The sequence below is a fragment of the Rattus rattus genome, chromosome 1 (genome assembly GCF_011064425.1).
Source record: "Rattus rattus isolate New Zealand chromosome 1, Rrattus_CSIRO_v1, whole genome shotgun sequence".
Classification (NCBI taxonomy): Eukaryota; Metazoa; Chordata; class Mammalia; order Rodentia; family Muridae; genus Rattus; species Rattus rattus.
In genome coordinates, this window is record NC_046154.1 from 30314185 (window position 1) to 30386273 (window position 72089).

A 72089-nucleotide genomic window follows, 5' to 3' on the forward strand; every position below is an offset into this window, starting at 1 on the left:
CCCATACACACACACACCCACGGTCCAATCAGATCTGGGCAATCCATCAACTGAGATTCTCTTCTCAGATGACCTTAGGCTGATTCAAGTCGACTGTGAATGCTAATTAAGACACTAGTTAACACTATTTTTAGAAACAAATTTGGGCTTCGGGGCACAACCTGCTAATTGATCTTTAATATAAATTTTATCAAAATCATTATAAACTTACATGTAATTACAATATGGTTAAAAGAATGCTAACTAGGATAATATTTAACATCATTAAAAAATAAATGTGGGCTTTAGGGGCACAACCTGCTAATTGATCATTAACATACATTTTATTGAAGTAAATATTGATTCATATTATTACAATTATGGTTAAAAGATAGATACAAAGCTTCCAGTGTGGAACCTGATGCCCCCCTGGAGAGCTATAACCAATCAACTTGCATGTGTTATCTTTTTGAGGTAGAGTTTCACTGTAGCCCAGGCTAGCCTCACACTGACTATGCATCTAAGATAAACTTCTGCTCCTCCTGCATCCACCTTCCCCCTGCTGTAAAATTACAATTGATGACACTCGTCCTGGTTCCTGTGAGTTCCCAGGATCTCAAGGATCCGCACGCGCTAGCTGTTTCTCTGTTACCGCTTTCACGCACTGTCCCCTTGGCGGTTGTTACCACACCTGAGACTCACATAGCGTTCCTCGGGCCGTGCTAGCATGGCCCCATACCATGCATTCTATAGACTAGCACGGCTTCCTGTCACAAACTTTGTTCACACTCCCAGCACCCAGTGAAATCATTACTCAGCAAACTGGAACCCAAGAACCTGATTTAGGTGTTAAATGCTTAACTTACAAAACATCCACACAATTGACTTACAACCGATTGATAAGATATAATTGTCCACCTAGACACACAAAGCCCTGTACACATCCATCCCTTAAGTATATTCATAACAACCTATAAATGTGCAGAGAGGAATCTTAACATCAGCCTCCATGTTCTCTGCGCTGCTTCTCCCGCCTCACTCCAGTCTCCTCCTCTCTCTAAAACTTTCTCCCACCCATCCTTCCTTCTCATCCAATGACCCCGTTCTACCTTGTACCTGCCTTCACCTGTACGACATCATCCCACAGGATTACAGGCCTGTGTCACCACGCCTGGTTTTATGCGGAACTGAGGATTGAACCCATGGCTTTGTATAAGCTAGGCCAGCTCTCTTTCTCTAAGCTACAGCCCTAATCCCAACTCTATGATATGTGGTGTATACTTAAAGATTGCAACAAGGGTAGATCTCTCACTACATGTGCTTACCACTAAAATAATAAGAGTAAAGTCACAGGAAGGGACTGCGGGACGTCACGGGTGTGCTTATGGCCCTGGTGGAGGCAAAGGTTTCACGAATGTTTACTTGTCTCCAACCTTATCAGCTTGTGTATATTAAATGTGTACAACTTCTTCTATGTCAACCATACTGCGGTCAAACGCTTTTTTTTTAAACTGCCATAAATAGTAAAACAAAGAAGGAATAGTGTAGTCTCTTGTGTTTTTTTGCCTGTGTTTCTGTAAAGGTAATAGTTTGAAAAGCCACTGATGAGGTCACAGTTCAGATAGCAACGTGAACGCAATGTCACTGTGTCTTACTCCTCCAGTGTGCCAGGCCCCCATCCTGCCCACTGTCCTCCTCTCTCTCAGGCTCCCTACCTCCCCTTCCCAAACCCGGGACCACCACTGCTCTGCTCTCTACTTCCAAAAGTCTGTCATTTCAAAAATGTGTATACGAAAAAGGAAAGCCCCGTTAAAAAAAAAAGGGCTAATCGAAAAGAGGAAATGAGTTATTACCAGGAGTTGTAAGAGGACAAAAGAAGGTATCTGCATTGAATGTGGTCGAGGTACATTATGCACTGGTAAGAAAAATGTCAGGTGAAAGTCATTACTACATACAATTGATATAAGCTAACAAAAGACTTTAAAAATACATAAATGAGCTGAGTGAGGTAGCTTACATTTTTAATCCCAGCACTGGGAGACGCAGATGGATTCCTGTGAGTTCAGGACTAACCTGGTCTACATGGTGACTTCCGGGTCAGCTTGGTCAGTGAGACCCTGTTATAAAAAATATATGCATGTCTGTACACATGTACACACACACACACACACACACACACACACACACACAGACTACTACAGTATATAACCTTTCTCCTCCCATCCTTCTTCCTTAAAGAGTCATCTTTTGCTGATATCTGTGGTAAGCCTTTTCCCTGGTGTCTATGCAGGAGAGTTGTTTAATTGGCCATTGGCCAAAGAATATTTGAGCTGATTCCAGGTTTTGCTTAGATGGTGTCCTGTGCGAGCACAATCTTTTCTTTCTCTGGGACACATGCCTGAGAGGGCTACTACTAGATTTTATGGAAATTGCACTTTTAGTTTTATCTCCTTACATTTTTTTTATGACTGTTTTACCTAGATGTACCTGTGTATCATGTGCATGTTATACCAGTGGCTGCCAGAAGAGGGCGTCAGATTCCTTGGGACATGGATTACAGATGGTTGTGCGCCTCTGTGTGGGCGCTGAGAAGCAAATGTGGTCCTCCAGAAGAGTAGCCAGTGCCTTAATCACAGAGCCATCTCTTCACCTCCTATATTTAATTGTCGAAGAAATCATCTCACTGTTTCAGATTGGCTGGGACGATCGTATTCCCCATAGTCATCACTGAGCAATCCAGATCCTCTGCATCCTCACCTGTATTTGGTCACCACAGTCTGCTTTGGTAGGTGTGCACGCGATTTTAGCTCTATTGGCCTGATAGCTTGTGACATCTGATATCTTCACCTTAGTCATTGTCTCCGTGTGACTCTTCCACTGGGATACAGCTGTGCACAGCTGTCATTCACCTGCTGACTGGGTTTTGAAAAGTTCTCTATGTCTCTCCCATAGCAGTTCTTTGCAGAATGTGGCTGGCAAGTATTTTCTCTCTACGTGGTGTTTCCGTCTTTCCCAAGCAGTCTCTCACAGAGTAAAAGTTTTAAATTTTTATTTCAAAGATAAAAGAGATTCAAAGCACCAGATTTTTCCTTTTATGGGTCTTACTTTTGGTGAGAAGCCCAAGAACTTTTTTCCTTGGCCCTAGATCCCGGAGAGTTCCTCATATATATTCTTTGTTAAGTTTTTCATTTTATATTCCATCTTGACTAAATTTTTATTTGAGATGTGAGACTGAAGTTGAACTTCATTTTCCTGTCTCTGTGTGTTCCAAACGCCAGCCCCATTTGTTAAAAATCTATTAACTTCTATCGAATGGTAGCAACGCCCTTGCCAGAAATCACTTGGGCACATTTGTGTGACCTCCTATTTTTTTTTCTTTAATTGATCTACAGATCTTCTGAAGTTACCAGTTATAGTTCCTGCTATAGTTGTGTGACACACGTGAGTATGTGGTGACATCACCCGCCTTATTCTTCTGCATCAGTCATTTAAGCTAAGTTTCTTCTTACACCGAATTTAGAATTAACAAATATTTGTCTCCACCAACTGTGCAAGGATATTTGAAGGTTATGCCAGTCAAACTGTAGCTCGGTCTAGAGAGAAGTTGCATCGTCCCTGTGCTAATCTTTCTAGTTCACAGATACAGTACAGCTCTTCCTTTAGTATTTATTTTCATCAGTAATTTGTAATTATTATTTTAAAAGACTTATTCTATTTTTAAATTGTGTGCGTGCACACGTGCATATGTGTGTGTGTGCGCGTGCGTGCGTGTGTGTGCGCGCGCATTCTACTGGCGTGCAGAAGTCAGTAGAGGGCACCCAATACCTCCCGGGCTGGAATTATAGGTGGTTGTGAACTGCCCACCATGAGCGCTGGGAACCAAACTTGCATTCTCTCTCTGCAAGCTCCGTTACCCACTGAGCCTTCTCTCCTCTCTCTCCAGTCTCCCATCTTTAACTTTTCCATATAAGCGTTCGCCATTTTGCTGAAACCGTGGATAAGCCATCGAGGGCTTGCTTGCAAAGCAGGTTTGGTCGGGTCTGTCTGTGGGTTCATTCATCACCCGCACATCTGTAGCTCTTCTTCCTTTCCAACCTAAAGCTGTCAATGCCCCGCCCTCGTATTCTGTTTTCCTTGGATACACTGCGAAAGGATTGTGCTTTTAATTTTGGTTTCTGCAATCCACATATCTGTATGTTAGTCCAGAGAAATATAATCCCTGTTTGATCTTGGGGCCTATGAACATTATAGAACTTGTTTATGAATTCTGCAGGGTGGGAGGTTTTGCTGGGAGTGGGGGTCTCGTTCAGTGCTCTGTTGCTGTGAAGGAAAACCATGAGCACAGCAACTCTTACAAAAGAAAGCATTTAACTGGGGCTGGCTTACAGTTTCAGAGGGCTAGCGCGTTCTCAGGACAGCAGGAAGAGAAAAAGACCTGGGCCTGGCTTGAGCTTTTGAAATGCCCAGCCCCAACAACTTCCTTCAACAAGGCCACACTCCTAATCCATCTCAGGTTGTACCACTCCCTGATACATTCAAATACGGGAGCCTATGGGGGCCATTCTTATTCAAACCACCTTGGGGGTGGTGGAGCGTCTGGGTGGTCTCTGTATCATTGTTATCTACAACTAGATTTGCCGGATGCATTGATGCATTTTCTTTCCAATCTGTAAAGTCTGCTTATACTCTTTTTATCTTGCCTTACCGCTGTAGCTTGGGTTTCCAGATTTGTTTAATAAGAGTCATTAGAATATGTGTCTGTGATGTTATTAATGCCCCACTGTTAAATATAACAAATATAGTTAATAAATATGTTTAATGTATAGTTAATATATAGTGTATATTTCATATATGGTTAATGTATAGTGTGTATTTTATATATAGTTAATGCCATATTAACTATATTTATAAGTTGCTTCCTTATCAGATTGAAATAATTTTTCCTAGTCCCCTTTCTCTGGAAGTTTTTCTCCTAAATAAGTGTTGAAATTTTCAAATGCTCTGTCTACCTTTACACAGCCTTACTATTTCTCTTTCTCCCCCTTAGTTTGGTGAATTATGTCGATGGAGTTTTGAGTAGGGAAGTTATTCTCTAAACTTGAAGCAACGAGTGGCTATGTAAAGGCTTTTAATCGGGATGTAATCATTTTATACATTGTAAGCTTTGGTCTGTTCATTGGGTTTTCATGTTTGACGTTATAGGAGGTATTGTGCTATCACTTTTTGAAAAACTTAGACCGTTCTTGTCCAATATTTAGGTCAGGATAATACTGATCTGGTAAAGAGGATTGGGACACGTGGACTCCCTGTGCCTCCTTCTTGCCTCTGAGTTTCCTGTTGTTGCTGTAATAAATTACCACAAACTCAGTGGCTTAAAATACAACAAAAAACGGATCACTTTACAGTTCTAGAGCCGCGGAGCTAAAATAAAGATGTCATCTGCAATGCGTTCCTTCTGGATCTTGGGGGAGAATCTGTTCTCTCACCACCACCACCCCCTTTCGGTTTCTAGAAACCACCTGCACTTCTTGGCTCCTCCCCACATCTTCAAAGCTATCCACGGAGCACCTTCAAGTCTTTCTCTCCTCTCCCTAGTATCTTGCAGTTCCTCATTTTAGTGGCAAGGAAAGAATGACAGGGTTCACACACTTGAGCAAGAGAGGGGGAGGAGAGAGGAAGAGCAAACCCTACCAGCATCAGATGCCTGCGGGGAGATAACAAAGGTCCGGTGAGTCCCAGAAGGAGACAAGAAAGCACTGTTGAAAGAATATTGGCAGAAACATTGGCTGAACATTCGGAAATGTGGCTAAATACAGAACCCAGCAGATTGAACAAGCCTCGCAAACCCCAACCAGAATAAATCTTGCAATTACCCTAGATCTTCCTGGATAATCCAAGATAAAGTCCCTGTGGTGGAAAATCTCAGTTGTCAACTTGACACCTTGGGAGGAGAGACCCTTGAAGAATTATGTTCCTCAGATTGGCCCTGGATGTGTTGGTGAGGGCATTTCCTTTACTGTTAATGGATATGGGCGAGTTTAGCCCACTGAGCTGGGGGTGGGGGGGGGGGGGGGGGGGGGGGGGGGGGGGGGGGGGGGGGGGGGGGGGGGGGGGGGGGGGGGGGGGGGGGGGGGGGGGGGGGGGGGGGGGGGGGGGGGGGGGGTGGGGGGGGGGGGTGGGGGGTGGGGGGGGGGTGAGGGTGGGGGTGAGGGGATGGGGGTTGGGGGGTGGGCTCAGGCTGCATAAGAAAGGCAGCAAGCCAGTCAAGAGTCTGGTTTTGTGTTTTCTGCCTCAAGCTGCTGCCCTTACTTCCTGCCTTAGCTTCCCTCAATGATGGGCTGTAACTATTCAGATGAAATAAACCCTTTCTTCTTGCTTTTGGGCGTGGTCTTTGCCACCGTCATAGAAACCAAACCAAGATAGTCCCCAACCCAACATCCGTAACAACAGTATTTTACCACGTCTCAGGGACATTGTTCTACGTTTTGAAAGAGATTGTAGAAAATCTGTGATAATTCTTCTTTAAATGTCGCTCAGGGTCTCTGGTGAAGCCATCTGGACCTGGATATTTTTCAGGGATTTTTTTTTTTATGGTTATACCTTCAATTTCTTTAATGGTTTCCATACTCTCAGAATTGTCTATCTCATCTTGATTGAGTTTTGGTAGCTTGCAATTTTGAAGGCATTCATTTCTCTAAGTTGTCAAATTCATGAGTATAAAAACTCTTTATCCATAATACAATAAATGTTAAAACATTCCTCTATTATCTTTTAAAAGCTAGATGGCTTTTACAAGTGGCTTTAGATCCACAGCAAAATTGAGCAGAAGGTACATAGATTTCCTCCTGTCCCCATCCCCCTCCCCTCCCCCCTCCCCATCCCCCATCTCCTCTCTCTTACAGCCTCAGTGCTTTCGACCTCTCCCACCAGACTTGCACCTTGTTAAAACTGATGAACTTACACCGACACAGAATTATTACCCACGTTCTATAGTTTATATTGACTGCATTCTTGCTGTCCATTCTGCAACCATTACAGTCTGACACAGAGTAATTTCAAAATCCTCTGAGTTCGCCCATTCATTCTCTCTCTCTCTCTCTCTCTCTCTCTCTCTCATCTCTCTCTCTCTCTCTCTCTCTCTCCCTCTCCTTTTCATTGATCCTTTGTGAAATTCCCTTCATGCACCCTAACCTCACTTATCGCCCACTCCCTTCCTATTCACCCATCACCTTTGCAACCTTCCCGCTAAAGAAAACAAAAAATTAAAATTAAAAAATCATAACTAAAAAAAAGGAAAAAAATCCAACCCTGTGGCATATCACACTGTAACCCTTTTGCCCAAACAGCTTTACTTGCAAATGTTCATTAGAGTGGCTCGTTTGTCTGGTCACTCTGGCTTCTGCCACACCATCGACACTGGACCTTCTCCCAGGCTAGTCTTGCATTACCCAGTCATGGAGACCCTATAGCTTTGGTTCTGCAGGACCAGCCCCTTAACGCCCTCTAGCATTATACATGGTGTGGATGTTGGGGTTGGGTCATCTCAAACCCCTGGATCTGAGTGGTAGCTGACTGGTGGGCCCACCAGCTCTACCTGCCCCTGCCACTAAGGTCAGCCCCTCTCCTTCGTCCAGTAAGGGGTGGGACCAGCTTTCCCTTGTCCACACCTCTGCAGGTGCCACTGTGCAATGGCCAGTGAGGGGCAAGGCCAGCTCGGTGAGTCCTCGGACATCAACATGGCCCCAGGAGGCAGCCCAGACCATGGACATCTGCATGGCCTTTGGTGGTAACAGGCTAAGGGCATTGACACGAACCCCTGCTACAGCAGGACCATGGATGAGACGTGGCCCTCATGAGCCTAGCATGAGTCCAGACATCATCATGGCCTCAGGTGACAGTACAGGCCACTCACATCACGTGTTCTGTCTCTCTTCGTAGCAGACAAACTGCTCCACTTCTCTTTCCCGCTCATCCCATCTCAAACCCTTAGAAAACATCACACATTTATTTTTGAGACTGAATTGTATCATGTAGTCTAGGCTGGCCTCAAACACATTGCATAGCTCAGGCTGGCCTTGGACTCCTGATCCTCCTGCCTCTTTCCATGTGCTGGGATTTTACATGTAAGTTCTCCCACCCAGCACTTGAATTTGCTGCGGTATACATAGTTTTGGTGACGTTGTCATTGTTGCTGTTGTTGTTGTTGTTGTTGTTGTTGTTGTTGTTTTCAGGGTCTGATCCAATGGAACTGTAGAGTCGAGATTGCTTTTTGACTGAGTAATTTGCAGTTCGGTTTCCTCCTTGTCTCTTCATGGTTTAATAGTTCATATCTTTGCAGCCTCAATGGCATATTGAGGAGGCTGGAGAGATGGCTAAGGGATTAAGACTCTGGCTGTTCTGTCAGAGGACCTGTGATCAATTCCCAGCACTCACACAGTGGCTCACAACCATCTAATCCCAAGGGATCCAGAGCCTTCTTCTGGACTCCTAGGGCACAAGACATGCACATTGCACACACACACACACACACACACACACACACACACACACACACACACACAGAGAGAGAGAGAGAGAGAGAGAGAGAGAGAGAGAGAGAGAGAGCCTCTACATATCAAATAAAAATAAATCTTTAAAAAAATATGTCCCATTGCAGAGATAGGCTCCATACAATTTACCCTACTGTGTCATGAATCACAATTTGGTTGCTTCCAGTTTTTGATGTCTCCATGTGTAGGTATTGTGTGGACAAACATTTTTAAACCCCAGTGAATTCCATGGGATGGGCTCGTTGGCTCGCATCACAAGGCATCTTCAAAACATCCACATCGGGGTTGGGGATTTAGCTCAGTGGTAGAGCACTTGCCTGGCAAGCCCAAGGCCCTGGGTTCGGTCCCCAGCTCCGAAAAAAAGAAAAAAAAAATCCACATCACGTCACAGCCCCACCAGCAATGCAGGAGGGTTTAGGTGGCCCGGGCCTTTGCCAGCATTTAGTGTTGCCCGTGTTTGGATTTTGGCCATTCTAATCTGTGCACCGTGTCCCCGGCATTGCTTTAATTTGCATTTCCCTGATGACATATGACGAGGAACGTCTTTCCATGTGCTCGTTTCCCATCTGTGGAATTCCTTCTGTGGCAAGGCGTCTGTTTTAGGCCTTTGACCTAGCGTTTGCTTTGGGTTCCTTGTTTACATTCTGCCCTGCTTTACAAGTTCTTCGTGTATTTTGAAGAATAGCTTTTTTTTTTAATCAGCTATGTCTTTTGCAAATATTTTCCAGCAGCCTGTGCCTTGTCTCTGCATTCTCTTGACAGAATTTTTCACAGAGCAGAAACTTAATTTTAATAAAGTCTATCTTATCAATTACCTCTGTCATGGGTGGTGCTTTGGTGCTGTGTCTAAAAGTCATTGCCAAATGCTAAGTTGTCTAGAGTGTCTCTTATCTATGGTTTCGCAATTTGACAGTTTATATTTAGGTCTATGATCCATCCTAAGTTATTTTTTATTATGTGTGTGTGCCCACTTGCACTTATATGTGTATATGTGTGCTGTTGTATGTATGTATGTGTATGTTATAGATGTGTATGATTGTGTATATGTGTATGTAGACATATGTACAAGTTTGTATATATACGTTATATATATGTGTGTGTATGTTATATATGTGTGATTGTGTATGCATTTGTGCTTAGGTAGGTGTGTGTGTGTGTGTGTGTGTATGTGTGTGTGTATGCTTGTGTGCACATGCGTGCACATGAGTGCCATGGCTCAAGTGTAAAGATAATTTCATTAATTCTCTCTTTCTGTCATGTAGGTCCCAAGGATTCAGGTCAGGTCATCAGATTTCGCAGCAGGTGAGTGTGTGATTCTATGTGTGTGTAATTGTGTATATGTGTTTGTGTGTATGTGTAAATGTATGTGTGTATGTGTATATAGATATGTGTGTGTTGTGTATATACACGTGTATGCGTATATGTGTATGTGCCTGCCATCTTCCTGGCCTTTGAGTTAATTTTTATGAAAGGCATGAAATCTGTCTCTACATTCTTTTTTGGCATATGGACATCCAGATTTTACAGCATCATTTGTTGGGTAAACCATCTTTCTTGCAGGATATTGCTTTTATTGTTGGCCTCGAATGTTTTAGCAACCCCTCATGGTTTGTCGGGGTGGATTTTTCTAGCTCTCTTAGTGTTTGTCTGAGTACTGTGATATACACACTCGACCCAGTTTGCTGTTATCCACGTTTGATCATTTGGGCTAATCCACAGGTCCTTTGCCTTTCACAGAGGTCCTTAGAGCCTCCTCATTTCCATTTGTTTGACCCGGGGATCAGAGGGAACCTTAATTACTTTCTCAGAGCTGTGACAAAATATGTGACAGAAGCAACTTCAGAAGGAAGAGCTTACTTCGTCTCTCGGTCGTCACAGTGGAGAAGACAGAATAGACAGTCTATCACGACGGAAAAGCCAAAGCGGCAGCCAGAGCCTGTAGCAGCGGGACACACTGTATCAGCAGTTGGACACAATGTATCACCTTCAGGAAGCACAGTGATGGATTCAGGTGTTCAACTTCCTTTCCTTTTTAATTCAGGCAGGGGCTCCAGGAATGGCTCCGCCCACCTTCAAGAGGGGGTCTTGCAGTCTCAGTTAACCTAACCTAGATAGTCCTTCACAGGTCTATCCGGAGGCTGACCGGATCTGGAAACCCCTTCACAGATGGGTCTAGAGGCTTACGGTCTCAATGATTATAGTTCCTGTCAAGTTGGTAATCAATATCGAGCTTCACAAAGGTATACGTCAGTGTAAACTTTGTTTCAACCATCAAATAGGACTTGTAAAGTGGATGGTTTAAAGGATGGCTTATTGTTCGGTCTGTAAACCGCTCCTGCCCTGCTCCTCCCACCCTGCCCCTCCCACCCTGCTCCTTCAGCCCTGTTTCTCCTGCCCTGCTGCTCTCTTCTTCCGCTACTCCAGGAGTCCTACTCTGACTTCCCTTTGTTTACTGAACTCCATTTTCCCATCGAGAAGCACCGATCTGTTCATGACAATCCACTTTAGCTGTCTTTCCTCTGAACATGTTTTTCTCCCCCTTCACCCGCCGCGATTCCATGGGGAGAATCTTTCCAGAAAGAGAACCCAAAGCTGACAGAACTGTTCTTTTCTCTCACCCGTGGAAAATAGGATGCCATTTCCTTACAGACTCCATCATTTCAGGCACTCCGTCGTTCAAACTGGTGTCCCTTTTTGGTGGTGTATCTCTCTCTCTCTAGCTGTTTTTAGTGTTAAAGTTTCATTTTAGTGTGCCTCAGTGTGGGAACCTTAGGTTCCCCACTTGGCTGGAGTTTTCCCAGGCATTATCACTGGTTAAATTTAGTAACTTCAGCAGGCATTTCCTCAAATATTTTTTTAACCATCCCGTTTCTCTTTCTGGGACTCCAGTGATATTACCATTAGCTGGTTTGTTATTGTCGTACAAATAACTGAGGTTCTGTTTATGATTTGTGTGTGTGTGTGTGTGTGTGTGTGTGTGTGTGCGTGCGTGTACTTGTGCACATTCATGCATGCCGTGGCACAGCCTCAGGAGTTGGTCTTTGCCTTCTACCTTAAGACAGGGTCTCTTGTTTATTTTCTGCTGTCCAGTCCTGGCTAGCTGGTCCTTGAGCTTCCAGATTCTCTTGTCTCTACCGCTTGTCTTGCTGTAGGAATGCCAGGATTACAGACCTTTGTGTAACACGGCAGGCTTTATGTGGGTTCTGGGATCCAAACTCAGGTCCCCAGGCTTGCATAGCAAGAACTTTTAGCACTGAGCCAGCTCCCCAGCCCCGTGTGTTATTTCTTCCAGTCTGCTTTCCCATGGGTGCTCAGATGGTGTGGATTCTGCTAGTCCTTCCCAGTTCGCTAATATTCTCTCTCTCTCTCTCTCTCTCTCTCTCTCTCTCTCTCTCTCTCTCTCTCTCTCTGTTCTAGACTTCCAAGCTGGCAATTTTATAACCTGGGCTTCTTATTCTCTACTTTTAATCATCTCAGGAAACAGTGTGATTAATCATTAGAAATTCTTTATATCGCTGCTCCAAAATGTTTGTTATGTAATTCCGGTGTCTGAGTCAACTCATTGTCAGTATTAGTTATGTGCCTGTGCTTGGACTGTCGTCCTTGCTAGGAACTGGGGTGGAACAGGCAGAAGCAGGACTCTGACCCCTGAGGATGGTCTCCAAGGCTAGCACAGGCCCAGAGCTGAGGTCTCCTGACACAGTCACTCACTACTCCTGTGGTTCTGACTGTGAGTTTCTCTGTGTGTCAGAGACCTTTGCTTTTGCTTATATCTTCCCTTCCCATGGCAGACTCCTTATTTAAATCTATCACCAGAACCTTGGCCCTCTCCAGTGGATTGCATTTCTGTCAGCATCTGATTTGTAGAACCTGGTAGTGAAGTTTCATTCTGGTTCCTGCTGTTTCGTCTTGATGGGAAGGAAGGGGTCTCCCCAAGATTTACATGGCTGGGGTGGGTACCTGGAGGAGGGAAGATTTGCCAGGCCTATAGCTGTCCTTCAACTATCTAGTTTCTCTTAGCTAGTGAAGAAAGTTCTAGGCCTGTGGAGACAGCAGGACTTCCAGGGCCATCGCATGTTCTATGTCTGGATCTGTCTCTATGGCTACCTGGGGAAAGTCTCTAATCTGAGAGGATAGATGGGCTTCCAGAACCTTAGGGTATCCTCAAGAATTGCCCCTCCCCAGTCTAATACCTAACTGTAGAAAGGGGGCTGTAGGTTCAGTGGGAAAGAAGAGCATCCCTCTGACAAGGAGTCTTCCCCAGTTGGGGATGTTTTATTCATTGACTCTATTCACGAGACTGCTACTCAGTGCAGTGGAGCAGGAGCGAGGCCATTTTAATCAAGGAGATGAGTGAGCTTTGGTCTTCTGGTAGACTGGAGTTGAGGAAACATCAGAGTGGATGAGCATCCTCTGTTCTGCTTTTGGAAAAACCAAGATGCTCCGTCATCATGCTCTCCCTCCAGTCCTTTAGGGGGCGGGGTGCATCAGCTCCCCCTCTTCCTTCCACCTTCCCTCCTTCCTGTTCTCTTACCAGCGGTCTCTCCAGTCACATCCAAGACTTGTAAGTCCCTGCCAGGAAGGAACCAGGGAGGTTGGTGCGTATCTCCTTTCTTGGAGGGCCGATCTGCTAGTCTTCTCTCTTCCCGTCAATGCCTTCTTCCTCCGTTCCACATTTCCCGTCTTCTTTTGAGTTAGCGGAATTCGTTTAGCACTGTTTTGATTGCTGCCTTGGCTTCTTATCTGTGTCTCTGCCGCATGTCTGCAGTTGCCCTGGAGATCATGCTGCACATACTTCATGCGCCTCACTCTCCTGCATTGTCTTGCAGAAGTTTTATAGTGCTGAGAGTTAGAGGTAGGTCCCGTGTGCACTTTGAATTACTGTTATGAAAGCTGCATTATGAAAGGTCTGGATTAGATTCCTTCCTTCCCCCCATTGGGTGTGCAGTGGTCCCAGCCCCATCCGTTGAAGAGAGACTACCATTTCTCTGCTGGTTCTCTGTGCGTCTCTGTCAAAGGTTAGTTGACTCTAAATGGGTGAATTCCTACTCTGTTCCATCCATCTACTCATCTCTTCTTTGAAATTTACCCCACTATGTTGATTTCTGCAGCCATAATAAGTGCTGAATCAGGCAGTGTCCTCCTCCGACTTTGTTCTCCTCCTCCTCCACCAGCACTGGATGAGCCGTTCTCTCTGTCTTCTGCCTTTCTATCTAAGCATTAGAGTCAGTTCGTCAGTACACAAAGAGTGGCTCGCTGAGATTTTGTTTGGGATTGCACGGAAGTGATAGATTATGTTTAGAATAACTGATATCTTTATAATCTTAAGCCCCCACCGAAATATCTCTCCATTTGCTTTTATTGTGCTTCATTTAGTTTTAGAGCTTTAATGTTTTCCTAATACAGATTTCCCCTCCCCCCACCTCTCTAGCTTTATTTATATCTCTGTATTTCCTTTTAGGTTAGTTTATGCCAATGGTGAATTATTTTAAAATTCTAAATCCAAATTTTCATTATAGTATATATAATATATTATATATCTCATGTATACTATATGTAGTATACACACAGACATGCACATACAAACACACACACACACACATATATGAACCATGATGTGATTGCTCATGTCATGTCTGCAGTCAAACACACACACACACACACACACACACACACACACACACACACATGCATGCACACACATGTGCGGGCGCCTCGCGCGTACATGTGTGTCTGTGTGTGTGTGTCTGTGTGTCTGTGTTACTTCTCTCATTGTTGAGGCAAAAAGCTGACAAAGCAAATTAAGGAAGGTGTAGTGTTTTGAATGGGAATGTCCCCCATAGGCTCATATACTTGAAAGTTTGGTCTCCAGTTGGTAGAACTGTTTGAGAAAGATTAGGAGGTGTGGCCTTGTTGGAGGAAGTGCGTCACTGTAGGGTGGATTTTGAGGTCTATTATGCTTAATCTCTGCCTAGGGTGGAATTCTAAGCCCCTTCTGCTGCCTGCAGATCAAGATGTAGATCTCTAGGCTGCTCCAGCCCCATGTCTGCCTGCACACCGCCATGCTTCCCACGGTGATGATAATGGGCTGAACTGTAAGCCAGCCCCAATTAATTGTTTCCCTTTATGAGTTGCCTTGGTCATGGTGTCTCTTCACAGCAATAAAACCTTAACTAAGACAACAGACTAAGACGTTTGCCTTGCTGCATTGCATAGGCCATTGGGAGCACACACCATTATTCCTGATTTTCCTAGGAAAACATCTAGTGTCTCATAGTGAGAAAAGTTATCAGCTGTGGGGCTTTGTAGAGACTTTTGTCAACTGAAGAAAATCTGTCTTTTGGTGGGTATTTTGCTGAGAATTCTTATCCTGGATGGATGATGGGTGTTTTCAAAGAGTCCTTTATGCATCCACTTACATGCTCCTATGATTTTTCTTCTTTGGCCTGCCAAAGAGACGGATTACATTAATTTCTATCCGCAGAGTTTGAAGCCCATTTCTTCCTGTTGTGCTATGTGGATACACACTGTTTACCCGTTTTACCCGTCGTTTCCATTAAGCTGGACAGTCCAACACATACTGTATCAGCACTCGTAAATATTAATCCAGTAAGTGAACTCTCCTCAGCCCGTATCTATGACAGAGCTATGGAAGGAGGGAGGGCAGCTTGTTGGAGTCCAGCTACGGGATAGAGATGGAAGAGACCAGTGAGACACATGGCCTTGGGTCTATTCCTGTCTGTCCCAGATGGCAGGTTTGGGCCTCACTGGGTAGAGCGTGAAAGCCAGCAGCTGATTGAGTTGTTTTGTTGAGAGGAATTATGGACTTGTGCACAGGTAAACCGCTTTGGGCCTCGGTGGCAGACTGTGACAGAACTGTCAGAAAAGCTGTGATTCTGTTTTATACATTTTGTAATCCAGCAGGTGGGAGCTTGGGGTCATGGTAATTTGAGCATTAAAGATGACACCCTTGCCTCTGCAGGCTGCCTCCGAGGTCTACGAAGTGTTCACAACAATCAGAGCTCTGCTTGGTACATCTCCAGTTGTTTTGGTTTTCTGAGAACCAGTTTCTTTCGCAGGCATTTTTACCTTTATTCTGAGTCTCCATCCCGGGTAATATCACTTCCATCTGATGGCCTGGCGGTTCCAAATGTGCTCTGGAATGGTACCCAAACTGGGCTGCTAGATGCTGCTGGATCCCAAGAACTGCTGTGACCCAGACTCCTCTCGGCCCAAAGGAGTTCTTTAATCATTCATAGCCAGCTGTGGTTTGCCTGGTTTTATTAGCATTCATTAATGGCTAGTTTTATGTCAATATGACACACTCTAGAGTCACATGAGAAGAGGGATTCTCAACTGAAAAAAAAGTATCTGTGATATTGTACTGGATCTTCTTAATTAGTGCTTGATGCAGGGAGGGCTGGCCAGCTGTGAATGGTAACACCTTGGTCTGGTGGTCCTAGAATGTATAAGAAAGCAGTTTGAACAAGCCACGAAAAGAAACCCAGTAATCAACACTTCCCCCGACCTCTGCAGCAATTCCTACCTTCAGATTCCGGCCCTGATTGAATGTCTGGCCTGATTCCCCTAAGTGCTGGACTGTGGTGTGGACCTGGAGGCAGAAATAAGCCCTTTCCTCCTTGAAGAGCTTTTGTTCATGATTTTGTCACAGCAATAGAAACCCTGACCAAGACACCTGTTTGGGTTCTTGTCCTTGCTTCACCCTCAGAAAAGCCTGGACTTTTCTGTTGGAAATCTTCTAATTTGTGTTCCATTTTCTATTGGTAGCTGCCTGTACTAAACACTGGAAATGATGACAGCTTGCACTGACACATCTAAGCACAGAGGAAGAAGAAGAAAAAGAGGAGGAGAAGGAAGAGGAGGAGGAGGAATAAGATGAAGAGGAACACAAAGAGGACAAAGAGGGAGAAGTGGCAGAGGAGGAGGAAGAGAAGGAAGAGGAAGGAGAAAATGATGAAGAGGCGGAGGAATAAGAAGACAAAGATGAAGAAGAGGAGGAGGAGGAAGAGGAAGAAGAGGAGGAGGAGGAAGAGGAAGAAGAAGAAGAAGCAGAAGAAGAAGCAACAGCAGCAGCAGCAGAAGAAGAAGAAGCAACAGCAGCAGCAGAAGAAGAAGAAGCAGAAGCAGCAGCAGCAGCAGCAGCAGCAGCAGCAGCAGCAGAAGAAGAAGAAGAAGAAGAAGAAGAAGAAGAAGAAGAAGAAGAAGAAGAAGAAGAAGAAGAAGAAGAAGAAGAAGAAGAAGCAGAAGAAAGAAGAAGCAGAAGAAGAAGAAAGAAAGAAGAAGAAGAAGAAGAAGAAGAAGAAGAAGAAGAAGAAGAAGAAGAAGAAGAAGAAGAAGAAGAAGAAGAAGAAGAAGAAGAAGAAGAAGAAGAAGAAGAAGAAGAAGAAATAAACTTGGATTGGATTTTCTTTGGTTGCTGCCCTTTGTCTACCCCACATTGTTATGGTGCAGGTGGGTTGACACTTGTAAACTTTTGGGTGGGTCTCTGTTAGCTAAATCCAATTAGGAACTGAGATTGGTTCGGGCAAAATCACATGACTTTACTGGACCCCAAAGACTCAAACGTAAAGCATTTTGACCACCGATAGAGTATGCATCTTTCTGCTGGATGTAGACTGGGGGCAGAGGTAGCTCTGGTGAGGCCATTGCTTCCTTCCAGTGGCCTACAGGGAGGAAGCTGTCAGAGTCCACTTGTGGAGAAGAGCTGGGATAAATAAAAACATAGGGAGTGGGGATTTCCATCTGGCAACAGTGCTTCAACTGCATCAAACTGGAATCGAAATTAGTCTACACCAATGAGCTTTTCAGTTTTCTGAGCCACAAAACTAACTTTCTGATCAATACTTCATTTTTAAATATTCTGTGACTTTTAGCGACCCTAACACTTCTCTCTCTCTCTCTCTCTCTCTCTCTCTCTCTCTCTCTCTCTCTCTCTCTCTCTCTCTCTCTCTCTGTGTCTGTGTGTATGTGTGTGTCTATTTTCTCTCTCTCTCTCTCTCTGTGTGTGTTTATGTGTGTGTGTGTTTATGTGTGTGCGTGTCTCTGTGTGTATATGTGTGTCTCTCTCTCTCTCTCTCTGTCTGTCTATCTCTCTCTCTCTCTCTCTCTCTCTCTCTCTCTCTCTCTCTCTGTGTGTGTGTGTGTGTGTGTGTGTGTGTGTGTGTGTGTGCATGAATTCGAGTCTCAAGCATGCCAGGCAAGCACTCTGTCACTGAGCTGTATCCACATTTCCACTAGAATGCTTATCTGTTTAGAGCATTTCTCGCCAAAGTTCCATTCTGCTCTACTGCCTGCTCTGTGCCAACCTAGGCATGGATCCCTGTGTGTGTTCATTCATTGACTTTCTTGCACTTTGGATTGACGGTGCTTTGCTGTACTTGAGTCTTGGATGTCTCCTCATGGGAATGTTCTCTCTTCTGTCCCCCATTTTCCATAATTTTGACTTCTTGCCCATTGACCCCATCTTCATGCAGACTCCAGATTCTGGCTTCTAAATAGACACCTCTGAGATTGCATTTCTGCGGTACATTCCTGCCACGTTAAGACTCGTCAGACTGTGTTATCCCAGTGACTCAAGAGGCAGAGGCAGGAGAATTGTAAGTTGAACACTTTCCTGAGCCACAGAAATGAGGCTACCCTGGGCAAACTGGAGAAACCTGTCTGATGAGGGGTGAGGGTATAGCTCAGTGGTAGAGCACGTGCCTAGTATATGCAAGGCCTTGAGTTTAATCCCTAGTATGGCCAAAAGAATTACTAGCATTCAGTCACAACCTTCCACAAGAGAGACTTTTCCTCACTGATCAACTATGATCATATGTGCTCAGAACTCAGTAAAAAGCTCCATGAATCTGTGTCATTAACGATTTCTTTATTTATTATATGTGTGTGAGAGTGAATATGTGTGTGTGTGTATATATATATATATATATATATGGCTTATGCAGGTATCTGGAGGCCAGAAAGGGCATCAGATCCCTTGGAGACAGAGTTATGAGAGCTGTGAGCTGCCTGATGTGGGTGCTAGGAACCAAACCCAGGACTTCTGTAAGAGCGGCAGTCGTTGTTAAACTCCGAGCCAAGTCTCCAGCCCCTCATCAGTATCCTTAACAGTGGCGTGCTGATCTTGGCGCCTTTCTTGGATTAGGAAAGTAAATCAGTTTCTTTTCTGTTGCTATGACGAACCTGACAAAACAAAGGAGAAAGGGTTCCAGATAGAGCCGTTCATGGTGGGGAAGGCATAACAAGAACAGGGAAGACATGGTGGCAGGAGCAGGAAGCTGGCTAGTCACATTGCGTCTGCCTTCCAGAAGCAAATAACAGCAAATTGGACCAAGGTATAAAACCTCGAAGCCCGCCCCCAGTGATGCACTTCCTGCAGCAAGCCCCACCCACTAAAGCTCCCATAGTCTTCTGAGACAGCACTTTCATTTGGGGACCAAGTCAAACCTATGAGCCTACTGGAGACATCTCATATTCAAACCACCATGGGAGAGAAACTCATTCTCTCCTTACTCCTGACCCACCAGGAAAACCAGAAAGGAGACAGAAACAAGGGAGTTGTTTGTGTTTCTTTGGGGGTATATGACAGAGCTTGCCTGTAAGCCACAGACATCAGTTTAGGTGAAAGTGTATGTGTTCATGCATGTTGATAAAACCTAGTGAATTATCTGCAAGCCAGCAGCTGCGGCATCTGTTCTGTTGAAGACACTCGCCCTCCTGAAAGTGACAGGACTTGCACATGTGCCATGCGGAAGCAGCCCCGCCTCCTTCTGGGTTATCCTGCAAGGCAGGCTGAGCCCCGGATTAGCCTTTCTTGCTTTGACATAAAAGTACCAGAGACCAAGACTCACAGGGCTGTACATGTGACAGTAGCTTAAGTTGCTCTCCTGATACCCACATAAAAGAAGCAAGATCCATCAAAGTCACATGACTTGCCTCTGGGTCACACAGGGTCAGCATACACTGCTCAACCTCTCTTCCAAAGCAGCGCCCTTTGACCACATCCCTTTGGAGTTTTAGAGTCACTGGCAGAATTTCCACGGGACTCCATGTAGAGAAAGAAATTTTGAGGACATACTAGAGTTGGGAAAAAGCCAGATTTAAATCATTCCTGTAAGAAAACATATCCAGGGGACTGGGGATATGGCTCAGTCACTGAAGTGACCTCTGTGCAAGTGGGAGGAGCTGAGTTTAGATCCTCCGAAAACACATAAAAAGCCAGGCATGGTGGTGACGTGAGAAAACGGAGTCCCGTACTGGGTTGAAGGAGCTGAGACATCATACTGCAGGAGGCACAGAGTTAGGGTGGAGGAGGGGGTAGCAGGAAGAAAGAGGAGAGGGAGGGAGAAGGAGAAGGGAGAAAGGGAGAGAGGGAGGGAGGGATAGAGGGAAAGAGGAGAGAGTGAGAAAGAGTGAGAGAGAGAAAGGGAGAGAGAGGGAAAGAGAGAGAAAGGGAGAGAGAGAGACAGAGACAGAGAGAGACAGACAGAGAGAGAGAGAGAGAGAGAGAGAGAGAGAGAGACTCTTACAATATAAGCATGAGGAGGCAGAGACAGGAATTTGTTGGCCAACTGATTTGTTGAGCTCCAGGTTGAGCGAGGGACGATGCTGTCTTTAAGGATGAAGTGGAACGCAACTGAGGGAGACTGTAAACCTTACCTCTTGCCTGCCAAACATATGACACGCATCCGTACACCACACTCCCACAACCACACACATAGCAAGTGTATTCATTAGCTCATTTGGGATAATTAAGTTCCTCACCTAACAACCACTGGTGACTGCTCCCAGGTCTGTGGGTTGGCTTCTCAGTGCTTCTGATCTGGGTGAGGCTAAGGTCCCTCTAACACCCTCACTCCCATATCCCCTGTTTAATGGAGACGGCTGGTCTAGAAGGAGTTCAGCTGGGATGGCTAAGGTCTATTCTGTGTATCTTTCGGCCTCCAACAATACAGCCCGGCTGTGTTTGTTTATGTGACAACTTGGGAGTTTATTAGAGAGAATAAAAAATGCCCAGGATGTCTCAAGAGGTCAGTGGTATATGCTGCCACTGCCATCACTTTCCATTTATCAAGACGAGTCACAGGCTAGCTCAGATTCAAGACGTGAGAAAATGGAGTCCAGTACTGGGCGGAAGGAGCTTCGAGGTCACATTGCAAGAGGCACAGAGTTGGTGGAGGGAAGAAGAAGGAGAGAGAGAGAGAGAGAGAGAGAGAGAGAGAGAGAGAGAGAGAGAGAGAGAGAGAGAGTCAGAGAGTCTTTACTCTTGAGTAAAGACACTTTGTAAATACAGGGAACTTCATGACCAGAGAGAACAGCCTGACCTTCAAGGATGGCAGAGTCAGGCCCCTCTCAGAAACCATTCATGTGGTAGAGGTTAAAATGGACTCTGTTCCTGGGATGAGAACACACTGGGTAATGGTGTTCTCATTTCTGTATTGGAAGACACAAGGTTATGAGCACAAACAAAATATTTCCTAGAAAATCATCTCAGAAAGAGCCCAGCAGCAAAAGGAGCTCTGCTTCTCACAGCCTGCAAGAGGTCAGGACCCCAGGAACAAAACTCCCAATCCCATCAACCCTGAGGAGTCAAGGCCACGCCCTCCTCCCAGCATTCAGTTCTGATCTGCCCAGGCTTCCTGGCTTCGTGGCGGTGGGCATCCATACCCTTTGGTTCAACCGCACATAGGTCACTGGCTTGTCCATGGCTGACATTCACTGGGTAGCTTCACTTCTCGCTCACAGTCTACTGGAAAAAGGAGGCAGCTCACTCTTCTTTTTCCAAATTCCTATTGGAATTTAGTTCTCACTGCAACAGGATGAGAGGGCGGGGACTTGCAGGGCCATCCTCAGGTGGAGCTGGTGTTGAGCATTGACTCCCAGAGCCTAGCGCAATCAGAGAACGCACTTCATCAGAGAGGTACAGCCCCAGCCCAGGTCTGTCTTGTCTGGTCTCTCTTGCTCTCTCACAGCCATTTTGGGATGTCCCATCGAGAAGACCCTTGATCCCACCTCCCTAATCTTGGACTTTCCGGGCTCTAAATCCATAACACAACACATTTCTTTTGATTCCCCTCCCTGCTTCGTGATTGAGCCTTGTGTAGACCAATTGCAGACAGCTACAACTGCCGTGAGTCTCGACTGTGCTGGCTGTGGCATACCTGGAAGACGGCAGTTCTCAGCCCTCATCTCTGCCTTCTGCTCTTTCATGAACAACAAAAGCTGCTGTGAGTTTGTGTGACAGCCACATCTAGAGGCTTTCATAGCAACCCTACCCACCCTCTGGCTCCTGCCTTCTTTCTGCCCCTTCTTCCAGGATCCCGAGCGGTTAGTCTAAACATCCTTAGCAGTCAACCCTCAACTTCCTTTAAAAGCAGTTTCCCTGCTGAATTACCTTGCTTAGGAAATGTTCTAGGAAATCAAAACGAAACACTTCCTGATTCCCCAGTCCCCAGAGGTAAAGCAGTTTGTGGGCCACTCTTAGACCAGGGTGGACACAGACTGACAATTATTGGATAGAGCCTTGCATTCCAGAACTGCAGAGAATTCCTTGACAGGCCTGACAACTCCGTATCCTCTTCAGGACCTACCCTGTCTTCTCATGCCAGGTAGCTGAGGCTATGCCACTCCAGCTTATCATCTTCAGCCAGCCTGGCCTTTGTTTCTATGGCTTCTTTCCTAGCTCTTGGACCACACAGCTCCCATTGCTCAAGGTCCCCTCTCCTGCAGCCTGTCCATGGTCCCTTTCCCTTCTAGAAGTCCTGACTCTCTAAGGACCATTTAGTTCAGCAGATAGGTGATTGGGCTCTTGGGGAATCTTATCTTTTTGTCCATCGTCATGGGCTAAGGCTGCCAACATAGGACCACCAGTAACCCCTTTAATTCTTTCCTCAACTCCCCTTGCCAACCGGACGTGTTGCGAGGCAGTTCCCAAGGCTATCACATCCAATAACAAGAGTTACCCTCTACCGAACACTTTCTATATGTTAAGCTTTGCCTTGAGTGTTTTCTCTGCGCATGACTGCAGTCCAAGGGTGGCAGATTGCGTTTTCCAAAGCTGATGACACAGCAGTCTGCCTCTTGGAATTCCCTCCTCCCACTCAGAAGCAGAACTTAACTCTATTCCCCCTTGAACTTAGCCATACTGTGACTCACTGTCATCAAGCGACTGGTTCTGAAGTCTGGGTAATAAAACTGATGTGGTTTCCCCTCATAGAACTCTCTTTAGAAGCTATGGAATGCCACGTAAGAAGTTACCTCATAAGACTGTTTTCCTGGAGGGGTCACATGTCGGTGCCTCAACAGCTCACTAAATTCTCAGGCAACAGCAGACGCTGTGGGTAAAGTCCTGTGAGTCTATTATTCTAGATGTTCAGCTCACTGGAACCTGCAGACAGACCAGCCCCAGATGACTTCTCATTTCCACTGTGGGTATCCTTGCTCCTGTTCTGCATAGCCCCACCTTTCCCGTGTGCCTGGCCCTCAAAATCAGGATCAGTTGTTTTAGCCTGCTAAGTTTGGGGGCAGGGTATTAAAAAGCAACAGCTATCGGAACCATCGAGGTTGCTGTTGGTCCTTGTTGTGGTTTGATCTGCAATATCCCTAACATCATGCTGTGATGGCAGGGTCCGTAGCCTATGGCATCATTTTTTTTTAACTTTGTAATTATATTTATGTACAGAAAACTTAAGTGTACATTTAACCCAGCTTAGTGGCGAGTTCTTTAGCCTTTGTCTTTTCCAGCTTGGCAATGCGAGCTACAGACTTAGGACCCAGGACGTTGCCTCCCCAGTGGCGGCGGATCTCGTCATATCTGTCATTGTAATTGGTCCTAATAGCTTCCACCAGCTTAGCCAGAGCACCCTTATCTTCCGAGTTCACCTGTGTGAAGGCAACAGTGGTGCACGTCTTCCTGTGGACCAGGCGCCCCAGCCTGGCCTTTCCCTTGATGATGCAGTAGGGCACCCCCATCTTTCGACACAGGGCAGGCAGGAAAACCACCAGCTCAATGGGGTCTACATCATGGGCAATCACCACCAGCTGAGCCTTCTTGTTCTCCACCAAAGTGGTGACTGTGTTGACCCCTGCTCGGAGGACAGGGGGTCTCTTAGTTGGGACGTCCCCTTTGCCAGCAGCTTTCTTCTCAGCGCGGGCCAGCAGCCTCTGCTTCTTCTCCTGCTTTGTCTCTGGCCTGTACTTGTGGGCAAGCTTAAGCAGCTGAGTCGCTGTTTGGCATCATTTTTTAAGTCTTTAGAAGTTCTAGAAGGTGTGGACTAGCTGGAAGAAGTAGGCTTCTAGGGACAGAACCTTCAAGTTTGTATCTGCTTCTGGTTCTGGACTGCTCTCTGCTGCTTGATCCACTGAGATGTGAGAATTCTCTTCCATAGATTCCCACTGCCGTGGGTTCTGCTATGTTTTTCATGTTGTTGTGAACCTAAGTAAATATTTCTTCTTGTATCTCCTTTTGGTCCAACACCGTGTCGCCATGATAAAAAGGTATCCAACACTTTATGTCCCAGAGATGAATTTGAACCTCAAACTAATAAATCTCTTGTTCAAGAACAAGATCTGGGGAGTGTTTGGGTGGGACGTTCCAAGGTTCTTCTCATCACGAGACCTGCGCCATGGTGGTCCATCTGAGCTACTTGGGTATACGCTTAACACAAGGTTCTGGGTCATAGACTTCCCACCTAGGGGTGGATCCAAGATTGGGAACTCTTGATATAAGATCATCTCAGGAGGTACACGCTGACCTCCAAGGTGGATTTGTATCATGGGTGATCTGTGTGTATCACTTACCCTGTCTGGTAAGTAGGAAGGGGTTTTCTCCAGCTTCAAAAGCAGCAGAAGCTTCAGGACACATGGGAGCACTCTGAACTTGGAGCGAGAGTTTACTACAGGGCTGGGGAGAAGCTCACTCAGTGAAGCGCTTGCTTTGCAAGGACAAAGACCAACATGCCCAGAACTCACGCTTAAAAACAAAGCTGGGTGTGGTAGAACATGTGATTCCAACAACGGAGAAGCATAGACAGACATATTCCTTGGGCTTTTTGGCCCCCATCCTAGCCTGCCTGGTGAGGTCTTGGCCAGGGGAGACCCTGGCTCAAAGAAACAAGAAACGATGCCTAAGTTATCGTCTGGCCCCCACATGAGTGTGTACACAAGTGCACACAAATACATGCACACCCCCGGGGATCCTGCTCACTCACGCACGCACACACACAATAAAGACAAGAACAAAGAGGTTATCTCACTCGTCTGAGCCTCCGGGTTCTTAAGATGGCAAATGGGACACAATCAAGTTCAATACATCAAGAGTCATAGACTCAAATCAACACGACGCTACCAGACTGATTCACGAGTCGTGTCGGCTCTTCAGTGACATCGTGTATATGAGGCGCTGATCACTTCACTAGCAGGTTCCACTGAGTGTTCCCTCTCTGTTAGGTACGGTTGTTATTACAGGCTAGAGACAGATACACATTAGGCCTGGGGAGAAACACAAGTCTTTCCCCTCCTCTACTGCTCTACAGAGCCCATTTATCTGTACTTCATTTGCCTGGTTGTCTGCACAAAAGCACTAATTAAGGCACACCTTCTTGGGTGGGTAACAGAGCTGACTCTGAGTAGGCAATCAGCTCCTTCCTTCTCCATCTGAGGCAGGACAGCCACAGCAGACTGGCTACCCATTTGGACCCAGGGCTCCTCTGACTCTTTTGTGTTCTCATAGAAAAATAATGGAAATGGTATCGACTGCCTCGTGATTGCTGTGAGTGGTCGATGAGCTGAGAGCTATCCAGACCAGGATCACAGTATCTGGAGAAGACTGGCATTTCTTCCTCCTCCTCTCTGTTCTTCTTTCAATCATTCTCTGAGGGGGTTCATCACAGTCTGCTCTTCCTCCCTCTCTGAACTGTGGCCCACGATCTCAGTGCTGGAGCAAGGACACTGAAGGGATTGAATTCTTTCTAGCAAAACGTAAGCAGAGCTTAGGAGGCTAGGACCCAATCTTTCTTGCTCTATTTTTTCCCCCAGCAAGGCAGAAAGGTCAAGAGTTTGTTTGCTTCCTGAGGGCTCGGACATCAGCCAGCCTTTGGGAAGTTCAGGGAAAGCAAGAAAACAGTAGTGGCTTGTGTTGTGGGGAGATGTGTTGGATTTGAGCTTCAGAAGACTAGTGTAGCCGACTCTCGACTCTCTTTTTCAGGCCATCTCTATCTGACCGTAACGTAGTCTCCTTTCTCTTCCTCCTGGGAATGCTGGGAATGGCACTGTCCCAGCGAGCCGAATGGAAGCTGACTCTAGACTAATCCTCTAATTGAAGGTCCATAGGCTTTCATCAGACCTGGCGGACTTAATAAAAACAATCAATGATGACAGGGCATTCGCAGGGTGCCAGAGACTTTACATGGGTCACCTCACCTCACCCACAGGAAAACCACCGTGCATCACTGCTTTTATGAGCATTAGCTTCCGGATGAAGAAAGCCAGGTGCAGACAGGTTAAGTGGCTTATCCAAGGTCACGCAGCTAATAAGGGACCTGGGGGAGGGGCTGAACTCAGGGTTAAGGTTAGGGTATACACAACCCTTTGTTAAGGCTTGCCCACTATGCTTGTCCCCATCATCTCTTGCTGAGATTCTTATGGAATCTTCTAGAAGGTGTAAGTGCCGCCTTCCGCTTAGCTACCATCTAGCATTTCCTAAAAGACATCCCTGGATATGTCACTCTAGCAAGAGCTTCTCATAGACTGAAGAGCAGGGTCTCCAGCTGGGCCACAGATCCCTGCACAGTGTGCACCCCCTGCCTGCCTTCTGCTAACTTTATTCCAAAAGAACTCTGTTTATTACACACGCAGGGATGCTGGGGTGTTTTATGCTCTTTCATTCCGCTGCATCTTGGTGAATTCAATCCCATCTTCCTCCTGAAACCCCTCTCTATCACCTAAATGCCTACTCACGCAACTTGAAGACAAAGCCTTTCCTGCCCTGCGTAGGCTTCCCTTGGCTCTCCATATACCCAGGCTTCCTCCCATCACAGCATCTTTCACCTCAGCACGGAACTATTTACCTGACATCTACCTCAGCCAAATAGACACAGGTTCCTGGAGGCAGGGTCCTGTTTAATACCAAAGTCACTTCTCACAGGGCCAGTAAAATAAGGCATTGATACCCACAGCTTAACAGTACTGTTAGCAGACTGGCGAGAGGGCTCGTCAGGTAGCAGCTCATTCTGTTCTTACTGTGTACTGAGTCCGATTCCCAAAATATACACTGGGCACTCACAACTTCTTGTAACTTCAGCTCGAGGGTATCCAATGCCTCTGGCCTCCATGGGCTCTGGCGTATACCCCCACATATACATAATTAGATATAACAAAAATCATCTTTAAAAATACCGTTCTGTGTGAGTGATCTTTCCTTTTAGCATGGTGGCACAAACCCAGGTAGCATCATCTTTAAGACTCTGGCCTATTACCTTGGCTTCTTATAAGAACGAACCTTAGCAACCTCAGCCAGGTCCCTCCTCTTGCAGCTGACACCAAAGGCCAAACATGTCTGGGTTGCGGCATCCTGGTGTTGGCATTTCTTTTTCTCACTAGCCCAGCTCCCGGGTTCCTGGATGTGCTGGAGACTGCTCAGTCATAGCTGAGACCAGACCAGGTTCACTTGTGAGACGTCATTTCCCTCGAAGTCACCTAGGTGTAGCTGAGACCAGACATAGAGTTTCAAGAGTCATCTTTAGTCAAGAAGTACTAGGAGCTGGTAGCAGTGGGATTTGATATCTCTTAAGCATCTACTTGGATCTAACTTCCATGTTGGGCGTTAACCTACAGCATCTTAGACAGCATGTCATGCCTGGGCCAGGGATGTTCGTGGAATGAGTGAGTGAGTGAGTGAGTGAATGAATGAATGGATGAATGAGAGAGTGAAAACACGCATGAGTGAGTAGATGCATGCGTAAATGAATGTTTGAGTGAACAAGTGAGCGCAACATGCATGAAAGAACTAATGAGTTAGTTCCCTGTTGGGAGAGGCTTTGGCTCAATTCTCTCACCAGAATATTGCTAAGAGGGCTATTGGTGGAGAACGTCAGGGTTACTGGAGAACAGCGTTTGCATTAAGTGTCTGGTGGGAAAAGGCAGGAATTTTTCTTTCAGGACATCGCAGGGCACAAGACGCCTCAAGGCCGAGTCCCAGCCAGAGGGAGGAGAAGCCGCAGTGTTTGCTGTGGCCCAGGACTAGAATTCCAATCCTGCACTTGAAAGGGTAAACAGCAGCCACTAAGTTTGCTTCAGCCTGCAGGTAGAGTCCTGTGAGAGGCTGTCAGGGAAATCCACCCAGTGCTTTTTGTTTGTTTGTTCTCTTTCTGCTTTGGTGTGTAAATGACCTCTAGCTGCCTTGCCAGGCTGGGGAGGTTTCTGTTTGGTTCAGGAGCTGGAGGGCCACCTCCAGCAGCCTGCCACACCCACTCCCGCTCTAGGTGAGGTCTGCCTCATTGTGCATGCAGGCTCACCTCCCTGTTCTGCTTCAGGGGGTTTGGCTATTTATCGCTCACTCCGCAATGCATGAGCTGCCACCGCTTCTGTGACACCACCTTCCTAGCCACATGGGGTGGCTCACCTCCCTACAGCTCCTCTCGTCATCACCCAGACTGCATGAGCCACACGTAACCTGCTCGGTTAGTCACAGTCACCTAGCTTTTGCAGCATACCCTATCATACCACGGCTTGGAGAGGCAACTCGATAAGCATTTGTGAGCTGGCCATTCAGTGAGTTGGTGCCCATCAGGGTCCCTCCTGCATCTTCAGGAACCTGTCTGTCAGTGGGATCTGTCTATGGGTGGGATCGGCCACAGCGCCGCGTGCCTCTCAGGTTTTATGAGGTAACTTGTCCTCATTGCAGTACTGATGCCAGGGCACGGCACAAGTGGAAGTCTGACACATCCCATCTGCCCTATTCCATGAGTAAAGCAAGCTTTGAAGGCTGGCACTGGATGGAGGATAGGGAAATAAGCTTGGATCTTCAAGAGAGGAGCTTTGATTCCATGCTGCGGAAGAGATATATGACCAGGGAGAGAGAGAGAGCCCACAGCCTTTCCATCCACGAATGGCCTGATACTTTGTTTCATTACTTAATCAATGCTTGGTAAGCACTCTGTATGAAGCTAAAGTGTAGAGAAAGGAATTCCTCCTATCATCCAGGGAAAGCGCCTGGTGTCTAGCCTACAATACCGGCTTAGGGATCTTCGGTGCTGGATCTGAATGCTGCCTGTACTTATTCATCACGGGATTTGCAGCAAATCATTTCCATCGTTTGAGCTTTCATTTTTCCATTTCTCGAAAAGTAGGGAAATTAGTACTAGAGAGATGGCTCAGTGGATAAGTGCACTTGCTGTGAAATATGGGGACCTGAGTTTGAATGCCCAGCACCAACATCAAAGAGGCTAGGCGAGGCTGAGGGTGCCTGCACCCCAGTGTTTTGGGAAAGGAGGCAGGCAGACCAGCTGAGCTTAGCCAAAACTGTAAGCCCCAGGTTCAGTGAAAACCTCAGTTGGAACGCAACAAGGCAGAGAATGATAAAGAAACATCTGATGTCCTCCTCAGGCCTCCACATCCGTAGGTACCCATGCACCACATTTCCCTACGTATCCATTTTTAAAAAATAGAAATATTTATAGTATTAGTAAGAAGAACCAAAGGACATATGTGTGTGAATCCCTTGATACAGAGCCTAAGTGTTATAAAGCGAATGCTTAATAAGGCCAGCTTTTATTATTGTTGTCACTAAAGGGAACACTATTATTTCATCCACCGTTTACTAGAACCATGGAATGCCCATTCCCACATTCCTGTACTCCAAGCCCCTCAAGGAAAGGCTGTAGGCACAGAAATGTTTACTATGGCCCTGTTTATAATGGGCAGAAGTGTGAAAGCTTCATAAATACCCAGCAGCCCAGACTTGGTTGAATGAAGTTTAGCACATCAGTCCAGACGCATCACAATATCAGCATGAAGGACGATGGACTGCTCTGTGCGCTGACACCAGGAGCTGCAGGCGACATATCATCAGGTAGAAGAGGAGGTGACAAAATGGTGCAGAGAGCTGGCCGAACCATCTGCGAAATGTGTTCATGTGTAGATAAAGGGAAGGTCTGGCAGAAAGATGTAGCATTCAAAGGTGTCAGCAACAGCAGAGGGCATGGGACTCCTTGGCTCCCCACTTTATCCTGGCTCCTCTAAGTTCTCCACAGTTCAACACACTCCTCTACTACAGGTTCTTAAAAACCAGCCATCAGAGGGACTGGGGATACAGTGAAGTTGGTAGAGTGTTTGCCTTGTATGTATGAGGCTCTGAGTCTGATGCTGAATACCACCGAAAAGAGAATAAGGAGGAAGAGAGGTAGGGAGGAAAGGAGGGTGGGAGGGAGGGAGGGAGGAGGGAAGAAAAGAAAGAAAGAAAGAGAAAGGAAGGAAGAAGAAAAGAAAGAAGAAAAGAAAGAAAGAAAGAAAGAAAGGAATGAAGGAAGGAAGAAGAAAGAAAGAAAGAGAAAGAAAGGAAGAAAGAAGAAAGGAAGGAAGAAAGAAAGAGAAAGAAAGGAAGAAAGAAGAAAGGAAGGAAGGAAGAAAGAGGAAGAAAGAGGAAGAAAGAAAGGAAGGAAGAAGAAAGGAAGAAAGAAAGAAAGGAAGAAGAAAGAAAACACTATCTGGAGGTGAGGGGTTGGAGATGGATTAGTCATTAGGTGTGTGCACTGCTCTTGTGGACGACCCAGCTTTGGTTTCCAGCACCCACATCAGATTACGACTGCACGTAACTCCAGCTCCAGGGGATTCCACGCACTCTCCTGGACTCCTCAGGTTCTGTGTGTATGTGGCACCCATAAACACAGAGAGACACATGCACATTTAAAAATGGGATTATATAAGAGTTTGGTTGTAATTCGCACCCCTGACATTCCTAATGATAATCTGCTGTACTTGTAGACAGGAGCCTAGCATAACTGTCACCGGAGAGGCTTCACCCAGCAGCGGATGGAAACTGATGCAGAGACCTGCAGCCAAACATTAAGTGGAGCTTGGGGAATCCTGTGGAAGGTTGGAGGGATTGAACGAGCCAGAGGGGGCAAGGGCACCACAAGGAGACCTACGGAATCAACTAACCTGAGCCCATGAGGGCTCACAGGACTGAACTGCCAACCAGAGAGCATGCGTGAGACAGACTTAGGCCCTCTGAACACTTGTAACAGATATGCGGCTGAGTCTTTATGTGGGACTCCTAAGAGGGAGCAGGGCCTGTCTCTGACCACATTGTCTATCTTTGGATCCCTTTCTCATAACTGGGCTGTCTTGTCTAGCCTCAATAGAAGGTGCACCTATTATCACTTCAACTTGCTATGCCACAGCTGGTTGACATCCATGGGAGGCCTCCTCTTTTCTGTGGAAAAGGGGAGGGACAGGTGGATGGGGGAGGAGGTGAACAGCGGGGACTGGGAGGAGACAAGGATGAAGGGGAAGCCTCAGTTGGGAAGTACAGTAAATAAATAAATATAATAGTACTAATAGTAGTAGTAGTAGTAGTAGTAGTAGTAGTAGTAGTAGTAGTAGAAGTAGTAGTAGTAATGATAATGACAATGATAATGATAACAACAACAACAATAGCAGTGGGAGAGCTATTCTAGGCCACACCCAGGCAGGTTTCAGAACACCCAGACCTCTTAAACTTATAAATGTCTGGTGCTGTGCAGGCACCGGTGGTTTTTAGAATCCCCCAAGAACTACAAGGACCGTTCCTGATGGGTCCTCTTCCATGACAGCAGAGTCATAGGCAACTGCTTCATGCTCTCCCTGACGCAGGCAGCAGTCTCTGGTGGTCCCCATGAAGCAGAGTTGGAGCACAGAAGGGCTCTGTTGCCAGGGACTTCTCCCCTCCCAAGTAGCTCCACTGACAACTCGAGCACCCAGGATGAAAGCTCGGGCTTGACCCTGGGTGCAGCAGAAGATCTGGGTCCTCCAGGGTACGTACTTCTTGTCTTGCTCTTTTAGATCAAATCAATGTCAATACCACCAAGGAGGGATAAGAATGTGCAAGCATGAGCTACTTGAGGTTCAAGACTGTCTAATGGCTGTCATAATCTCTCCCCCGGGGTGGAGGTAGAGCACGGACAGTCTACCCTGGGCAACGCCATCTCTCTCCATCACACCCAACTCCCCAGCCTCTTTGCACGCGGGTCTGTGCACTTTCATAGCTCAAAGAAATCTCTCTTAGAGTCTTCCTCATTGATAAGGAGACCTAGTGTTTCCTTATAGGCTTCTGTGGCTCAGTGCTAAAGAGAATGAGTATTCCCAACACCTTAGATAAGAGGGCATTGGATGCTATGAAAAGCTACTCATCCTATCAGAAGTGAACATAGCAGAGGTGGGTCAGCTTGATGAAGGGGCTACAGATGCCTTTAGGCATCTGGAAAAACAGCGTGTGCTGATATTGCATGGTGACTGGAAGCTTATGGACCACGGGAGTGAGGGGTTAAGAAAACAGAAAAAGACACCCTGCCACGGGGACCAAAACATTAATCTTTAAATGATTTCACTGAAGCATTTTTCTCCTACCTCTTGGCCCCATGAGCAAGCTACACTCTCCATTCACTAAGAAAGAAGTATGTTTATCGTGACTCTGCCCCTTGTCATGCCAAGTGAAATGTCGTGTGGGCTTGTGTAGTTGTCGTGCCTCATCACAAGACCGCTAATTCTGAGGAAGTTTGGGACCCAAAGCAAATGTTCTCCCATCCCCATTTGTCAGCTAGTACGGCAGGCTGGCTGAGAGTCACTAAGCATCATTCTCCCAGGCTTTCTACCTCTGCTAGGCAAGCATGCGTCTAGAGCTTGTGCTGAGTTGGAGCTCTTTATAGGGGAGGCCAACCTGTTGGAATGTGTTTCTCCATCTGGTATCCAAACTGAGAAAAGCTGCCATTTTGCATGGAGATGAGGTGAGCAACAGAGCCCAGGGTGCCACGATGCAGTGGGTGCTTCTCAGAGAACACAGCAATGATGAACTTCTGGGAGTTAGAGTGGAAGACAAGACTTCACACTGGAACGTCTGTTCTTTATTCCATGCCACCTTCTGGCTCTGCCATTTATTAACTGTGTGGCCTTGGACACTGCCTTAGTATCTTTTGTGTTGGTATGATAAAATACTCTCGACCATAGTGACTTAAGAGAGTAAGGGTTTATTTTAGCTCACACTTCAAGGTTCCAGCCTATCATGGCCTTCAAAGCATCAGGAGCTTGAAGCAGCTGGTCACATTACTTAACGGGAGCCGTGAATGCATACATTCGGCTTGCTCTCTCCACTCTTAGATAGTCTAAAATCTCTTGCCTAGGGGATGGTGCCACTCACAGTGGGATCTCCTCATTTCAATTAGAGTGTAATCAAGATAACCCCCACAGATATGCTCAGGAGAGTCTAACAATTAGTACAAACCATTACAGATGCAGCCATGGCCATTTCTCTGTGCCCCTGTATCTTCATCAGCATAATAGCGTATCATGACAATTTATAAGAGAATCCATTTGACATGCTCAGAATACCTGAAATTCTAGCATCCAGAAGACTGAGTCAGGAGGGTTGCCGTTAGTTTAAAGCCAGTTCCTAAGCAATATAGGAAGTTACAGGTTATCCTGAATTACAAAGTAATACCCTGTACTGCCCCAACCTCCCCAAGGAGAATCATTGAGTAGAGAGAAAGTCATCCAAGCCTAACATCCATACATCTACAACTAAATTTCATGAACTTTCCAGGACACAAAGAAACCCTGGTACCAGAGCTTTGGGGACAACTGAAGAAAATGTACCATGGCTGAGTGGACTCCTCTGTCATAACCATCCATTTTAAGACAGCTGGATTGACATCTAAGCCCCTTTCCACTGGCACACCTGGTCACTTTGGCTGCATGTGGTTTCTATGGAAGAGTCACCCATGCTGACTGCTCTTTCCATCAACCCCAAATAAGTCCTTAACCCAGCCTGGAATTAACCTGTGTACCCATAGCCCATATTTTCTCTGCTTCTTCCTCCTTACTCTTGGTTCCAACTCTTCCTCCTGATTTCCTGAGAACATGTCAATGCTCTGAGAAATTTTCCTGAGAATCTCACAGGACTGACGCTCTTCCTGTGTAGTACTGCACGTGTCAAACAGGACCCACCTCTCAATTATGCTTAGAATCTCCTCCCTTCTGGCCTCAGAAGGATGCCCATTAATCCTGAATCTGTTTACTCTATTTTGTTGGTGACAGTCCATTCTCTAGGGGACCACTCCCATAAGCATCCAAAGATCACTATTAAAAGCAACGACTCCCATTGACAACACTTCTCCCACCCACACCTGTTCTCTCTATATATGGTAAAGCGTCTCCAAGCATCACCTGGGTATATTCTGTCCATACTCTCATCTCCAATAACCATGAATGCAAACAGCTTTCATTCCTGCTGCTCCACAAAGCAGCTCTTGACAGGGATACCAGAGACTCCATGAGTTCTAACCCTAAGTCATGTCTTACCCTTCTCAGCTTTCCCACAGTAGAACACACTGTTCTCAGATCTCTGTGCTGTGAAATATTCTCCACTTAGTTTTAAGATCCAATTCTTGCTGCCACAGGTATCACCTCTATGGGCGCCTCTCCTAAAGTTCAATCTTTCTGTCTCAAACTTCTCTATCTGAACTAAGCCATCTTTTTGGCTTTGTGACCTCAAACACAGTGTCTAGGCTAAAGGTCCCAAGTATGTATCCCCAACCTGGACACCTCCCCTGTAGAGTCACATATGTGAGTATAGCGAATTTCTCTACTTGAATAGCTAATGGGAACCCCTAACCTGAAATACCCCCAATCGAGCTCAATTTTCAGAACTCTCTTTACTTCTTCCCTTCCCTCCATGTCTACTCTGCCAGCTCTGCTCTCAAAACTGGGCCGGGCTTAGGCATTTCACACTGCAACCCAGTCAAGCCTTTGTCTCTTGCTTGTGATTAAAATAACTGACTAGAGCATCTTCGGTTTATTGTCAGTTCCGGAAGATGATTCCATCATGGCTGGGAAGGCCATGGCAGCAGGAGCATGAGGTATCCATGGTATCCGCTGTCAGGAATCAGAGGTGAATGCCGGGAGCTCAGCTCACTCTATTTCACCCAGCCTGTGACCTCAGCCTATGAAATGGTGCTGTCCATGGTCAGGATAAGTCTTCCCGACTCAAATTAATGTAATCTTGGTAATCTTGATGCCCAAGGGCCTGTCTCTTAGGTGATTCTAGATCCTGCTGAGTTGACAATCCAGTCCATATTACCCACTACGATCTCATTCTTTGGTACCCTTTCCTCCACTGTTGCATCCCTGCACCCACGTTCCACAACCCTGTATCCAGGCTCAATCTAGCAGTCGGGTGGGATTTTGATTGTTTAGGAATCCACATCAGATTGTATCATTCTTACGATGAACACCCCTGGCCCCACCTCAGCCTTAAATCTTGCCTTCACAAAGATTTAAAGACCGTATAACAGCCCAGAAAGACCCAAATTCTCCATTGCCTCCTAGACCTTGGATCCTCTGCCACCAGCCAACACTTGACTCTGCTCTAGTCAGATTGGCTTCTTTATTTGGAAAGTGTATGGAACACCCACCTCAGAGCCTTTGCGTTTGAGTTCTTTGTCTCTAGGAATGATTTCTTCCTATGAGGTTTACTATACTGACTCTTTGCTTGTATGTCATCTCTTTGGAGAGAACTCTGATCTCTTAGGTTCCTACATGCGCACGCGTGCGTGCGCGCGCGCGCGCGCGCACACACACACACACACACACACACACACACACAGCTTATTGTCTTTGAGGGTATTGCCCAACAGAAGACCCTCTCAACTTTTCTGTTTGCTGTTACAGCTTAAAGCTCTCACACAGAGCAGGTCTCATTGATCCCCTGCTAGAGAAAGTCATACACTAACCCATACAGCCCTATAACCTTGTCCCAGAGCCTACAGTGTTGAGCTGGCAGTGAGGTAGGAGAAGTCATGCATGGGAGTTATGGTTTCAGTGTAACTAGTAATTTCACTGCCTTACCTTTGATATTCTGTTCCTCTTGCTTATCGGTGCCTCCTCTCCCAGGAAAGCACTCACTCAGTGCCTGTTATACCCCCAAGTTCAGTGGCTTAGCAAAAGCCAAAACTTTATATCTCATCTATGGGCCCGTGGGTGGGAATTTGGGGACCCGATCTACTGTTTCTGTGACTCTGTCAGCCTTGTTCTCTGAAGAAACCCTATGGGCCTATTGATAAGAGAACCAGCACAGGGTTGAAGGTGGGAGCCAGGCCTAGAAGTGGCTAACATGCCTACTCTCGTGTCATTACCCAGAACCCAGTGACAGGTTCACATCCAGCTGCAAAGGAAGCCACGTAAACAAGAGCAGAAAGATGGGTTTCTGACGATTCATAGTTTAGCTCCCGAAGAGCCATTTTGGCTTGCCTAGGTCACGTGACAAAACTCCATTTCTTGGATAACCTTGAATGCATTAAAACCATTTTGCCTCCATTTTCTCTCCAAAAAAAAAAAAAAAAAAAAAAAAAAAATCCCCATCTTCACTCTTTATTGCAGATTCCATTAGCTAACTCCTCCTGGGTGCAATGCTTCATACGGATTTACTCAGGGAGTGGGTACTTTTTCTAATTTTTCCAGGTTCTCCTCATGAGAACTTCACTCGTGCTATAGCTGAGATCTGAGGCAGTGGGGGCTTAGCAGAAGCTTCCATCTGGTTCCTCTGTTGTTATTCATTAGGGAGATCAGCCCAGGCAGAGGCTACAACATAAGCCAAGGTCTGGAGGCGGCAAAGAGTCCAGGGTGGCAGAGGAATATCTGTGGCCCGGAGGCTTGGCACAAGGACTCTGGAATCCACCAGTGCCAGCTGAGAGAGATTGGACAAGTTATGCAACACCCGGGCTGAGTTCATTTTTTGTAAAGTAGGGAATGCTAGAGGCATTGATCTCTCCAGTTTATTATGGGGATTGAATGAGCTGACACATCTGGGGTACTTAAAACTGTGCCTGGCGTGTGAGTTGTGATTATTGTTAGTTAGTCTGTCGCCATAATGGCCTCATAAATTATCAGCCATCCTTTGCCTGGATCCTTGCATCCCAGAGTTTAGCCTTCTAAGTCTATGTCTTTCCAATACAGTGTCCAAACGACACACGTGCAGCCATAAGGGACAGAGTCAGCCTTGTTACCATGCGGGCTGCAGGTCTCTGACATTCCCCTGCATCCTTCCTTTGGTCCCATGGCCCAGCTTCTCCAATGGACTGTGTTTGGAGTGTTTAAACTCTCATCAGCACCGTGTCCATCTGTCTACTCCTGGCCTACTTTGCCATAATTGCCCTTCCCTTGTGCAGTGTGGGTCAGAGTTAGTAGTCTGCAGTTTCTGGAAATCCTCTCTCTGCTGCAGGGTTTAAATTTCATTATGGAGCCCCAGCCAAGAGACTCTCTGAATCTCAGCAGAGTGGATAACTTTATAAAAGAGGACCCCAGCTTGACCAGGCTCTCTCATGCTCCCTTCCCCAGTCAGAGTGTCCTCTCTACTCCTCGGGGACTTATTCTAGGCAGCCAAGGGTCAAGGAGGTGACCAGGAGTCTGCTATGTGAGGACCTCTGAAAACAAGATGTCTCAATCAAGAGAGTCGCTAGTCCCCATCTCAGCCTTTTATCCCAGGCAACAGGCAGTAAAGCAGGTCCTTTGAGAGAGGGCTTCTGACAGCTGATGGCTTTCCTGATGATGAAGGTGGAGCCCAGCTGAGCTGGCTACAAACAGCCTTCTGTGATGCTTACCTAGGGGAGGGGACCCAGAGTTAACCCTTCATGAGTCCAATTCCAATTTAGCTCTACTTATTCATTTCTTTAATCAGTCAGCCAAGAATTTAATAAACAATTACAGCATGGGAACGGAGACCACAGCTGGAATTGCCTAGATAAATAAGGTTGCTCCTTCCCTGAGGGGACACACAGTCGCAATACATAGCAGAGCAGAAACCAGCATGCCAAACGCTACAGCAGAATCACTTAGTGTCATGGGGACACAGAAGAGCAAAGGGAGCCCACAGAATATAGTGAATCAGAGAATGGCTCCTTCAAAGGAGGACTTAGGCCTAGCAAGATAGCTTAGCAGATAAGGGTGCTTGTGGCCGAGCTTGACAACCTGAGTTCAATCTCTCGAACCCACATGATGGGAAGAGAGAGCTCACTTCTACAGCTGTCCTTTCGTCTCCACATGTGCCTTGTGGCATGCCTACATGTGTGTTTATGCTTTACACACACACACACAAAACACACACACACACAAGACACACACACAATGCACACACAGATACATATACAAATACACACACACACACACAGACACACACACACACACACAGACACAGACACACACACAGACACACACACACAGACACAGAGACACACACAGACACACACACAGACACACACAGACACACACACAGACACACACACAGACACACACACACATACACAGACACACACACACACACATACACACAAATAAACCACTCCAAGAGACCTTGGAGAAGGCCAGAAGAATGATTGAGTCCCTATAGTGAGAAGATGTTCAGGTGAACTTCAAGTTTTGGGAAGGTTTTTGCTGTCAGGGGAATTACTAAAGTTTTGCTTTTTCTGATTAATATCTAATGTAGTTCCTGAAAGCAAATGCTGCATCAAAATAATTAAGTCTATTAGTTAACCCAATAAAAGCACCTTTAAAAAACTAAAGCAGAATAAACGTTATCTTACTTTCAAAAGATTAAAGGGACTGTAATGATGTTAAAGGAGCAGACAGAAAGTCAAGAGTGTGCTGAACGCTGGAGCGGGTTGTTCTGGCTGTAAGTCACGGAGTTGTAGCAATTAGTCTAACAAAAGGGAGTTATTGGGATCCTGGTGGGTTTAAAGAATCCAAAGACGAGATGAGTAAATGCCAACAGTGGCAAGCTAACACTTGGGTGACACGAGTAGCAGCAGCAGCAGCAGTCCTCAACCTCCCTGTATAAAGTCAACACCGAGAGAGCATCTCAGCAGCACTTAGACTCTTGGCATCTCTGACCCAAAGTTCTAGATTCCCAGATATCCTGATTGGCCCCAGCCTGGGTCAGAGGCCCATTCCTGGTTTATTGAGCTGGACCTGAAGATCAATTCAGGTAATCACACCCAACCACTGGATCTAGGCCATCTCTCAGAGGACAAGGGTGTCCCGGGAAGTCACTGATGTCTGCTTCCACTGACGCATGCTGTAAGAAGGTTGCTGTAGTTGGACGTGCAGCGTGGATGAGCACTGAACAAACACGACCGGGACAATGGGTTACTTACTTCCCTGTGCAAGTCCTGTGGCATTACATGTGAAGCGGGCATCCATTAATCACGTCATGATTTATATGCATGAAGGGAGTTTCTTGTTCACAGCCATCTCAGCGGAGGTCTGTAAGCCAACTTAATCATGAAGGACACTTAGAAGAAATTTATAGGTGTGGTCACGAAATTTAAAAAGAGTTTAAAACCATCACACTTGTTAACTGTAATGGAGACGCTGCTGAGTCTCTGCCTGCCGTGCGCGCTGCTCTCTGAGCTGCTGCTTGCTTGAGTACTGTGCCTCCTACCAGTGACTGTGCATTTCCAGGGAATTTGCCCTTCTCTCAGCATTATCCCACAGGTTGTCCTCAATGACTGGCTGGAATCTGTGTATGAAAACATGTCCCTTTTGTCCAGCCAAGTGACCATGGTGTGGAATGACTTACTTCGAAGTAGACAAGGTTAGACCTTGTTTGAGCCCATTCCCCTCCGTCTCCCACAGGCTTTCTTCTGGGGTCCCCTCTCCACAAAGCACACACAAGCAAATCCACCAGGCTGTTTTCAGGGACTCAAATTCAAGATAAAGCTCATACTAAGACCACACTGCCACTGTCATTAAGTCTGTTCTATTTAGGAACTGTCACCTGAGACCCAGCTGATGCTAGCATCCCTGTGCCCGACCTCACACCTCTCTCACCCATTGTTATTTAAATCAACTATGAAAGACCTGCCCTCCCTCCAGCCCCTGCTGCCTCCTGCCCTCTCTTTCCCACACAGGCTAGCTCTCTGTCCCCTTAACCTGCCATCCCTTCCAACCTCTCCGCTCCCTTTTCCTTCCGTGCCTCCCTATCCTGTGGCAGACAGACTACCATACGCACTGTACTCAGAACCTTCCTGCTACCCCCTGTCTTAACTGAGAATGAGATTTCCCCAGAGGAGCCTGCCACCTCCACGGTCTACTCCAGTGAGGCTGCTCATGCTGCCAAGATACAAGATTCTCAGGTCAGCAACTACTCCCACACAGGCGCTCCTCAGGACCACTTTCAACCCATTATGCCTCCACCCTCGTATTAAGACCCATCCCCTCTGTTTCTCACACCACCTGGCTGTACCATTCAAAGAGACCGTGTGGCGTACCTTTGACACAGCAATTCCCCTTCCTACAAAAGCATTAGCCTGACGTGAAAAGACGTGTGTAAGCATTTATGATAGCACGGTTAATAGCAATGAAAAAAGGGGAAAGTCATGGACATAATTTCAATATAAGCCAACCAAAAATATCTTGGCAGTGTCACAAGAGACCATCATGGCTTATGGGGGGTGGGGTGGGTGGTATTTGTTATTCTTTTGGGTCAGGATGGGGAGAGGTGTTTGGTGTGTAATGGTGAACCAGGCGGAAAAACCGACTGTAGCCAAAAGCAGTATGATCTCATCTCCTAAAAGCAAAATGAGAAAATGCCTGGGGATGCCTGTAATATGAAGACTGTCCTTGGGGGTGGATGACCTTTGCCCAGCCATGATGCTGTAGCTGCTGCTCTTGCCTTAGCCAGGAACTACTCAGAAGAACCCGCCGATCTTCAGAGTCCATAACACGAGGGCAGAGCCGTCTAGCTCCTGCTACAGTATCTTGATGCTTGCTTTGCCCTCCTGGCAGGAGTCTAATAGGCAGCAGTAAAATTCAAAGGCCCAGAGAAACCCATTTAGAAAGCTCTTTAAAGGAGACTCCTTGAAGTTGTGCATAGGGTGAACAAGGGTGGCATTCCCATCTCATCGCTAGACCGGAGAGATGCGGCAGGTATGCCTCAAATTGAAATCAAATCAATCCAGCCCTGTCTCATCTCTGTCCGTTTCTTGTTAGTTGATGACTAGTGGAAATGCATGAGACAGAGGCCTACAGGAAAGTGATGAGGATGAGGAATGAATTGCTTTTGTAATGTTTACCTTGGCTGCTGGAAGCTTGGAGTAACTTTGTAATAGGAAATATTAAAAATGGATGTAAGGGCTGCCGAGACAATGTGCTGAGTTCAGATCTCCAGCACGCATATGAAAGACCAGGTCGGGTGACAGAGACAGGAGAATACCGGAGTTCACTGGCCAGCCAGTCTGGCTGAGTTAGTGAGTTCCAGGTTCAGTAAGAGATTTTGTCTTAAAAATATAGGGCAGAAAGTGACTAAGGAGGACAACTGACAGCAGTCTCTGCACAACCTACCCTCATCTGTACAAACACACAGGTACACTCACATACGTGTGCGTATACCCAGAGACATAAACACTCTACACACATATGTGAACATATGTGTGCCCATGTGCATAGTCACACAGAGAGTTGGAAAAATATCCAGTCCTGTGCTTACAATGGGGGATCCTATTTGTAGCCAAAGGTGTCTCTATTTAGAACTCTCCCCAGCTTTAGTGGAACTTTCAGGAAGTAAGATCTTGTGAGCAGTGTTCTGGTCATTGTCGCTTTATCTTAAGGGAGATAGTGGGACCCTGTTGCTTCATACCCTTTTCATGCCTCAGCTATGAGGTAAATGGCTTTGCTATGTCATCATGTCACCGCACAATAGGCACAGAAGCAACAGGACTAACTGACCATATCAAGAAGCTCTAAAACCATCAGGCAAAACAAACCTTTCTGCTTTATAAATTCATTACCCCATCCACTTATCACAGCAGTAGAAAGCTAGCCCAGCCCATCATGCCTGCAGTATAATTGCCCAGCCAGAATCCTGACACAGACGCTTTGGGAGAGCGTGTTGGTCAGGAACATGGACTCTGGAACTAAGCAATCTGGTGTTATGTTTCAGACCTTGGGTAAGTTTCAAAACGTCTCTGCAGACCAGCTCAGTCTGTGCTCCAGACAACCCCCAGTGGACTCCATTTACACTAACCGCAGTTAGAACGGCAGGCAACCTTGGAGTTGTGTGGTGTGATGGCACACGGAAGCTCTACTCTTGGTCTTTCAACAATGATGGCGCCTACCTCCTAGGCACTCAACACCCCAGTGCATGTGAGGTACATAAAACTGCAGCTGGTGCACAATAAATAAATAATGAGTGTTACCCATCAAAATCATGTTGTCACCATCAGGATGGTGATTGGCAGCAGCGCATCAGGGATGAACACTCACTCCAGGGTCTACTGCAGTTTGCTAGAGAAACCTTTCCCCTTGAGAGCTGATGGCCTAACAGAAGCCACACCTGTAAGGAACAGTCTCAGGTTACACCTGAGGGGGCAGGAACTCTCCACGGTCCTGGTCTCTCTCCATCCAAATCAGCTTTGTGCTCTGCCTCTGGGTTTTGTTTGGTTGGATCAAGAAATTCCCCTTTAAAAGACGTGTCTGAATTCTGAGAGCGGTTACCTTTCTTAGACAGAACTGTGCTGCAAGGGCACTTAATCCAAATTAAAATAAAATACCCTGCAGAGTGGAACTTAGTGACCTTTAATGGACAAGACTGTCTTTCTGAGGAGACTTCCAGAAAGGTCTACCGGTTGCCTACTATCTCCAGTGAATCCTGAGAAACACAGGCTTCCTCATGGGTCCGTAAATAAGTCACCCTAAGTCATATCTTCAGACACAGAGAGGAAGCAGATATTTCACGTGAGCAGAACCAGTACAGATGTGAAGATGGCATCAGGTATGCCCTTGTCACTGGGGTGAGCCTGACAGACTATGAATGGGAATAGCCAGGACAGCCCCACTTGCTCCCGGAATGAATGATCTGTCCAAGGAGTGGGAGTGAGAATTGGCTTCTGTAACTGGTTAGTTTTGGAACTTAAGGGAAATGCAAAAAAAAAAAAAAAAAAAAAGTTAGGTCTCAGGCCAGGCACTTCGCTAATTTTCATATCACTGTAGATCTAGTGGGGGCGGTGGAGTTAGAGCAGCAAGAGTGTCAGGTGGCATCCTGTCCGATATGAGATGCATCTCCTTGTCAGGGAGCTGGTGCGTTTCATGGAACCTTCTCAACTTTTATGTCCCTCCTTATTTCTCCTGTGAATCCACTCCACACAACTCTTCAAGCTCTCGGGTTCCCACATCCCCACCCATTCCCACACACTTTGCTGCTGTGGGCAGCAGCTGAGCAGACACACCTTCCTTGTGCTTAGGAGACATCGCCATCATCCTTCATGACACCATTGTGCCTAGACTTCAATGTGCTTCATATCCTATGTGACACCACTGTGCCTAGTCTTCAAAGCTCTTCTGAGCCATTGTCCCTGATCGTCACAAGTCGGTCAAAGTTTTGTTAGATTCTTTGGAACGATAGAGAACTTGGAGTCTTACTCTCTCTGTGTGAACTCGGGGGCACTAAAAGCCACTTAGTCAAACTGCCCCGAGGCTTGGAACTTATGTTAACAATAGGCAGAGACTGAACAAGGTACATGAGTCAGTTGTGTGTCAGTGTGGCCAAAGTACTGGAAATAAAACATATGGATCCTAACAGACTTCAGTTCCTCATTGGGGGAAGGCATGGCAGAGTCCACAGTGTCAGAAGCATGTGGTAGGGACTCCTTCACCATAACAGAAGAAGAAGAAGGAGGAGGAGGAGGAGGAAGAGGAGGAGGAGGAGGAGGAGGAGGAGGAAGAGGAGGAGGAGGAGGAGGAAGGAAGAAGGAAGAAGAAGAAGAAGAAGAAGAAGAAGAAGAAGAAGAAGAAGAAGAAGAAGAAGAAGAAGAAGAAGAAGAAGAAGAAGAAAGAAGGAGGAGGAAGAGAAGGAGGAGGAGGAGGAGGAGGAGGAGGAGGAGGAGGAGGAGACTGCCTCTAGTGATCTACTCTCCCAAGTCAGGATGGTCCCATCTGCCGACAGGCTCTGCAGGTACCAAAAGAGCACCACAAACTAGGGACCAAGTGCACAAAATGACCCTATGGAGGACATCTTGGACTCAAATCACAGCACCATGCAACACCCCTCTTTGCAGCCCTACCAAGCTCCTTTTCTGGACCACATATTTCCTGATGCTGGGAAGTAAATGTATTTCCAAGTTTCAAGCTTCAAGCTTTGCTCTCAAATTGGGCCCCCAGATGCTGGAAATGCGTATCACCCATCCCTTAGAGAGAATGGTCTTATCATTTCTTACAAGGAGCTGACTTGTTGGAGCAGAATGATAATCATAATGATCATGTTGCTGATAACAATTATTACTTAACCAGCATAAGCTACAGGCTCATAACTGTGTGTTTTACCCGCACGGCAACATTTAGTTCAAGCGACGCTGGGGAACCAGCCGAAATCTAAAGATATAGAACATAGCAAAGGGTTTGATTGGCATGCCCCCCACCCAACCTCCTCTTTCTACTAGGGGATTTAGTAACCTCTACCTCTAAATCCCACTTCTCTTGAGGTGCATGCTCAAAATATCCTTACGTCCCCATCTTCCCTGGCAGCTTAATTGCCCAGCAACTTATTTGAAGCCTGCAGAAAACTCAGATTCCCAAATGCCCCGTTCCCTCTCCCTCTGCCCCTAGCATCTTCAGCATGGCTTCGGAATCAAGCTATCAAGCCCTTGATTAGATATTGACGTCCAGAAATTGATAATAGCACTAATAGTGGTTACTGTTTATTGAGCCCTGACTAACTACATCGGCTGCTTCAGAATCACAACCACCCTGAGAAACATTACAGTTCCCCTTTTTACAGGTGTGCACATTGGGCAGCCAAATGGACACCAAAGGACCAAAGGACATTCAAATACTAGTTGTGCTTAAGTGTGCCTCTCTGCAAAAGCTATGCTCTTAACCAGTACTCTTAAACCATTCTATTGAACCATTGGTTTTAATGTTGTTCTCAATACAGATAGAAATGAGGAACTGGGGAAGGTGGCTCAGTTAGTAACTGAGTGCTTGTCATGCAAGCCTGAGGACCCGAGTCTGAACCTCAGAACCCATGTCAAACAACAGACATGGTGACTTACACTTGCAACCCTGTTGTAGGTAGACAAAGACACATGGGTTCCTACGGCTCTCTGGCCAGCCAGCTTCGCCTAATTTGTGAACCCCAGGTTCAACTAAGAGATCTTCTTGTCTCAAAAATCAAGATGGATGTAGTGGATGGCTCCTGAGGAACAATACTTGAGGTTGACCTCCACGTGCATTTACACATACATATATAGACACATGCAGCTATGTGTGTTGACATACATGGGACCACTCACACCTGAACACACCCCCCAAAACAGCAACATTAAAACCAACAGCAAAATGGTAGAGCTGGTCTGAGGGCATGGGCTCTTCTGACCATGTAAAGTTTAGTGTAAAGGAAAAGGTGGCAGTTTCCCCTAAGAAGACAGTCACGGCTTATCAGTTGCCAATGAAGAAGTGTGTCTAGTGGAGATGGAGACAGTAGGTCACAAATGGGAATGTCGGGAATGAGAGATGATAAACTGTATCTATCCAGTTTGTGGATACCAAGCTGAGGACCTCAGATAAGAATATGTTCCTATTGAGGGGCTGGTGAACTTGGGACACACACACACACACACACACACACACACACACACACACACACACACAATATATATATATATATATATATATATATATATATATATATATATATATATATACAGAGTCTCAGTATGTAGCCCTGATGGCCTGAAACTTTCTATGTAGACAAGACTGGCCTGAAACTCATAGAGATCTGCTTGCTTCTGTCTCCCAAGAGCTGGAACTAAAAATGTATACCACTATGCCTACCTCTTCCTTGGAAACTTGGAAGTTAGGTAAAACTGTGTTACAACTTCTTTTGGGCTGTAAGAAGACATTCTCGTTGCTTTGAAGAAAATGCACTCAAAAGTGCTTGACTGACTGTCCAGTTCTCTCTCCTGCCATGGCAGACCATGCAGTCTGGTAAGAGAGTCTTCCAGGAAATCTAGCCATCTCCCCCAAAGCACTGATTAGAGGAAATTGCCATGAGAGACAATGAATTTGCAGAAGACCTTGATGAACATGGAAAAATTATTGTGCTAAGCCATTTATATCAGGGGAGGGATATGTGTCCTTGAAACATAACTTGGTCTTTCCCATCCAGTGGCCCAGTGTGCCTCCTATGCTCACCTGATCCGATGAATGAGGAAGAAGCAAATCACTGACTGTGGAATGAGCCGAAGAGATAAGACAAAGTCAGGTTCTAAGAATAGGCACCGAGGGATCTCAGGTGTCTCTCACACAATCAGGGGTGAATGTGAAGAGTAGGTAGCGTGATTACCAATCAGGCCAAAGCTGGATGCAGATCACAAAGGAAGGGGCCTGGTTTGGGATGCAAGCTCCAGACCTGATGGGCTTGAACTAGCAGGTGCGATGGTTATTGCAATTGGCTTCCCCAATTGGTCCTCACGCGATTCTCAGTTGAGGCAGCTGCTATTCCAGGTGGCCAGCCCAACCCATCACTTTACCACACACAGGCTTTGTCAAACGTCTAAGCACCCAGAAGACACAAGAAGACCATCATGGTTCTAGTAAGTCCTCAGAGCCCTTCTCAGGAAGTCTCGCATCTCCCCAGGCAGACTGCACCTCTGCCTTTTGCATTTCTCACAGCGTGCTGGCTATGGTTTTATTTTATCAGTTACCTTGTTTCCTCAGCCTGCCTCCTCTGTCTAAAAAGAGCTGGTGAGAAAGGCAACGAGTTCGCATGCAGATTGAGAACTTCCTTCCATGCTTTCTCTCTCAGATGTGGTGTCTATTCGGTTGTGTGGATCTGAAAAGACATCATAAGCCTTGCTTGGATTCTTTCTGATTCCTAACCCCAGGGTGCCTTCCTTTTGATTTTTGAGGTTGACATAGACATTCACACAGCCCAGATTGCTTATCTATGGAATTTTGATTTATGCATATGAGCTCAATTCACATATACCTCCAGACAGGCAAACACCGTGGCCCTTTGTGTTCATTCTGGATATAGCTTTATCTTACCATGGGGTCTGATCCATGGTAGTTGCTTAACCAGAGTGATGAATAGATGCATATGGATGGATGGATGAATGGATGGATGGATGGATGGTTGGATGGTTGGATGGATGGACAGATGGACGGACGGATAGAATCCTTATCTGTGAATTCAAGATAGACTCTGTCCACTTCTTTTCATTTGAACCTGTCTTCTGGGACTTTCTTTACCACCCATGTTCTTAGCCAAGTCTTCAAAGGAGGTCATCAAACTGTAATCCCCTCTGTCCCCTGCCTGCCGACCTTCTGGCTTCTGAAGAAAGCCCTTCATTTGAAACTTCTTCGGCTTTGCAGAAGACAGGAGCAGAGAGGAACGGGCCCTTCATTTAGCTGATTGAACCAACAAAAGAGAAGTTTGAGACAGAAAATGAATATAGATCCAGCTCCAGCAATTAGAGGGGAAATCAATAGAAGATCATCAACAGCCTGAGCCCCATGTAAGTCAGCGTCTCTGGGGAGGGGTTGCCAGAACCGTGTTCATTTCATTTCTGTTTTCCTAACATAATCCCTAACAAGTGAAGAGGGGTAGGTGGGGTGTGTAGGGAGAAGGGGAGTATGAAGGAGGGGCTTGTATGGGACAGGATGGATAGAGAAAGGAAACAGAGTCCCTACCCCTTGTACCACTGCACCTATGCATAGTGGGTGAGTCCATGGAGAGAAAAGTCTGCTCCTTACATAGCACTGGGTCTATATGGTCATGGTTCTGGGATTTGCTGCAGGACCTGTGCGTGCTATGTGTTATATTACTTCTTTTATTTTGTAATCACACACACGACAGAAGCAGTGCCAATTGGGGAGGGGTTTAATTACTTTTGTATTGCTGTGAAAAAAATACCACCACCACAACAACAGCAACCGAAAAACCTTAATGGAGAGTTTCTTATGGTTTCAGAGGGCTAGATGCCCATAGAGGCAGACGACGCATGGCAGCTGATGAAGGAAGCTTAGACAGCACACCTTAGTTGCACACAGAAGCAGAGAGCTGGCCCAGGAAGCAGGGCAGGGTATGAATCTTCAATGCCCACTCCCACGGATGCATGTCCTTCTGAAGGGCTCCACCTTCCAAAGGTTCCATACCCTCCCCAAACAGCACCACTAACTTGGGGCAAAGTGTTCAAATATGTGTAAGCCTATGGGGGAATATTTCTCATTCAGACTACAATGAGGAGAAATGGGCTCACAGTTTTAGGGACGCAGTCCATCCTGGAAGGCATGGCATCATGGAGTCATGGCTCTGTCCATGGTGGCAGACACGTGCAGTTGGTGCTTCTTACATCATGGCGGATCAGGAAGCAGAGGACTCAGGCCGGAGCCAGAAGAGGACATTGCCTTTAAGAACCTCACAGTGACTAACTTCTAGTTAGCCACAGTTCCAAAATGCCCACAGCCTTCCATTTGGGGAACCATGTACTCCAAATGCATGAGCTTGTAGAGGACATTTCATAGTTAAACTATACTGTGCGTGATTATTGGACAGTCTGCTGAGCTATAATGTATGCATCTGCAAAATGGGCATCTGGTTTGTGAGGAGGGAATGAAACACCTCCTACAAGCCCAGATAGCAAGGCCTCTGCTTCCTTACCACAGGCTACACAGGAACCACTGGTTTCTACAATGTTCCCTTTCTTTGTATTTTTGCTACTCGAGGGGTTTTTCCCCCCATTTTCCCCACTTCCCCTCGTGTCAAGGCTTTCAGCTGTGCCAGATCACATCTGTCTTTGGTACTTTGGTAATAAAATATGGAGGGTGAAAACAAGGATACTCACCAAGACCTGTCTCCCCTCTTACCAGATGTGTGTCATCTTGGCCATATTCCTGTCTCCTCGGGCCTTCGTTTCTTCAAAATGAGGAAGGCAAACCTCACCTCACAGGACTTAAAGACAGAGTGTGAAAAAGCATGTGTCTGCCTGGATGCTGGACAGTGCCGGACACACAGTGAGATCAGTCAGTGCTATGCACAGTAAAGGTGATGGAGCCCACCCTAGTAAAACGCACTCCAGCATACACAGGCTTCCATGCTCACGGACGAAGGCTTAACTTTTGTTTAGTGATCTTGGAAGCCAGGGACAAATTGTAGCCTGCCATTGGTTAATCATTCTCTCCAGAACCAGATCTGTAGATCCATGGAGGCCCCACATATATTTTATAACAGGATACCCCAAATGCTGCTGAACATTAACATATAGCTTTAGTCCAATGTGTAAGTGCTACTATACTAGGCCTTGATTTTGGCAGAGACCCTGCTGGATCCCGAGAGAGGGTCCAGCAGTCCAGGTGGGCTCCACGGACCCTGAACCTTGTTTCAGGATTAGGTTGAAATGTAAAAATGTGGATTGCCAGACACAGGGAGGAGACAGAAAGATGTGTCTTGGTTATTTCAGCTTGAGAATGCACATATGGGCCTGGGGACACAGACAGCAGCTAAGAGCACAAGGAAACAAAGTCATTGTGGAGAGAGGTATGACAAGTGTCTCAGGATGGGTGGCCAGGCCTGAGCCAGTCAAACAGTAGAAACTCAGGACTGAAGACTGGAGGGAGGTCAGGGTGTTAACCAGAAGCCTACACATAGAGTACAGTGTGGACCCTAGGATGGGCCTTGGCGGCCTTCAACACAGGAGCAGCACAGCTCCTTCCTTCAGTAGAGGACCAGGCATCTCTGACCTTGACCGGGCAACTGTCTATGGGTTCTAGATTCAGGTATGGCCGAGAGCAAAACAGGAGGTTTAATTTTGCCTTCAGAAAACGGAGTTGACACGCAGGACATGGCTTGCAGACCCACCTTCTCCTAAAGTGCTGGAACTGACAGTGCTCTTGATCCAGACCCAGCTGGGAAGGGCATGCAGGCAGCTCCACAAGTTAACTTACAGAATAGAGTTGGCCTCAGATGCAATGGTGAGATGAGTCGGTGGCCAGAGAACAGCAGAGCTGGCGTGCGGAGCTGCCAAACGAGTTATCTTGTGATCTTTAGCCCGTACTGTTCTATCTGGAGGAACCATGGGAAAGCACGCAATGTGACCTTGTCTGTGGGGTCCTACTGCTGAGCCCTCTGTGCCTGGCAAAGGATACAGCTTCGGCACGTGACACAGTCCTGTGGGTCATCACAGCTTTCAACATATGGCTATGGAGAGAGTGGAGAAGATCAGAAAGAGGAGTGGACAGAATTAGCAGTTGGGCCTGGCATGTATGAGTTTGCCCTTGTGACCCAATTTCTACAGGCCTCAGTTGTTGAGTCTGTAAAGTAGAGAATCCTTCCCATTTTAACAAGGATCCCAGCTTGAGCTTAAATAAAATTCAGATAGATTTGGAGTGGGCTGCTCAGAAACAGTTGATGTTTGATCAGTTCATTTCTCTACCCATCTACCCATCCACCCATTCACCCATCCACCCATCCACCCATCCATCCCCACCCATCCATCCATCCACCCATCCACCCATCCATCCATCCATCCATCCATCCACCCATCCATCCATCCATCCATCCATCCACCCACCCCTCCATCCATCCATCCACCCACCCACCCACCCACCCACCCATCCACCCATCCACCCATCCATCCAACCACCCACCCATCCATCCATCCATCCATCCATCCATCCATCCATCCATCCATCCACCCATTCACCCATTCACCCATCCACCTACCCATCCATCCATCCACTCACCCATCCATCCACTCACCCATTCATCCATCCATCCATCCACCCATCCACCCACCCACCTACCCATCCATCCATCCATCCATCCACCCACGCACCTATCCATCCATCCATGCATCCATACATTCATGCATCCATGCATCCATGCATCCATGCATCCATGCATGCATCCATGCATGCATGCATGCATCCATCCATCCTTTATGCAACCTTTACGCATCCATTCATTCACTCACCCATTGTTCCTTCATCTTTTCCACCCACCCTCCCATCTAGTCACATACTCTCCCATTTACCCACCCGTCTTCCCTCTATTCCATCCATTCATGCATCTGCCCATCCTCTATACCCATCTGCACATCCACCTATGTAATCCATGTATCCACTTGCTTCGCAGCAGCATTACCCTCCATCCCAGCTAAATCAAAACAGTCTGTGCTGGGAGCACTTAGGAGTTTCATGCAGCTGAGTCTGGGGGTCAAGTTTAACATAAAACGTCTTCCTACAGTGAACACAGCTATCTCTACTTTGCGATGAAGAGACACTCTCTGGAGAGAGAATTGGATGAAAGCCAGAGGGAAGGACAGGCTGGAGGGAGAAAACAAGGAGGAAGCTAGCCTCCTTGGGGCCACAGCCTCTGCTTAGAATCAGGTTGCCTTGGTGACAAGAGCTCTTCTCCTGCAGTGAACTTTGTGTGAGAAAGGAGCCGGAGAAGGCAGGATTACTAATTATGCTGCTCACTTATACCCTTGTCCACCTCATTTTCTGTCCTGGGCTGGTCATTGAGGTGCTTGGCACTCATTTTGCCTACAATAACAGATGGCCTCATACCAGCCACCATGTCGCCCTGGGCACTTTCCATGGTTCTCAGGTGAGCTTTTAGTCCTCTGCTCTCAAACAAGACAGATCCAAGCCTGGCTGACCTTGATGCTGGGAGTCCAGTCCTGCTGCTTAATACTAACAAGACCGTTGTTAGTACCTGTTCTACTGAACCCAATTATTTTGTTCTTGACATTTTATTTTCTAAATGTAAAGGTAATTCCTGATTAATTCAGAAAATTTGGGAAGCACACAGAAAAAACACAAAGGAAATAAAAAAAAATCACTAATTTGGTGCCAAGTAGATAAAATTAACATTTGGAAAATGCATGTTCATAGACATACATACACATACACACATACTTATTCACGCATACATAAACTAAATACAAACTTATATACATACACACATACATAAATATGCACATACACAGGTACATAAATACATATATATACACACATACATAAACACACACATAAACCTATATAGATATACACATAAATAAATTCACAAATATATAAACACATACATGAACACACACATAAACCCATAAATATTTACACACATACACAAATACAGAGATACACAGGCATATTCATACATACATATATACATATATACATACATACATACATACATAAATGGAAACATGCATGCATATATTTACACACACAAATACATACATATATTCACACCTACAATGCATGCATAAACACATGCATACATATATACCACATGCATACACATCATATTCACACATATATATGCATAAATGCAGACACATACACACATGCATATACTCACATATATACACACATAAGTAAATATGCACACATCATGGTGTTTGTCTTTCTCATATTACAGCCTTCTCTTTTCATTTAGCCCGATATCGTGTTAGTAAATATTCTTCAGTAGCTTCATGTTAATAGTTCCTGCCATCTCACATTGTGGATTTTCTATACTTTGTTTTTATCAGTTGCCTATGGTTGCATATGCAGATTATTTCTAGGTCTCATTATTATAAATAATGCTTTATTGAATGTCCTCATGCATAAATGGCTCGCATATATATTGGCTTTGATGGTTACAATAAGTTCTTAGAAGGGAAATGGCTGAGTCAAGTATATGGATGTACATTCTAAAGGCCTTTGATAGATATGGCCAATTGCCCTCTGGAAAGGTTGCGCCAATTCACGCTCCTTCTAGCAGATTGCAGGAAGCCCAATTCCCCACACTCATTGCTGATTTAATTTACAAAGCTTCTGTTTCCCAGTGGGGCCAAATCTTTCCTCATAAGTTTATTGTCTATTTGTAATTTTTCTTTAGTGAATTGCTTATTTATGTCAATTGCCCATTTTTATGGGCTTGGTTATCTTTCCCTTTTTGACTTCTGAGAGTTCTTCATATGCATCAACCTTTAATCTATAATATATGCTTATTATATTTTCCCCAGCGTGCCGTTTGCTTTTTAATTTTGCGTATGGTGTTTTTTGACCCACTGAAGGTTTTGTTCTTAAGTAATCAAATTCATCAATCTTTTCCTTTATTGGTCTGCTTAGAAAGGCTCACAAACTTAAGAGTGTTTAAAAGGGCTCAAATAACCCTAGTTTATACAAACATCCTTTTGGACTGGTCTTCAGATCTTTTTAAAAAGTAATCTTTGAAACTTTCATGCATACAAACAACAATGTGTCTTGGTCATATCCACCTACCTCCCCCACAATTCCTGCCTTCCCCCAATTCCTCTCTCCCCAAGACATCTCCCTCCCAACTTCATGTTCTCTCTCTGTTTCTCTTCTCCTTCTTTCTCCTTTCACTTTCTCTCCCCTCCTTTCTCTTTTAAATAACCCATTTAGCCTAATCAGGACCACTCATAATTGTGCTTGGACTTGGAGTCATTCACTGTGGCACGGGCAACCTACCAATGGCCACTCCCCCAAGAAAAATGACACTCTGCTCAGCAGCCATAAGCTGCCAATAGTGGTGGGGTATGGGGATGGGACTTTCTTTCCATCCCTTCCCACCATGCTCCCTGAGCATCAAGGGTTGGTATAGATGCTTCATCTACAGCTGAGCAGTCCGCCATTATTCTCAGCACTGTGAACAGTTCCAAGCCACTGCAGCTTCTCTGACCTAGGCTAAGAGCAGCATGCATCCAAGGATACGAGCACACGGACTTAGAAGGCAATTGGGTCTGATTTTTCTTTTATGGATTCATTTTTTATGATTAACTCTTTAACTGCATGCAATCAATACTGTGGTTTGCTCTACAGCGGCAACTTGGATTCCCTGCCCCCAATACCTACGTTCTCCCCGATCCACACTGTCCTTTCTCCCCCTCAGCTGAAGTAGATCTGTGCAATTGAAATGCACAGATCAAGTACCTTTCAAAGGTGGCAAGGGTAGGGTGGTGGCAGGAGAGAGGGGTCGGGGGATCTATGCGGCTTTCATCTGACCCTGGGTTGGGGTCTTAGAGTCTATAGATAATATTTGGGATTTTTGTTTACTTTTAAAGAACATAGTCCACATGAGCGTGGGATCATCCACTGGTGTGTGTGCTCAGGGGATGTAGTGAGTAGAGGGAAGTAGAAGAGTGTTTCAGCTTAGAGCTTTGTAATTCTACTTAGCCAGTCATGGCTGCTGCTGTAAGCCTCTCAGAACTTTCTCTGAGGAGAAGATGTGACTCAAGAGGCCCCAAGGACTCAGCAGTGTTTAATTGTGGATGGCTCACAATGTCCTCCCACATAACTGTCCTTCCCTTCCCAAAGCTGTGGCCTTGCCCAGGGCCATGTATGGCTGTTCCACCATAGCCAGAAGCCCATAATTGGTCATCTAGTAGAGTCTTAGGCTCAGCTCCTTTAGAAGAGAGCAACTGGCTGTAGGATCTAATGGCTCTGCCAGCTTTGCATCCAAACTAAAGTCCTCCCCATTTCCCTATCCCAGTCACCTGGCCTTTCTGGAGATAACACCTTCCTCTAATTCCCCTGCCTCTGCACATTATACACTCTGAATGCAAATGACCACTATAGAGTATCTTTCCAGGAGACCTCTACTTGAGATAGTTGTGAAGTCTTGGCTTCTACTGGGTGGGAGATGAGGTGAGAGGGAGAGTGGTTGGCGGGGAGTGATCTCTGGGGACACTGCAGGCTGACATTGGCTAAGCTAAGCCCAGCAGGCCTGGCATCATCTTCTTTTGAGAGCTTTATGCATCGGGCACAGGCTATCTCTTGACTTGCATAATGATCTCTGAACAGAAGGACCATTTAGCATTAGAATTATGAGTTTTAGTTTTAACAACAGAATTATAGCTTCAGAAACTCTCTCCAGGACAAATGTGTACCAATTAGGCCGTATGCTCAGGGACCAGACACTAATAAATGTCACGATTTAATTGGCTTGTTCACACCCAATCTTACCTGGTGTCGCTTCATTTCCTTGGTTTGAATAAAACAGGGTCTTTATCGGTTAGACTTTAAACATAAGTATGTTCTTCCTATAGGGCTAGTCACATGACTGCTTCCATTGCCTGCTAGTATAGACACATGTGTTTTGTGTGTGTCTGTGTCTGTGTGTGTATATGTGCATGTATGTGTGTCTGTGTGTGTGTGTGTGTGTGTGTGTGTGTGTGTGTGTGTGTCTGTGTGTGTCAGGGGTGGAGGTTGAGGGCATGATGGGAGGACCAGGTTTCTTTGCAGATCGATGACGGGATAAGCGATGAAGCAGCCAGCTCTCCTGAGATGTCTAGATCTAATCACAGGCTTTGCTTTTTCGTTTTCTGGATGCGGCAAATTCAACTCAACAGCCCCAGACAATAAGTAGATTCGTTATCTCATATTACAACTCATCCAGAGGCAGACCAGCCCCAGGGTTGATTAACTCAGAGGCTACCAAGGTCACGGAGGACCTGGATTCTTTTGATACTTTTCCTCTGCTAGTTAGACCATCTTGGCTTTGTCTTAAGTTGGGCTCCTCCTACAGCCACAGCTCTTTCCAAGCATCCTAGCCAGGCCTGCCGACAATGAGAAAAAGGTAACACCGTTTCTCTGGCTCTTTTTAAGAGCAACTAAACCACTTTGTGATCTCTGTGTCAGATGCCCCACCATTGTCCTCTATAAGAGGAAGGCATGTGATTCCCCAAGTCGTTTCACCTGCTCAGCAATGCTTCCTGCAGATGGTTCGCAGTGTCCTCCCCAAGAGTTGACATTTTCTTTCCAAAGTTGTGGCCTTACCCAGGGTCATGTGCCATCCCAAGGTAGCCCTCACCCCATAATTGGCCATCTAGTAGAGCCATAGGCTCGGTCCCCTCTGCAGCTCTACTTCTCTTTGGGATGTACCATGATCTCTGTCATCTATTGATTACATCCAAGCTCAAGGCTTCCCCATTCCCAACCCCTTTCTGGCCTTTCCAGAAATGGCTCTTTGCCCTCACACCTCCCAGAAACAACCCTGAACATATTCTTCGCAGGCTTCTGGCTCTAAATGGAAACCAGTCACTGGCAGTGAATACCAGAATGGTCACACTGAGCCCAAACTCCGGATGCACTAGGCAAAGCTAGGTCCATCACCTACAGCCAAGCTGGACATAGTGGACATCCAACAGAACAAGGAATTTATGGGGAAGAAGGAAGACAAAGACAGGGTATTCAGGATAGGCAATCACCTGCCTCACTTACAACTCTACACAAGTGAAGATGGGCCAAGTATGTTTTGCCTTGAGGTATCGTAGGTAAGGTAAGGGGAGGGGACGCTTCTCACACGTCTCAGGTGCTTGGGAACCCAAATCCCCATGTGAATTCCTAGGTACATAGTGTCTCTGCCCTACTGGTATACTCCTCTCATCTGGGATCTAAATTCTGGTCTGTTTGGCATAATTTTTTTTTAATCTCTCTCTCTCTCTCTCTCTCTCTCTCTCTATATATATATATATATATATATATATATATATATATATATATATCATGTATGTTGGTGTCTAAAGAGGCCAGAACAGCATGTCCGGTTCCCTGAAGCTCTGAAGCTGAGATACTGCCACTGAAATTAGGTGCTGGGAACTGAACTCAGGTCCTCATGAAGAGCACTAAGTAATCCTAATTGCTAGGCCATCACTCCAGCCTCTGGCATGAAATCTTGGACCAATCCCCCTCTCCTCCCTCCTTAAGGGGTTTGCAGGGAACAAGATCAAGAGAGCTGTGAACACCAGGGTGTTTCTGAACTGCCTACAGATCTTGTATGGCCGTGGCCAATCACAAATGCTCCCTCCCTATTTAAGCATGGTCCTTGGGCTGTAAAGGTTGGAATCAACACTGGTATGGAGAAAAGGTATCTACAAGAGGAAGAAAACATGCTCAGGCTCTGCATCTCATCTTTGGCCATGCACAGACAAACAGCATGCTAGCACACTTGTAAACTCTAGCAGAGGTGATAGCGCCACCAGGATTTTTTGATCATTGAAGAACAATGCAAGTCTGATGGTGTCTGGAAGAAGTGTGTGTGTGTGTGTGTGTGTGTGTGTGTGTGTGTGTGTATCTAAGGCATTGATCATTGAAGAACAATGCAAGTCTGATGGTGTCTGGAAGAAGTGTGTGTGTACAATGCCAAGCAACCAGAGCTTCCAGGGACTAAGCCACTACCTAAAGACTATACATGGACTGACCCTGGACTCTGACCTCATAGGTAGCAATGAATAGCCTAGTAAGAGCACCAGTGGAAGGGAAGCCTGGGTCCTGCTAAGACTGAACCCCAGTGAACGTGATTGTTGGGGGAGGGGCAAGGGGGGAAGGATGGGGAGGGGAACACCCATAAAGAAGGGGAGGGGGAGGGGGATGTTTGCCCAGAAACCGGGAAAGGGAATAACACTCTAAATGTATATAAGAAATACTCAAGTTAAAAAAAAAAAAAAGAAGAGTGTGTGTGTGTGTGTGTGTGTGTGTGTGTGTGTGTGTGTATCTAAGGCATTGTCGTCCTCCAGAAAAGCTTGTCCAAGTTTGATGAGTTCCCAGATGGGGAGTGATGTTCACTGTCAGCTGCTTGGGTATATGCACGACAACTCATGTCGCACTGACCTAATCTCCTTCACTGCTGGGCTCACTTGAGTATGACAGTGGAATAGGCAGTAGACACGAGGTCAGCCCCAGTAGAAAACAAGACTCTCAGTCCAGTCTTGCTCAATCTTGACAGCAAATAAAATGCCACAGGACTGACTGGTCTCTTTTCAACGGTGTGTCTTTCCCAAGGCTAGGCCTCCGTTAATCACAGAGGACCCCCAAACTGTGGAGATTCTAAGTTGCATGGCACACAAGTCATCTATGTGCTCACTCATTTCTCCGTCATGGCAGGATTTTCCTGCATGCTTGACGAATGTCATGGGGTGCTTAATACTGAAGCTACCATAAGGGAAAATACAAACCCAGTCCCCGGCTCCAGCTCATATCCAGTCCAGTGGGACAGCAAAGCAAGGCCTGCACTTGAACCCACTGTCCTACACCTTGAACTCAGACTGTTCTCTTTAAAAAGTTGTTTTGGGGTTGGGGATTTAGCTCAGTGGTAGAGCGCCTGCCTAGCAAACGCAAGGCCCTGGGTTCGGTCCCCAGCTCCGAAAAAAAAAAAAAAATAAATAAATAAAATAAAATAAAATAAAATATTGTTTTATTTACACTTCAAATATTGCCCCCCTTTCTGGTCCCCCTTCAAGAGTTCTTCGCCCGATCTTCCCTCCTCTTTGCCTCTGAGAGGGTACTTCCCCCAATCCCTCATCTACCCACCCCCACTGCACACTCCCACCCACCTCCACGTCCCCCTTCTCTGGGGCATCAAGTCTCTAGAGGTTTAGGGACGTCATCTCCCACTGAGGCCAGACATGGCAGTCCTCTGCTACATATGTGCTGGGGTCCACAGGCCACCCTCTTTGGTTGGTGGCTCAGTCTCTGGGAGCTCCCAGGGGTTTGGGTTAGTTGACCCTTTGGTCTTCCTACGGGATTGCCATCCCCTTTAGCTCCTTCAATCCTTCCCCTCACTCATACCTAGGGGTGCCTGACCTCAGTCCAACGGTATCTGTATCTGTCTCAGTCAGCTGCTGGTAGAGCCTCTCAGAGGCCATCCATGCTATGCTCCTGTCTGCAAGGACACCATTGCATCATTAATAGTGCCATAGTTTGGTGCCTGCCCGTGGGATAGATCCAAAGTTGGGCCAGTCACTGGAAGACCTTCCCTTCAATCTCTGCTCCATTTTTGCCCCTGAATTTTTTTTTCCAGACAAGAACAATTCTAGGTCAAAATATTTGAAGGTAGATTGATTACCCTATCCCTCCACTGGGAGGGCCAGGTCTATCTACTGGAGGTGATCTCTTCGGGTTCCTTCTCCCCACTGTCGGATATTCCAGCCAAAGTCATCACCATGGAGTCCTGGATCCTCTCACATCCCAGGTCTCTGGGACTTTCTAGAGGTCCCCTCCCCCACCCCTAACCCCCCTTCAGAGTGTGTTTTAACCTTGAAAGTGCCCCATGTGTTTCTGTGAGCTCTAGCCAAAATAGAGGTCCCAAACATGGGAACCTCGCTGGCCTCAGCAGGGAGATGGTTTCTGTATTAATTACATTCCTTGCTGCTGCGTTACAATAGCTGACTGAAGGGTACACAGTCCACTACTGTGGGAAGACCAAGATGGCAGGAGCTTGAGGTGGCCAGTCACATGTTCACAGTCAGAAAGCCGACAGTGTTGAATGCGAGTGCTAAGTTCACACTCTCCTTATTCATTCTGAGACCCCAGCCAAGGGATTGCGTGAGGTAGAGCACTCCCGCCTCAATCAACACATTATGGAAGGTTCCTTACAGACGATTCTAGATCCAGTTGAAATGACAGTATTAGCTGTCACTCAGTGCTGGTGTCCAGGAATCCTTTCCGCATACGTGTAGAATCTCTGAATTCTGGACAGCTATGAAAATGGGGTGCAAGATCGTCTGACCAGTCAACTCCTGACCCTCCCTAGCTTCTGTGGCTTCACAGCCATCTTCATCAATCATGATCCTGTTCATTATACCTGCTTCCCACTTACCAGAAGCTGGCCATGTTCTGGCATTTACAATAGGCCTCGATACATGTGAGTACCACAAACAAGCCTAAGACAAGTTTTGCTTATAGTTGGTTTCATATTAGTGCCACCACATCTTGTTGGCGGACATCTAGGCACAGAGAAATCTAGTACCTCGCTCAAGTTCACGTGGCTTGTAACCAGGCTTCTGTGACTCCCTGGATGCTCTGTATTTTTAGCCGTCAGTTTACATTGTCTCAGGAATGCTGGAGACTTGTCCGGGAGAAAGAGTCACTGCTGATCGGGACTTCTGACCTCTGCCTGCCAGGCCTCTATTCTGTCTCCTCTGGGGAGGAGCAGGAGGAGGAGGAAGAGGAGAAGGAGAAGGACAGGACAGGCAGAGACTGAATGGCTCTGAAACCTTGGTGAGATTAGATCTGCCTGTTAAATTGCCTGTGCTTCCAGGGTGGATTTGGGGAGCTGAGGGGAGGCGGAGGTGTGGAGGCGGCTGCGTCTGCTCTTGCATAAAGAACATGCAACAAAGGAGACCAATTTCCTGGCTCTCACTGCAGAGGCTGAGAAGAGATATATACAGTCTAGACATGTGGCACCTAGCAGCGTGAGACCAAAAGAAGTGTTACTAATGTAGAGACCACTCCTCACGAGTAAGCCTGCTGCCTGGTCTGATGGCAGAGGTACCTGGAAAGATCAGTCCTAACAGACAGTGTCTTCCACTCCATCCTGACCCTCCCATACCTACATTCACTGAGAAAGTAATATCCTGGGGGCATAAGAGGACAGGAGATAATCCCCCGCCCCCCCGGCCCATTAACCTGCTTTTTTTTTTCTTTTTTTTGCTTACATTGTGAATGTCCCCCTAATGCTGTCATAAGCTTTAAACTGACTTCCTTGTTGCCTCGGGTTTCCCAAACCAGCTTTAATGCATTGGTACGATTTATAATTATATTCTAAAATTATAAATTTTATTCTAAAGGCATAACCCAGGGGCCTGGAGTGATGGCTCTGCTGTTAGGAGCACTTGTGCTCTTACAGAGGACCTGGGTTTGGTTCTCAGCACCTAGGTCCAACAGCTCACAAACACCCATCACTCCGGCTCCAGAGGGCGTGACACTCTCATTTGGCCTCCTCTCTAACCTACACATGAAAGAAAGAAAGAAAGAAAGAAAGAAAGAAAGAAAGAAAGAAAGAAAGAAAGAAAGAAAGAAAGAGAGAAAGAAAGAAAGAAAAAGAGAGAGAGAGAGGAAGGAAAAGAAAGAAAGAAAGGAAGGAAGGAAGGAAGGAAGAGAAAGAAAGAATAAAATGAACATTTAAAAAATAAATTAAAATTTTAAAATAAAGAAGGCACAGCCCAGAGCTAAAGCCTAGGAAAACTCAAGCTGATGACAGAGCCACCGGATCACCTTGTCCCCAGGGCTGAGGGTGGGAGAAAGGGACTGTGGAGTTGGCCATCTGGGCCCTGGCTGCTTTGCATGACCTGGTTGGAGTCCCTACTCCAACAAAGTCCAGCTCTTCCTTCTTCCACGGGTGGGACAGCTTTTGGGAAGGAAAGCAATTTCAGGCACGAGTTTTCCTTCTTTTTTCCAGCAGCTTTGAGTTTTCTCCACTTCTGAAAAATGAGAAAAATCTTTGACCTTGGACAAAAGAGACAGGGCCATGACACGCCAAGAGTCTCTTGAGTTTGCCTACTGGAGACCAGGCTAAGCTGTGTGAATGCAAGCCACAAATGGCCCTTCTCTAGAAAGCATGGGGGTTGCGCAGTTCCCAGAAATGCACGGCTTTACTGAGTACACACCACGCGGTGTAAACGTAGGATGCAAGGAACAGAAGCTGTAGCTGTGAGGTCAGACAGGCTTAGGTCTGGGCAGCTGTGGCTGGAAGGGTCAGATGGGGCCAGGTCTGGACAGGTCGGGGTGTGAACTGGTACAGTCACATTACAGAGCAAGCTGAAGAAGGATATGACCCTGTGATCTTCCAAAGGAAACCCCATATCAGCCCAGAGGAACATCACAATGCATGCCTCCTGATGTGTGGAAGAGGGAAACAGAAGCGAGCCAAGTGTTCTCAGAAGAGGAAGCAAACAACGAAATATGATGCGTGCACAGCCACGCGGGCAGAAGTTCAAACAAACCGCGTGATCGAAGATGCAAGAAGCGTGGTCAGCGTCTTAGTCAGGGTTTCTGTTCCTGCACATACATCATGACCGAGAAGCAAGTTAGGGAGGAAAGAGTTTATTCAGCTTACACTTCCATGCTGTTCATCACCAAAGGAAGTCAGGACTGGAACTCAAGCAGGGCAGGAAGCAGGAGCTGATGCAGAGGCCATGGAGGGATGTTACTTACTGGCTTGCTTCCCCTGGCTTGCTCAGCTTGCTCTCTTATAGAACCCAAGACCAACCAGCCCAGGGACGGAACAACCCACAATAGGCTGGGTCCTTTCCCTTTGATCAGTAGTTGAGAAAATGCTTTACAGGTGGATCTCATGAGGGCATTTCCACAACTGAGGCTCCTTTCTCTGTGATAACTCCAGCTTGTGTCAAGTTGACACACAAAACCAGGCTGTAGAGTCATATTTATACAGACTAAAACAATGCTCATTTCCCCAAGGCACACGTGCTTTTAAGGGTTCACATAGAGCATGGGTGTGGATGCTAACAGTAGTGGGTCGGGAAAGTGAGGAAGGACATCCACATAAATACATATGGTGGAGGGTGACTTGTGTGCCACTAATATCCCACAGACCCAGGGGTGGTTGGCCCGGATATAGGCTCCTGGGTCAGGAGAGCATTCCTAGAGGTAAATCTAGGAGGTCTTATAAACCTGATACCTGGAGATAAGAAAGAGGGTGGGTACAGCACGGAAGAAGAAGGTGGAAGGAGACAGAAACTCCGATTTGATTCTTCTGTCCTTTTTTGGTGTGTGTGTGTGTGTGTGTGTGTGTGTGTGTGTGTGTGTGTGTGTGTGTGTGTGTGTGTTCAAATAGGCTGGTTGGATGGCACAAAGCCCAAGGACCCATTTATCTGCACCTTTCCAGTTCACGACAAGTGAGTACCACCATTCCCAGCTGTTTTATGTAAGTTCTGGGGGATCAGAATGAGTTCTCGTGTTTGCATAGCAAGCACTTTACCCAATAAACCCCTCAGCTGCCTCTGATTTATGGTTTTTCTTCCAGCTCAGCCTGTTTGCCAAGTCCTCTGAGAGGGGGCTCTCCATCCATTACCCCTCGTTATTCTCACTCTATCCTTAGGGTTACAGCTAAAGCAGCCAGCCTTGAACCCTGGGCCTTTATGTAGTAGAATTGCCCACTTATGCCTTGAGTATTCTAGATACTTCCGTACCATTCTCCTTCTCCAGCTCCCAGCAGGCACTGGGATGCTATCTGCCTGCACCGTTCCCTCCCCTCTGTGCCTAGTTCCATGCCTCTGTCTTGGCTTGCTCTTCTTCCTGGAGAAGAGTGGCTCTCCCTAGTCTCACACTGAGTGTGCCAATAACACGTGTCGCTCCTGATATCTGGTCTCACCTTGATCCCAGAGCTCACTCATCTCTGATCTTTGAAACCCTACACTGGTGTTGTCCCAAGCCACCTGGCAGGTGGATGGGCTGACTGGAAATCACACAGCAGGGCAGCAGGGTGGGTTTTAGGTGTGGCTACTCTGGGTCTGTCACTCCTGAGGTGGTCTGGACTATAGGAAAAGAGGAGACATCTGGTTCCAAGGTCAAACTGCTGATCTCCAAGGACAGAATTTCTACCTGTGGAGACACAGGGAGCCACTTGGAAACAGAGCTCTGAGGAAATGCTTTTCTGTGGTCGACAAGCCTCAAAGTTGATTTCCAGGGGGCGGGGGCGGGGGGAGCCCAACGAGGCCCTTGAAAGGCAGACATCAAGGTGGGAAATCAATCGTCTTTTAAGTTTTCACCTTGATGGTTGATCCACTGCTGCTTCTGCCTCCCCTCCCCTACCCCCCTGTCCAGTCTCCGCACGAGGCCTCTCTGGCTTCCACACTTTCCCCTTCTCATCTTTAAAGTGTGGAGTTTCCTGATTTTGATCAAGAACCCAAAATACACTGCTTTAGGCTAAACTGACCAGGTATATTGGTCACTGACTGCCAGGCTTCCTCCATTGTCTCCATAGGAAAGAGGCTTCAGTTAGCCCACTAGGAAGGAAAAGAAGAAAACTTGTCCACTGAGTCCTTTCATGTCTTTTATGCCCAGCACTCCTTTCTAGATATTTCTACCTCCCCAGTCCTATTCAGCTGTGTCTGTGGAATCCCACATGCTAAATGAGGACTCTGGAATTCAGAGAAGGAACTTGCCTAATGCCTGACACGTGGTTTGTAGAGCTAGAAAAAGCAGGGCTGAAATAAACACTCTGGTGTGCTACCTCTTTGCTACTGGACCAGCTTGAGTACCAAGGGGAATGGGTAGCACAGCTGGACACATCTGGAACCTCTCTAGACCTTGACCACAAAGAGCTCAAACACCCAAGAAACCTGCTTCCGAGGAGCCGGAGGGTGTCTGATGGGTGCTATTTGTTCATTGGGTGTGAACATTACCTCCTGCCTGGCGCTTTGTGCTAGACTCTGAGGACAAAGACTAGGACAATTCAGATTCCTGCCTCTCCTAACATTCCAGACTGCAGGACAACAGACTGCTAAGAAATCATGATAACGTGTACCAAGAGCTTATCCTGATCCATTCTCTGTTTCTATAGCAAAATATCCGAGGCTGAATTATTCATAAAGGAAAACGGTTTTAGCTCAAGGTTCTACAGGTCCCAGATGGTGGTCTAAGCATCTTCTTGGCTTCTTGCGGGAGAGCAAAGGGGAAGGGCGTGGGTGGTGAGAGCTTGTATGGCACTCTGCATGGCAGTGCCCAGGATTGGGCTGCAACAGCCCGTTCTCATGCTACCCAATCCAATCTGTAGGAATGGGAACTCACTCTTGGGAGGAGGGCACAGCCCCCTTATACTCACAGAGACCTCACTACCTCCTGCTGTCTCTGTTAGAGACTGATTATCAACATGAATTATAGACAAATCATAGCCACGCCACAGCAGAACTGTCATAGAGTAAGCAGGCCAATGACCTGGATCTCATCAAGGTTCAGCTGGAGAAGGCTTTCCAGAGAAGAGACTGTCTGAGGTCTTGCTGCAGGATGTCTGTATTAGTCAGCTGTCTGTTACTGTAACAAAATACCCGAGCCCAGCTAAGTGGAAGCAAAGAAGAGTTTATTTGGCTCATAGTTTCGTAATTCCACCTGTCTGGCTTCTAGAGAGAGCAGAAGGTGGGAGACCACTGAAGAAGCAAAAAGGAGGTGTACTTACACCCCAAATCTGAGGAGAGAAAAGACAGAACTGGCAGGGTCATGCTTGGTCCTCCTATGACAATCCTCTCAAGATAATTCAGTGGGCTGCACTTAAATTATCTTATGACCCCAGTATCCCAGGACCCTTCCACAAGGCTCCACCTCCCCCAAAGCTTCATCCCTTCTCAGTAGCACCACCCCAGTGACCAAGTATCAACTACAATAGAACTCAAAGGAACACGAGGGTCAGACAATTGACCTCAGTGTTCTCCGGTCAGGAATGGGTAAGATTGACCAGGTAAAACAGCAGCACCGGTAGAATGGGTGTGGCCAACAGTGCAGGCAAAGTAATCACAACAAAGCCCCACCTTCAGCTCCTGGGAGCCAGCTTAGCCCTTAGAAGCAAGACTGTTCAAAGCACTTTGTGTGGTGTAGCTCATTTAATCCCCACAGGAGCCCTGGCCTAGAAAGTCTAGAAAGAGGCGGCCGAGGACTGATGGGTTGTAAGAAGGCGGATGCTGAGGCTTTGAGACAGAGGACTCGGCAGAGCTCAGCAGGGTCAGAGGTGGAAGGCTTTGTAAATAGGATTGCCAGATAAATCCAAAGCACCTCATAGCCTTGTTGAAATCTAGACTCTGTGCGCTAGAGAGATGTGATATTTGTCTTTCTGATCCCGGCTTATTTTGTTTAATAAGGTGATCTCCAGTTCCTCAAAATGGTGTGCTTTCATTCTGTGTGGCTGGATAATGCCATTAAAATAACATCAATAAAAGATTTCCGATGTTTGATGCACAATTTAAAAAAAAATCAAAATAAATTTGATTTCCAAATGAAAAATAAATTTTCACCATAATTATATTCTAAATTCTGCAGTGGGCGGGGGATATGCTTATACTAAAAGGGATATTTGATGGTTATCTAAAAATTCAGATTCAAATGAGTATGGCCTATGTTTCTGTGGGTTCTGTCTGCATCAATGTCTGTGTACCACATTCATGACTGTTACCCTCAGAGGTCAGAAGAGGGCATTGGATTTCCTGGAACAAGAGCTACGTATTGTTGTCAGCCACTTTGTGGGTGCTGAGAATTGAACCTGGGGTCATCGGGAGAGCAGCCAATGCTCTTAGCTGCTGACCTATCTCTCCAGACCCCTGTTATTATTTTTTTTTTTTGAGACAGGGTCTCATGTATCCCAAGCTGCCTGGAACTCGCTATACAGAAGATGATGGCCTTAAACTTCTAATATTCCTGACTCTGCCTTCTGGGTGCTAGGATGACAGACTAGAGCTATCCCACACTTAGTTTATGCAGTGTAGGGGATCCAACCCAGGTCTTTGTACATGCCTGGCAAGCCCTCTACCATTGAGCCCTGAGCCCAGTCCCTCTGTGCTGTATTTCTTTTTTTTTTTTTTTTTTTTTCAGAGCTGGGGACTGAACCCACGGCCTTGTGCTTGCTAGGCAAGCGCTCTACCACTGAGCTAAATCCCCAACTCCATCTGCTGTATTTCTATATCGCAGCCTTCCTCTGTAAGTCACATGAAAGGGTTCAGATCTGGACCTTAGAGAAATGGCACTCGGATGGTATGAAGAACACTGCGGTCACTTCTACGTTCTGGACCATTGCTTTGAATGCTTTATGGAGACAGGCCCAGGGCTAGGGAGGCAACTGAGAAATACAACTTGGAGTCCTTCCATGCAGGCACCAAACATCCAGGCAGCTCCTTCCAATTTAGCACGCTGCTCTCCTTTCCATACCTGACTCCAGCGGTCCAACCCCTCATCCACTCAGCACTGAGTGCTGCCCATGTGACAGGTGAGGTTTGGAGGATTTAAAAACGAACTCATACTTACATGCCCTTCCTGATTGCAGATGGCTTGAACCTGGGGCAGACCAGTGATATGACTGAGTGGTAGGTCACAAGTCCAAAACCTAGAGGAGGGAAGTTTGGGGCTGTATTTTGCAGGATGTAGTGGAAAGTTGGGTCCGTCCGTGTTACTATAGTTGGCCTCTGTACTAATTCATTTTCCTCTCTATTGGCCTGGCTGCTTGACTTGATGGGAAACTGTTTTCATTCCTTGTGGCTGTTAGTGTCTTTTAGCTGATGGTATTGCAGTCACCTTGAGGCAGTCACACACTAGGGAAGAGGACACAAACCATGGGAAAGGATGTGCAATGGAGACAGAGAACGTGATGTTTTCTGGGGACCAAGGAGAGCTGGGGCTTGTGAGCCAGCTCGGGAAGGGATTTGGATTAAGAAATGAATACGTTTAGGGCTGAAGAGATGACTCAGCTGTTAAGAGCATTTGTTGCTATTGCAGAGGACACAGATTTGGCTCCTAATGACCCAAAGTAGGCTTCTAACTACAGTCCAGGGGAATCGAACTCCTTCATCAGACCTCTGAGGGCAATCAGGCATGTGGCACAAATCAACACACACAAGCAAAGCATTCAGACACTTGAAGTAAAATAAAACCTTCAAAGAAGCCAACGGGCATTTTCGCCACACCCTCATGGAGGAAAAGACGCTGATATGACACGGCTGGCATGGTGAGCTGAGGTGTCCACGTGATGTGCTGGAGGTGATGGGAGAGCATAGTGCAATGCTCTACGGCTGGGAGGTAAATCAGGTAGAAGAGGCTCCAGGCGGGTCCAGGGATCTACTTCTGTTATTTTTTATGAGAATCCAGAGTCAGGAGATGCCAGGTGGGTGGTGGGGCATAGGGCTCAATCTGTTCATACCCACAACTGAACTCACAACCAATGGATTTTTGAAGGGCCCTGGCCACACTAGGACCTAGAGATGCTTTGAGGGCTTTAGAGGTATAACAGAGACTCCATATTCTTCTACACACTTTGTGTATGCATGTGGGTGGTTGAACATATGTGTACATGAGTGTAGAAGCCAGACATCGACATTGGGTGTCATTGGCAATCATTCTCCATTCTCTTACATTTTGAGATATGGTTTTCCTTATTGGCCATAGAACTGGTTGATTCAGGTAGACTGACTGGCTAGCAAACAACAGAGATCCCCCCTAACTTCACTTCCCTGGTACAGCTACGTGCTAAGGGCCAAGATTGACTCACGTGGGTGCTGAGGGTTAAATGCACCTCCTCCTGCTTGCGTGCAAACACTTCACTTCCTGAGCTGCCTCCATAGCCCCAAGAGAACCTCCTCACTGCATACTTTGCATGATTGAGTACGCTTTGAGCATATTTTGATGGAAACAAAAATAATAATAAAATCTACTCCCAAGATGTAGTAACAACTTCTTTCCAAGCCCACAGATCTGCGCGTCTGCTGGGATGCTCCTGATTTAGACTGTGTCCCCAGTAGGTTGATTGGACAGACTCCGCTCTTTCTGTTTCATTCAAGAGCCCAGAATATTCTTATGGTGTCCTCTGGATGCTCCCTGAAGGATGACAGGCATGCGATGCATGATGCCTCTGAAGGCCTAGACCTCCCTCCTCACTACTGATAATAGGAGTCAAAGAATGGAGGAGAAATTACGCGCTGGACAAGTAGCTAACAGCATTAATGATTTTCCTCTTTGCTATGGCAGAAGTGGTGTTGCTTGAGCTCACAGGGCAAAGGCTCAGTCCATCATGGTGGACAAGGCATGGAGGTAGAAGAATGAGGTGGCTAGTCACATTGTATCCACAGACAGGAAACAGAGAGTGATGGATGCCAGCGCACTACCTACCTTCTCCTTTTTAGTCATTCTGGGATTCTGGTCTACGGAATGGTGCTACCCACATTCAGGAAGGAATATCCTTTGATGAACTTTGATGAACTCAACCTAAAAACTCTTTTACAGACACGTCCAGTGGTTTGTTTCTTAGATAACTCTAGACTCTGTCAAGTGGACCAGATAAACCATCACACTGTTGTGGGTTATGAGAAAGAAACATCCCTGACCTCAGAGCATATCCACAAAACCAGAGATTACCTTGCCCCGCCCGCTGAGGAAAGGACCAGCATGTCTATTAGGAGTCGGCCCTCCTCTCAGCCTCTGGATGAAAGATTCCCTGGAACAATGACCAGGAATTAATCAGGAACCAGGTGCATTTTACAGAGGAAAGAGTACAGTAGAATGACAACATCATTGTGCATGAACTTGAAGAAGGACCAAGTGACTGCTGGGGTTAGGCCGCAGGAGAGCTATTTGAGTGGGAGGTCAAGGAACCCATAGACAAGGGAGTCAGCCCAAGAGAAGAATGATGCAGGGTTGTGTTGGGCAAGAACCTCCAGTTGACTCACTACTCAGTTCCCAGGAGCTTCTGCCCAGAAGACAGACACAATGGTAGGCTCTAAAATCTTCCATGGAGAGTGAGGGAGACTTCAGATAGCTGCTGGCATATCAAGTCTAGATGCTTTAGAGGCAAGGTGCTCAGCAACTGACGTCTCTCAGCAGAAGCTTCAACCACCTGTGGTGTAAGATCCTAAACAGATGTGGCCTTCGATGCTGTGGTGGACTCAAGGTGGCTCATACCTGTAATCTTGGGACACAGAGGCAGGATCATCTTGGGTTTGAGGCTAGTCAGTTCCAAGTCATCTTAGCATAAAATGGGGCTCCAACTCAAGGAAGAAAAAACCCATGAAACAGTAATGGCTATTCCAGGGCCTCCTTAGGAGAGGAAGGCTCTTTCACCGTCACCACAGACTTTCCTTACCGTCATCTCAGGGCTGATGCTGACCTCTGAGACTCCAAGCATCGCATGTGCTGCATTCTGGATGGAGTGAGGAGGGAGGGAAAGAAAACCATGCACCTTTGCTGTTTTAAGAAGATCTCTCTGAAGTCTTATGTAATATTCCAGCCCAAATCTCAGGGGTAATCTTCTTTCTCAGATGCTCATAGCTGCAAGAGAAGTTAAGAAAACAGTCTTTCATCCGGGTACCAATATGTCTTGCTAAAAGTCAGGGATCTTTTATACTAAGTGAATGAAATAGGACAACAGAATAGGAACAGAATGGAACAGAATAGAAAAGAGGAGAAATGAAAGTAGAGGAAAGGCTCGACAGTCTCCCCTACACGGAGAGGGAAACTTTAGAACCTTGGTATCAGGCAGTAGCAATCTCTGTCTGGAATCAACAAGATTAAGCACCACAGCATGGCAGGGATGGTAAGATTGTGTTTCTTGTCCATGCACCACGACACTGTCATGCTCCTCTGTAAAATGCACATGGTTTCTGCCCCAATTCCTGGCCATTGTTCAAGGGATGCTTTCATCCAGAGACTTACAGAAGGGCTGACAACTTATAAACATGCCGGTCCTTTCCTCAGGACAGTCACAAAAGCCACTCAAGTACATCTTCAGAAGGACTGACATGTTCACCCTGGCTAGTGGCAGAAGCCATTTCCAGTGATGGAGGGTGGCAAAGGCAGAGGATGGATGTGGGTGGATATCTGCCTTGAAAAACAAGAGCACAGTGGTCCACGTTATGTTAAGCCTGAACTTAGAAAATGCCACAGGCACCTGAATCATGAGCTCCATCCTTCCCTGGGCTGGAAGACAAAAGAATACAGGCTTGTGCATCTCTGTTTACTTTGTCGGCTGTGTTTCTTGGCCAGACAGGATCTCAGATCTCTCCTAAGCCCAGTGCTTCCACCTGTGTTTCTGCCCAGGTTCCTGGCTGTGCGCATTACTGAGCCATGGAAACTGTGTTCTGATCCACGGGGACTCCTCAAAGATAATAGCTGCTTGTGGGACCTGAAATCCTCCCCGCTCCCCAGTGATTTCGCTCACAGCCATAACAGCGCCCCACGCTGTAGAAGCCTCATCTTCATGATCACCAGCGTTTGGAATAGCCCATCATCCAGTGAGTGCTCACGCTGGAGAAGAATTGCCACAGAGAAAGTTAATCTTTTCAAAAATGTTAATTTTTTTGGTGAGGAAATTAAATGGGATGCCAAATTGTCTCTGTCATTATGCTCCCTTCCCTTCTGAGCACTTAGCGCTCTGATAAGAGGGACATTTCCACATGTAGCAATGCAGACGGGGGACGTTTCCCTCCTGATGGAGACCGTCATTGGCCCATTCATCAGCTCTGAGCCCGCGCGTCTGCCAGCTCCGTCTCATAGTCACAGAACAGAAGGGTGGAGCTGGAGAAACCTACGGGCATGACCCTTGGGAGGCAAGTAGGGAGACCCCCTGCTGACGCGTACAGAAAGCAGGGCTCCTGAGAGATGCTCTTGGACCTGTGAATGAGGAGTTGGAGGACAGCATGGTCCTGCCCCTGCTCATTTCTGGAATAAAAGACCATCCCTGAGCACTGTCCCTTAGCTGTGACTCCAGCTCCTCCAGGACCCATCCAGTCAGCCACATCCTGCCCTTGGCCCCTAGATCACCTTGGGAAATACCCATCTCGGGAATTCCGCTGAGCATCCTACCTACACCAGCCCGAGGTAGGCACTGACTCTCCCACTCACTCACCTCAGGGGTTAACCCAGGCTTCTGGACAGGACAAGCATGAACAGAGCTTTTAACCCCTTGAGACTCATCTGCAAGGAGGAGAAATTTCACAGGCACTGAGACAAATAGGAAGTCTGAAAAAGAAACTTGTGGGGGTTGGGGGCGTGGTTGACAGGGTACTTGCTCAGTATGCACGAAGCCCTGGGCTCAGTCACCAAGCGTCACATCAACCTGGTATGGCAACGCACACCTGTGATCACCACATCAAACCAGGTGTGGCTGTGCACACCTGAGATCTAGCATTTTCGAGGTAAATGGAGGAGAATCAGGTGTTCAAGGCCAGTCTGGGCTACATGGAACCTAGTGCAAAATAAACAAACAAACAAACAACCCAAACAGACTGGGTTGTAGCTCAGTGATGGAATATGCACCTAGCATTTAAGCCCTAGGTTTGATTGCTAATATCCCACAAACCAGTTATGGTGGCACTTATCTGTAATCTCAGCACTTGACGTAAGTAAATGCAAGAGAATCAGAAGTTCAAAGTCATCCTCGGGTACCTATCTTTGAGGGCAGCCTGGGGTATGCGATGTTGGGAAATACTTTTGTGCACTGTGCATTAAATGCCAACCTCTATACCCATAGATCCGTTTGCAGCCTGGACTTGGGGATTGTCTTTAAATAGAGGCTTCTCCTGACTCAGTATTTTGTAAAACATTATACCCGATCACTTTCTGATTGGTTAAACTAAAGGGCTGAACAGCCTATAGCTGGGCGGGAGAGGCGAAGGCGGGACTTCCGTGCCCAGAGAAAGAGAGAGGGTCTCAGGTGGGACACAAGGAGTCTCAGTCGTGCCAGAGTGAGACCAAGATGGAAGGCAATGGGCCAGGTGGCTGGGAAGTCGCCTAAGGCCAGCATTCTTGGGTTAGAATAGCTCAGAATCTGTTCAGCTATGATATCTGAAGCTTAGAATAAATATCAAGGTCTCC